At 43.2% G+C, this 71,846-nt stretch overlaps 3 protein-coding genes across 4 annotated transcripts; 1 reads left to right on the top strand and 2 right to left on the bottom strand.

Moving 5' to 3' along the window:
• Positions 1-1,017: 1,017 nt before the first annotated feature.
• On the bottom strand, positions 1,018-7,202 carry cdc42ep3 (CDC42 effector protein (Rho GTPase binding) 3). Its single transcript, XM_070916009.1, has 2 exons — positions 7,005-7,202; positions 1,018-2,856 (listed from the first exon to the last, which is right to left on the bottom strand). The coding sequence occupies exon 2, from the start codon at positions 2,622-2,624 to the stop codon at positions 1,545-1,547; it is 1,080 nt and encodes a 359-aa protein (XP_070772110.1). The 5' UTR covers positions 2,625-2,856; positions 7,005-7,202; the 3' UTR covers positions 1,018-1,544.
• A 20,027-nt stretch (positions 7,203-27,229) lies between these two features.
• On the top strand, positions 27,230-54,148 carry LOC139294172 (regulator of microtubule dynamics protein 2). The gene is made up of 11 exons (XM_070915993.1): positions 27,230-27,259; positions 28,541-28,995; positions 36,957-37,134; positions 37,235-37,337; positions 39,092-39,152; positions 47,989-48,064; positions 48,670-48,747; positions 50,145-50,243; positions 51,462-51,515; positions 51,647-51,727; positions 51,891-54,148. Exons 2-11 carry the CDS (start codon positions 28,550-28,552, stop codon positions 51,942-51,944), a joined length of 1,230 nt encoding a protein of 409 aa, XP_070772094.1. The 5' UTR covers positions 27,230-27,259; positions 28,541-28,549; the 3' UTR covers positions 51,945-54,148.
• Positions 54,149-56,835: 2,687 nt separating this feature from the next.
• On the bottom strand, positions 56,836-64,301 carry cyp1b1 (cytochrome P450, family 1, subfamily B, polypeptide 1). Of its 2 annotated transcripts, none has more exons than XM_070915591.1 (3): positions 64,295-64,301; positions 60,083-61,034; positions 56,836-59,532 (listed from the first exon to the last, which is right to left on the bottom strand). In XM_070915591.1, exons 2-3 carry the CDS (start codon positions 61,015-61,017, stop codon positions 58,929-58,931), a joined length of 1,539 nt encoding a protein of 512 aa, XP_070771692.1. In that variant the 5' UTR covers positions 61,018-61,034; positions 64,295-64,301; the 3' UTR covers positions 56,836-58,928. The 2 variants fall into 2 exon arrangements, with proteins under 2 accessions (XP_070771692.1, XP_070771691.1); XM_070915590.1 differs by lacking the exon at positions 64,295-64,301 and adding an exon at positions 61,166-61,302 and having other exon boundaries at positions 60,083-61,078.
• Between the last annotated feature and the right edge of the window lie 7,545 nt (positions 64,302-71,846).

The following is a 71,846-nucleotide window of genomic DNA, read 5'->3' as shown; positions in this document are numbered from 1 at the left end:
CGCGGGGAAATGTTCATGTCTCCTCTAACATCTGGTTTTACGACGTCTTCAGATGCCTCGGCTGAGCCGGTCGCGGTTGTTTACGGACATTCTGAGGCCTTTGAGGGAGGTTCGCTACATTGGCCCGCTTAATGACAGAAGTGGAATCGAACCGAGTTAATTATTCGCATATGAAATTAGCTTGCGAACCCAAGTACATTTGACTCTGGGTGTGTTAGGAGGGGAGTGATCTTTTTTTTCTCTAAACAAGCTTGACACAGTAGCACGTGGGTGTTTGGGGGAACCCTACCATAAGCCTCCATAAGGTCTTGTTATGACTTACCCCTCATGTGTCTACACTGAAGGGCCCATAGGGATAGAGTATCTGGTTGAGGAGGCAAGAGGCTGCATGTGTGGGTAATCACTGCTCTCCTGCTCTTTCAGGCTGTTGCTTCGACACTGCTGGGTCAACATATCTTTATTGTAACTAGACAGAGGGAGGGGGCTCATCTATCGTTCAGCACTGAACAAAGTTTGCCTGCGGGTGTGCAAACGCATGTTTTATAACCTCATCTCGCCACACATTGTGGCCGACGATAGCAAGGCTCTGAGACCGAAGCCCTTCCTCCTCACTTGAAACAGCTGATTTATGTCTGGTCCTGGACACTTGTGCTCTGTGGCTGGAATGCAGGGAATGTCAAAGACCCCTCCTCTGCCTGTCCCGTCCACACGCAAACAAATGGAGCAGGCGCCTGGTTGGGCAGATGAAGGCCCACCGGTGCTCCCACTGCAGTGCAGGGAGGCAGAATGTAAGGAATGTCAGAGGCGAGAAAATAAATCCATTCTATCCTTCTTTCTGTCAATCTGCAGCTCTTTCTTTCCTTGGTATCGTTCTTGTTTGCCTTTTCCCTTTTGTGTCCAGCATCATTGTGATTTTCAGCCTCCCTTGAGTTATCGTGTTTAACCATTTTTGGAACTAACTCTCAGTTGTGGTGTACTCTGACATTACCTGCAAGACATTAGCCAGAATAGGACAAAATGAATTTATTTGTGTTGCAGGTTTAAAAACACAAATATGCATAGTGTTCTGTTGTTTGAAATAGTCATGTGGCAAATGAATTATGTGACAAACAAAATAATGCTTTGTTAAACACACTTAAAGTCACAAAATGCAATATGTTCAAGACTGTGTAAAAAAAGCAAAGGACCTCAAAGTTAACGTGTATACATTGTGAAAGTCAACATAAGAACACAAATCGATCATGTAGCATTTTTACAGTCAAAGGCACGATGGCTGTGTTTTAGCTGTAACTTAATAGTGCATGCAGTTTAAACATGCAGCTGGCATGGCAAACACAAAAAAAACCCCCCAGAAGAATCAACACTCCATAGAAGCTAAAATAGTTATATGTTTTGACAATAAAAACATAAGCAGCTCTGTCCATTGTAGCTCATATTCATCTCAATGATATATCCAGACACCATCTTGATTGCTTTTTGAGTCTTTCTCTCCTCATGGCTATAGTTTAATAATTCCCTTTCTCCTCCCGGGGCCTCAGCGCAGCTCAAGGCCTGCTCTTTGCTGCGGGTTTATCCATTATGTTGAGCACATCGTCCAGGATGGATGGGCCCAGATCGAGTTCAAGGGAGAGGAGTGACCCCGTGATCTGGGCGAGGGAATCCTGCGACGTGCTCTTCTCCTTGGAAAACTCAAACTCAAAATCACAGATGCGGCCCTCCTCCACCCCACTGTCCCTGTCCACCCACTCTCCATTGCACTTTGAGAGCTCCTGCTTGAAGCCCAGGGTAATGTCATTGTTAAAGTGTCCATAACTATTGCAGTTGCCGTTGCCATTGAGACTCCCGTTGCCATTGTAGATCTTGTTCTGGAAGTCCCCTTTACCGCTAAAGCTGTCAAAGCTGTCGCTGCTCATGTTGCTGTTCAGGCTTCCGTTAGCTTTGAAGGTGCTGTTGCTGTGACCATTGATATAATAGGATGATGGCTTGTCAAACCTGGTTTCACTCTTGTTTATTTTGTTAGCTTTGGCGACTGCCTTTGACGTGGACTTATCTGTGTTTTCCAGCAGATCCAGGAGGACGTCAGGCTTTGACTGGATATCTGCGGAGGGAGACGAAGGCTCGCTGCTGAAGACGTCCATAGAGCGCAACAGAGCATCCATCTGCAGGATCTCTACCTCCTCCGTGCTGTCAGGCTTCATGGGAGCTGTAGGCCCAATGATGTCCTCCAACGGCTCGGGGGGCATGGAGAACACTGTGGAGGAGATCAGGGGAAGGGTAAGAGCCTGGCAGCCACCAATAGTTGGGAGGGAGATGGCGTTCTTGAGCACCGGAGAGGGGGTCTCGGCAAAGGAAGCATCACCGGCACTGTTAGCTCTCAGAAACTCACTTTGGATGCCATACTGAGGGTGGACTTCTCCCTTCCCAGGTAGGAGTTCATACTTCCCCTGGAGGAAAGACATGTCTCCAAAGGCATCTCTCTCCCCACCCTTGCCAATGTGGATGGTGTGGCGAAAGTCCCCAAGCGGTGGACTGATCATGTCTGGGGACAAAATATCTCTGAGGCGACATTTCTTTCCCTTCTTATTATTGCTGGGTTTTAGGTATATGGGTGCCTTCGCTGGCATGGCTGCAACTGCGGAAGAGTTCTCAGACGTGCAGGATAGAAAAGTTGGAAATGCTCTTTAAGTTCTGGATGTTACAGTTCCCGGGGGAGACGCTCGAGTTACATTCTCAGTAACAAACCGGTCAAACAGGACTCCAAAAATAATTTCAGCAATTGCTGCATCGATCAGGAAATGGGATTCCAAGCAGGACTGGTGATGTCCGGCGCTGTTGAAAGGTCAAATGGCCACTTTTCTGAAATCAGAGACAAATAGAGAATATATCAGCATTTTTTAAAAACATGATCTCAGCACTGACAAATTTCCTGAAGGTTACTTTGACAAGAGCTGCTACTGATACAAAACTCCTGTCCTGCCTTCCAAAAAAAAAACAACCTATCTGGTCCCCAAGTCCCACAAATAAATTCTAGATCCTGTGAGAAAAAAAAAAATCCTCATCCTCATCTTGCATCTGGCGCACTGTGAAGCCAGAGCAGAGGAGGATGAGGCCTGGTTCGAAGGCTTTTTGCAGCTCTATTCACATTTCCACACATGAGCCTCCTTTGGCCTCCACAGCTCTGGATGTGCTAATGTGGAACAGCTGGACCGCAGATTGGGAGAGGAGAAGCAAAGCGGGACTTTAGTAGGATCAGAGCAGGGCAGCCTGTTTTAGGAACAAGCTACTGCTCAGACACGCACAGAGATAGAAAGAGATGGACCAGAGGGAAGAAAGAAGGGGTTTAGGCGGATTGTGTGGGATTACAGAACAGAAGTGGATCTTAAGAAAGAAGGTGATGCAGATTGTGAATTGATTTGATGGGCAGAGGGTCAGCGCCAAGTTTAATAAGGGCTGCTATACCAGCTAGGTTGCTCAATACAGGCAGCCAGCGTGGTGTGGGATGAACTCAGTAAAAAGAGGAGAGAATCGGTTTGACCATTTGGAATGACATAGCAACCAAGGAGAAATGGGAAAACACTCGGTGGAGGAAGGGAGTTGACAGTGTGTGTGTGTGTGTGTGATGGGGGGTGGGGGTGGGGGGTGGGGGGAGCACCAGTGAGGAGAGAGCTTGCCCATTTATAGACATATTTACTTATGAGAGGTCTGTCAGCAGTGACCGCCTGACAGAGTGCACTGCCGCACAAAAGTGCCTGGGCGGTCAAGTCCACCCCAAAAAAAAAAAAAAAAAAGGTTTCACTGAGAAAACATCCACATTCCTGCTGCAACCGACCCCATAGAGACACAGTGCATCAGCCTTATCAGAGACACTTTAAGTAGGCTATGTTTATTCAGCAGGCACATTAGTGTGGAGCCGGAGAGACAGACACTTGTTCCGTATTTGAATCCAAAAAGCAGGCTGGAAACCACTGGACAGGGATTGTCGTGTTTCCAGCCTGTTTGACGAAGTGCCGTAGCATCGATGTCTGCCTTTATGAGAGCCACAACTTCAGCAAGGATGTGAAGTACAAGGTGAAATCTTCTCACTTTAGGGGATGCCATTACAACACAAATAAACCTGTCACCCAACAAGCACGATGGGGCTATATATAGCCATGACAAACACTGAGGGATGCAGAACATGTGTGAGTGTGGTGAACGGCAACATCGCTCTCCAAGGGTGCTTGTGTAGTCAAGTGCTGGTGCGAGTGTGAGCGTATGTGCGAGGTGCCTGTCTGCGCTCGTGAGAGATAGCAGTTTTGAATGCATGCCATGTGTGCGAAGGAGAGCGTGTTTGTTTGCTAAAAGTGAGGGAGAGAAAGGGAAGGAGGAGGGGGAGGGCGGAGAGGAGTGCTGCAGTGTTTAATGAAGGGAGGGGGGTACAGCAAAATCCCTCACTTGTTTAGCTCAAGCTTTTCTCTTATTCTTTTTTCTTCCATTTCTCTTCCTCCCACTTGTTTTTTTACTTCTTTTTGTAGTGCCTCTCCCTCTCACTGCTGCTCCTCAGTCCTTTCTGACCTTGACAGCTGATGCTGGCTGCAGTGGGATATTGGACTCGGATAGGAAGTGAAACAAAAGCCAAAAGCTGCTTCCTGTGGGCTCAGAGTGCACATATCTATATCTGCATTAACTTTTGCAACGCTACTACCAAGAATAGAAGGTCTCTGCTTGCACTACTGGCTGAAACACTTCCTATCAAACGCACCTATTGATTATTGGTCTGCCCGGATGAAATAATAACATCTGCCTGGTCTGTGTGGACCCTCTGCTCTCCAGTGGCAGGAGAAAACACACAGCCCATGCATTATAATAGATGATAATGCTGGGGGAAATCAATAGTATGGACAGAACTTAAAGGAATTTCGTCTAGCAGAAGAGCAATCCAACTCTTTCAACTCTCACAAGGGGGGGGGGGGGGACATCTGCTGTGCATCCTACCCAAGGTCAACACTTGTGGCTCGTGAGAAGTCAGCTGGTACGGTGAAAGCCTGATGGTCTGACCTTCACGTCAGCCGTCCTGCTGGTGGCTCAGTTTGGCTTACATGGCAAACATGACTGGAATTCCAGAGGCCAACAGCAAAGTATGAGGAAAACAATATCCACATGTCGGTCTTTTATGGATCTGCCGCATGACCAGTGTGAGGGTTAGCCTGGGTAAACTAGTATTGATTCGAGTATGTGTCGAGAATCTCAAGAGTCATAGCAATGTTAGTTAAGCCTGTTTTGGCCCAAGAGGAAATTAATCAATTTGGATGGATATCCCAGGATGGACCCATATGGCCTGCTGACCCAATCAATCCATTTGTGTCTCTGTAGGCTGTGAATAGTTGAGCAGGCGTATTCTGGTATATCTCAAAGCCAAGGCCAGATTTGCACCCTCCTTTTGGAAGTGGTCCAAAAAGAGGCGGCGTGGCACGTGTTGAGCGCCCGAGCCTGGCGCCGCCGCCTCCGCAGAATGCGGTCGCAGGTTTCATTTACACCTCCGGGGAAGTGGAGATCTGATGGCACCTTCCTTTCAGAACTGCTTGTCTGAGCAGCCAGGATAAAGCCACTGTGTCATTGGGTCAGCAGCAGCTATCTGTCTGGGCACGAAGCGATCTGGAGCCACTCCAGCCTCTTTAAAAATGGAGCTTTGCCTCATCAGCTCGTGCTTGGAGGGTTAGTTATTAGTGAGGGGGCAGCAGAAGGAGCGAGGCGATGAAAGTTTGAGTGTGGGGGCAGATAAACGTGAGGCCGGTATCTGGTAATTACACTAATGGCTCGTGATTTGTCTGGGTATTTCTGGACACCTAAAAGTCACGTGTGATATAAATGGGTCAGTGTATTCTTAGAGGCAGTGTAATTCTACTGTAGTCTAAACCAATGCTACAGTTTGATGATGCTTCACAGTTCACTGATGAGGGGCGTACAGAGAGAGGCTCAGGAGAGCAGCTGTTCAAAATATGACCTGTATATGACTTCCCCAGTCTTTGAAATAGAAATCGTGCATCACCTAAATATTCCTCCCATGATGGAATTACTGCGCTGACATTTCACATCAGTGCTGTTGATAAATAAAGCATGCTATTCTGCACTTCTGCAGTAGTTGTGGTCAGTGTAACATCATCGGTGTGTAGGAGATCAACCTCTCTTCCTCCCACTGTGTCTTCAAAGCAACTTTGCGGGGGTTTGAAGTTTCTCTTCTAACATCTAACTGTGGCCTTGACTTCTGTCACGCCTTTGAATAGCAGAAAGACCCTCTCTTTGGGGCTGTTATAAAAAGCAAACGCACATACCACAGAGGGTAATGGTAGCCTTACAGAATAGACTGAGCTGTTTGTTACATAAAAAAACCTCAATTATAGGCAACTTTTCAGTGGCCTGGTGGCGGTGCCGGGACTAGGGCGAATAGCAGGGTGGAGTATTTGTTCTGTCTTTCTTTCTTGCTCGCCTTGTGCCACCCGCAAGCATGGCCAGCACATGCCAGAGTTATCCTTGGCAGAGATGAGCAGGAAACTGAATCGAAGCATATGAAACATGAAGGGAATGTCAACATACACTGGCAAGTCCTTTCCTCCCAGGGCTCCGGTAAAAAACCTCCTCAAAATCGGCTCCCCCTCGAGAGATAAAAGCAAAGCCAGCTCTGCATTTCAGAGGAACATGCCTTAAGCTTGTAGCCGGACCAAAAATGTCTCTCTTGGAAACCGGGGAGGATATCATGTTGCTCTTAACAGTTACAGCTCTTGTGTTACATGTAAGGGAGCATCTGCCGGACAAAACGCTCCTGCACAAGCTTAACTTACCATGCACGCTTTCGCACGTTGCACTGTTACTAAGCAATATCCCATTCTGCTCCAGACGTTCAGGAAAAAAAAAACTAGACACTTCCAATGACAGCAGGCAAACTACAGCAACAAGATCCTATCTACTAATTCAGATTAGAGTACCAGCAAGAGTGTGAAATAAAACATGTTCCCGCTCTCACTCACCTCAGATATTCCAATGAGGAGATCTTGATCCTTCCCAGGCTGGGCTTCTCCTGAATGCTGCAGCCCCAGGTTGATGTGTGTGTGTGTGTGTGTGTGTGTGTGTGTTCAGTGGCTGCTGTGCTGCTCCTGTGGCATGTTGACACTGCTCTGCCTCCTGTCTCTGCCTTGGGGCTGCACTTCTGTCGACTGGGACGTCTGTCGGACAGCTGTTTTGGAATTGCACTCCGGCTCCTATTCCCTTCTGAAGCAAATCAAGTCTCCTCCTACACCCCCCCCCCCCCCCCTCTTCTTCCTCTCTCTCTCTCTCTCTCTACTAGTGTCTCTCTCTCCGTGTTCTCGCTCCCTTCTCTCTCTCTCTAGCAGCACCTGTGCATGTCTGTCCTCTCTCCTACTCAGAGCTCGGATTTTTTAAGCTCTGTGGTGTTTGAGGATCCTCCTCGCTTCCTGCGCCTTGGTGGAGCTGCGGTGATGAGTGATCACAAGCTTCGGGCTCGCAGCTCGAAAAAAAAAAAAAATTGCGCTGTGTGGAGAAGAGACAAATGCCACATGGGATGTCTGGCTGTCTCCCCTCTCTAAAACAATCCTTCCTGATATGTATGTTGAGTATGTGTTCCCTCTTCTGTCTCTGTGCCTCACCCTGTCTGACTTTGCGACTGCTCCCATCTGATAAGAGCTATTCTGAAAAGGCAGCCGGCAGACACTTGACAGGACTCTCCCACTCTCTATCTGTCTCCTCTCTATCCTTATCTGTCCATCACACATGCACACCCATACCCTCCCATTATGTTCCCAAACTAGAAAATCACTTCACGTTCTGTGCGTAGTCCTTTATTGTGCAAAGCTGCAGCAGGCTGAGGCTGTTTGGATGGACTTATTGCTGCAGAATACTGCAGCACTGCAGCACATGCAGGGGACATTTCCAAATAGGCTAATGGACAGCACATGGGTAGAGCTGCAGCACAGATAGTTTGTTTCTCTATATGTATAAGGAGACAGTGTGCGTAAAGGTTCTAACCTGATGCCCTCAAGTCAAGGACAACCTCGCCTGTGCATCCCATTTTCTTTTTTTTTGGGGGGGGGGGGGGGGGTTCTATTCTTGTATAGAAAAAAATATCCCATCACCTTGGTAACCAGTGCAGCTCAGAGGTGATGTCACACTTTGCTGTGTAGTTTCCCCCCAAAGAGGCTGCAGGAAGCAGAGAGGTGTGTGTTTCTGCTTGTACAGTGTATTATAAAAGGGCAAAGAAGATAAATGTGGGGGGAGGGGTGCTTGTATTTCAATCAATGTGTGTGTGTGTGTGTGTGTGTGTGTGCGCGTGTCTGCGGTTAAGGAAAGGGGTGAATGCATGTCCTCACAAGCCGTAGTAGCACCTTAACAATAATCCTGCCTTGTCCAGCATATGAAGCAGCACATCCTTCTGCAAACAACACAAACTCTCACTTCTCCTTCCTGGTAAATCTGGCCTGAATATCTCATTCTCCCTAATCCGCTGTCTCCCTACTGCTATATTTCATGTGATGGATGCTCCACTGTAATGACTAGCCATATATACTGCTTTGCAAAGTCTTACACTGAAATGAATGCGGGGGTTGTGTGTGTTTGTGGACGGCTCATGTTGCTGAGACACCCTCTATTTAACGTGCACAGGCGTTATTTAGCACCAGTTAAACAGCAGTTGTGAATGAAGCCCTTTTAGCATGGTGTTGTCGTGTCGCCTCGGGGTGATGTCATCGCGGCGTCCATGTGGCCGGCACATGATCTGTAAGTAGAACACACAATACTGTCTTCTCATTTAGGAAGACCATTCAACCTGGGAAACTCCAGGGCTACTGCTCCAAAAGGAAACTGTGTCATTTTGCCCAAAAGATATATTACTCGATAGTAGACTAATAAGTCACAATGAGTGTAAAGGGTTTAAAAGTTGAAGATGATTACTTTATAAAAGGTTAATCAATCATTTAATTTACTCATTTAAAAGGACAACGCACATTAATCAACACAGTGTTAGCCAGCTGGCTAATTTTCAACTGCAGTCCTAATATGGTTTAAAACCAGTAGCCCTTTATTCACAGCAGACATTTTGGCTCTGTAAAGCCTCGGACATACTTTCTGCATTACGCGTCCGCGGACAGCTGCGGACTTGTAACGGTTGTGCGGACGCGCATACGCTTCCATTCATACTACAATTAAGGGTCTGCGTCGGTCTGGCGTTCCACCAGTGTGTGGCGGTAATGCACCTTAATGTTATTTGCCAACCACCATGTAAATCAAGAAGAAGAAGTGTGTTTGTTGTTTTTGGCTGAACAAGAAGAAAAAGGCAAAAAGAGAAAATGTAACGTGCGACTGCTTAACAAGAATGGGACCAGGGACGGGGAATACAGTATATTGGTGCAAGAGATGAGAAGCATCACCAGTACTTTAGAGCATGCTCAGTTGGCATGCTTGCGATGCGTACAGTACAGCACCCAGTCAAAAAGTTTGGGCTGCACGAGGACAGATGATAGATAGATGCACAATACCAGGATGCTAAAACTGAAGCAGCTAAATGGAATTCAGCCATCCTTAATTTGATTCTTTACACCTGTGCTTTTCTTACTGTTGTGTCAAAATGTCTTCCACTAAAAAAGGTTATTAGAATTAGCTCAGTTAAGTCATTACCAAGGGAAAAATATCAGAACAGATCAGGCGAGATTATAAAACACATGTCAAGTTTTGTTATTTTCCAATACGTTTGCTGCAGCATCCCCCTGTTATTTTGGTAAATTGTGAATGTGGCTTTACTCATTTTCTAATAAGCCTGTAGTTACATGTTAGTGAGTCATTAACACATGGTCATACGCGTTTCACTTTCTAATCAGCCACATGTAAATGTAAGCAAGTAAATGGCCAGCTAAAGAAACAAGCAGCTGGAGGAGAAGCCTGGCAAACCAAGTACTATTGTTACTGATCTATAATGGCTTAATAAATGATTTTCTGACATTTATAATGCCATGAGTTACAACTGACTTTAAGCTTTATTCATTTTGTCTTATAGGAAAGTGTTACCAAAAACACCCACCCAATGTCAGATTATCGGCCCTTCACTTTCCTGGATGATGCGTTTTTCCCCTCAGCTATTCTCAGATATTCTTTCACCAAACTCGAGGCAGCATGAGCTTATACTGTATGATGTTTTCTGTTGAATACACCGTGTTTGCCAGGAATGTGCTTGTCATCTTATTTTTGTTTTTCCATCAAAAGTGGTGTTTTGGGTTGTGTTATGGGAGGAATTAGACAGATTTTTTTTTTTTTTTATTCCAGTTGAACTAACTTGGTCTGCTTTGGCCCACGTCTTTGCCGTTTACACAAGGGGAGCTTTCTAAGTGAGGTCTCTCTGCAGTCTGAGGTGTCCTGTCTAAACTGTTCCACTGAGGTTACTTTCCTCCATCCGACACACCATGTGCTGATTTCAGGTCAGGTAAACAAGCCTGTCCTTGTCCACTAAAGTAAATCCACTGAGAAAAACAGGATTTAAAGAAGCTAGCTCTATTTACCACTTTCTTGCCTGCTGTAACTCATGAGTAACAAGCGTCTACAGTTAAGTGCGGTTGATGACTTTCCCCTGCCTCCTCTCGATTTAGTTTTAATCTCACGTTATCACCTCACTCAGCCGACTCCACCCTTCCTCCTCCAGCTGCTGCGACACATGTGTTCACACCCATCATGGAGTAAGCTACATCATTATCACTTGCTGCCTGAGGTAGGCCATGCGAGTGAGGTGAGGAATATGAAACACCGACACAAAGCACTGCTGTAGATTGTCTTTCGAAAAGGTTGCTGCTTCTGCTTCATTTGAAAGACTTTATGTACTGTGATCCAGTATGACCAACATAGAAAGATGGGGAGGCTATGGATATAATATTGTGTAGACACAGAGTAATGTCATTTTTATGATTAAATCGGAGGCAGGCATTGAAAAGGTTAGTGTAACTGATTCCAGATGGAACAACACTGAAATAATAAAGATATAACAAAAACATTCCGCCCTACGACTCTGGAGGGGGTTTCAATGGCTTTTAACAACATTGTAATGTACAAAATGTTCAGCAAACAAGTTCAATGTACATTGTTTACAGTTGGAGACTTGAAGCTGCATGTTGACAGCCTCGTCTACAAGTGCCCCATTGACCTTATCAGAGCTTTCTCTCAGAGTTGCACTATTTCACTGTAGGTCCTCGTGTGTGCATATATTTTCATCCTGACAGTAAAGATTTCACAATGTTCCCAGCCCTGCAGGCAGCACGCAGGGAGGGACCCGATCCTGAGGGCACTGGCCAAAGTTCTGAGTGCAGGAGAGCTGCCGAGCGGAGGGGAGGAGGGGATTGTGGGTAGTCTAAACACTGTCTTGCTCTGTGGCTGCATCCCAAAATGTGTTTTTGTATGTGTGCGCGGGCGATGCACCATCCTGAATTACAGCAGACCACACACACCAGAGGTAGCACCTCGGCTTTTGTGTCTATTTTTGCAACTGGACAAACTTGGCACGAGGTGAAAGGTGGAGTTCAAGAGCAAGGACTCCAAGAGGTAAAGCTTTAACATGCTGGTATTAGCAGTTCAACTTACAGTGCAGTGTATGTGTTATCTATTAGCTATTTGACAATGTCCTTCATTATAAGTGCCATGCCTCTTTTTGGTGTGCAACCTTTTTTTTTTTTTAAATAGATAGTACATTAACTTCCAGTGGGATTTAAAACCTTTAAAGGAAATCACTGTACATTACCTGCCCGGCACCACACGGCACATTAAAAAATGTAAACAAAGATCTTTACCAGCTAAAGAGCCAGCTATCTTCCCCCAGCAAGTTGGTGAAGGCCAAAACAGAGCTGAAAGGAGAGTGAGCAGTGGACTTATATTCGTCAGGTGGCCAGGAGCATGACTCCAAATTGATGCTAATGATTGTTCCGTGTGAAATTAGGTAGCCGTTTGCTAACACTTTCGCCATGACATCTTTAAAAGGTCAATGTTGTGGTCACGGTTGGTCACAGATACCAACCATACCACCGACGGCCTCAAAAGACCAGAATGCAGTGTAGCCACAGTCACGCACCATTTGGAGCAAGGGGCACGACTCTTTACTTTTGTTAATGGGGAAAACTGTCCAACACTCACTCATTAAGGTTATTGCTTGCTATCATAACTGCTATGCCTCTTTATACTGACGTGACGTCCATGTATAAACCACAACTGATTGCAGCAAATTGAGGCATATTCTGTGGGAGATTGGAACAGGACAAACTTAATGTAACTTAATGCATCACCTGGAATGTATTAAACATCTCAGATTGATGATAGTGTAAGAGTATCTGAGGGGGATTTTTCCTTAACCTTGAGGAGACAAACTCCCTCTTCTACAGTCTGAATTGTACATGTATCTGACCACATCCTCGCTAGTGTGTCGATGTCTGGCTCATATCCTTGGAAACGCAGCGATACGTCTCTTGGTAAGGAGTGACTCTTCCCACTGGAATTCCAGTAGCCGTGCCACAGGCCACCTTCTCGCAATCAGCTCGCGGTTGTTCATTTCCACCAGCCTAGATCCTGCTCCATCCACAACCAAAAGCGCTATTATGTCCACGAGAATTGGCTGGCTGCCCCCGCCCCTATCATGAGGGGTGAATGGAGTAGGATACCAGCTAGAGTCAAGCTGAGGCCAGCTGGAGGCCTGAACCTGAACTGTGTTGGCTGGGAGGAGGATATTAGCACTAACACTGGTCATGGATGTCTCACGTTGTGCTGGTGGAGATCTTTAGATAGCTTGAGGGACAAAATGTCCTGCACATACAGTGTCCTTAGCAAATGGCAGAGTCTGTTCCTTGTTAGAAATGTGTTTCAGGCTCCGGGAACATGCGCCACCATGTCGGAATTTGGAGAATGTACACAGAAGTGGTTATATGCTGCTTTTTCATGCAAGGGGATAATGTGAGTAAACTGATGTTTGTATGCAATTACTGAATAACAAGCCAGACAGTAAAGTTTTCAGTGGTGTATCTTACGGGTCACATGGGCAAGAGGAAAAATATCCAGCATTCCTTGTGAGATACAAGTGAGATACTGAGTGAATAGCTGCTCAGTTCTATTTTTGAGTATATTACATGGTCGTTGCATGACAACTTCAGGAGGGGAATCACCTCAGACCCATGGTTGTCGGGTTACCTCCAATCTGATCGAAGGATTACTTCCTGTTTTTCTCCATGCCCGCTTGGAAATCCTCTGGGAATCCGTGTGTCGCCCGAGTTTGGTTTATGAAAGGCTTATCTGTTTGGTTAGTAAATAACATTCCAAGGCAAAAGAAAAAATGTTTCTGTCCGTAACTGACACTTTAAATGTTGTTGTGTCCATTGAAAAATCTCACTTTGTTGCTACCAAAACATTAGCAGAGGAGAAGAGTCCTAAATCACTGACAGAAAGTTAAACCTTTGATTTCATTTAACTGAGCTGATAATGCCAATAATAACAATGAGTATTTATGATCTCTGGGAGTGTTTTGCAGCACTGTACATTGTCAGAGTGAGTGTGTGTTGGCTGCATTTCATCAGCTTTACGTAGAAGTACGTGGGGTTTTATTTCCAGCAACAGCAATGTGCTTTGTAACATCTGGTGAGATTATCTCCCAAAGCTCAGTTCATTAGAAGTGTTGGAGGCTTCCAGCTGCCGACTTAGAAACCCTTTGATTGAGTTGATTGCATTCATACTTCTTATAAAATTGCTTAATTGTGTAATTTGAAATAAGAAACGCATTCTTGAGGATTTCTCGGGCATTGTTGCTAATTTTAGTGGCAGCTCTATGTATGGCACGCATCCCACAGTAAAGCATATGATTGGTTCCAAAACAGCATTGAGCACGGAAAGGCAGGAGAGAGGCACGGGAAGGTTTGAGCCAGCATGTTTAAAGATACCCAGACAACATCTGCTGTACTTTATATCTCAACTGTTTCAATTTGAGAATTTCATTCTTTTAAACAATGAATGTAACTCTGCGTGCGTCTCTCCTAAATGGAGCCAATTAATCTCTGTCTTTTGCTTTTCTTCTTTTCCAGAAGATATTGGTGTAGAATTAAAACATTAGCATTGCATAATATATGGTCATCTATGGCAACAGCAGCAGATCTGTTTAAAACAGGGAAGCACACATCACCAATACTGGTTTACTTTATACGCATTAGCTTCTCTTAAACATTTTCAAAACTTTATATAAAGTTGTAACCGTTTGTTATTGTGTGTTATGACAGTGTGGCCACTGTATTAAACAGGAAGTGGATATTTTAAAACTGCGTCACTTGATTTTTTTGTACCTGATAAAGTTGTTATGGCTCACGTATTAGCAATAAACTGACTATTTAAACATCCAGCACATACAGAGCAGATGTTTCTGGCCTCCTGATGAATATAAGTCTAACATTCATTCTCCTTTTAGCTCTGTTTTGGTTTCCACCAACTCCGGAGGGAAATATCTGTCTCTTTAGCTGCTAAACGCTCCACTATGTTCACTATGTTCTAGTTCTAAGTTGCTAACTTTTCTGTCTGCTGTTGTGGTGCTGGGCATGTTGTGTCCAGTAGGTTTATCAGAGCTTTTTTGCAAAAAAACCCCCCAAAAAAACAGCTGCCTGCTGCGTTCTGGTTGATGAGAGCGGTGAGATGGAACTAAACAGTAAAGTTGCAGGTTGTAAAACCAAAACAATGAGCTAAAAGACTCCAAAACGTTACATAGAACTGAGGGTAACTGCAGAGTCGGAGGATATAGTTTTGTCACTATAAGCGACCCATTTCACATTGCACATAGTTATTTGATCCACTGTATATGTAAATAAGCATTTCAAATAGGAAGCAGCCATCTGTATTAAACATGCATTTTACAGCCTCAGAGCAGAGCTGCTGCTGCTGATCCCACAGCCATGCAGACGTTGAGCTAAAAGCGGTCAATCTCACTGTACACATGCATCTTCACACTGCAGCAGAGATGCTAAAAGACGAAGCTGTGAGAGGGACGGGAAAAAGACAACATTTAAAAAAAATCCAAACAGTATTTGTTTAAAGGATAGTAGGTGAACGAAGTCTATTGGCGGAATACAAGAAAACAAGATGTGATGAGCATATTTCTAAAATGTTTTCCCCTTCAAAAAGGTTGTGTGAAGCAAATTCTCAACTTCTATCTGCTGTGACTGTAAAGCTGACACTGTAATTTAAAAGCTGACAGTGGTAATGCGGCGGTGACCTGTCCAAACCTGTCGACAGAAGGGAAGAACACTGCAGGTATTTTAACTTGACACCTCTTCTGTTACTCTGCTGTGCTGTCTAACTAAATGATGTCCACACGACTCTGACATTCCTCTCAGCCTCTGTTCAACTTCACAAACTGACCCTTCGCTTTATGTAACGTCGATGCATGCCACACACAGTATCACACTCCGCATTTCTCAACTCAAACATAGAAATTAGCTCAGAAAGGATCGGGCGGAGGCCTGTAATAAGGGCCTGTTGCTCAGAAACTCTAGTATGTGTCTAAGGCAGAGGGAGCTGTTGCGGGGGCTAGACAAATACCAGGGATACCTCAGGCTTTATTGTATTCAGAGCCAGTGAGCGTGTACAGAAGTATTGAGACACCGAGCGTGTGCGGGGAAACTGAGCGTGCGCAAAAGACCAAGGCCCAGAGAGAGCCACAAAAGAGCTGATCATGTGAAAGCAAGGGCATTTGATAGCTTGGACACAAACCGTGTGGCGTCAACACAGGGACCATCAAAGAGTTGATTGGAAGCCGAGCTGATAATTAACTACGCATCTTTCGAAAGCTCTTTCCAGTTCACAAATTAGTAGTTTCAGAATCATTCAACTGAGGTTATTATCTAATGTTGCCTGTAAGCATCCAATATTCTGGATTAAAGGTTTAGTTAATGAAAGTCCTGTGAGATTCTGAGCCCACAGATCCGACAGAATACCTTTACCTAAAGCCAAGGCTGGAAGTAATGAAATGCATCTCTTGTAATTTAGTAACATGGTTTTGTATGTGCACTTTTTGTCAATCCTTATTCTTCATGTGTTGACCAAAGCATTTCAGTTGATCAGTTACGTATGACCAATATACAATGAGCTGAAAAAATGCCACCTATAATTCAATGTGTTGCGAACGAACGTTAGATTTATTACAAAAATGTGACTTTATTACAAACTTCTCCTTTTCAGGAGCGCCAGCAATGCCAGCAATGTCTGTCCCTTGACTTTTCATCTATCGCCATCATCAGGTCAAAATATTAATCTGTCCAATACTTAGCTTAGCATGCTAGCACACAAGACTAAAATGATGAACGTTATATCTGAAGAACGTCAGCATGTTTGGCATCGTCACTATGAGCGTCTGAGCATTCTGACATTTAGCTCAAAGCGCTGCTGCACCACAGAGCTGCTAGCATGGCTTCAGACTCTTAGTCTTGTTCAAACACTTATCAACGTTTCTTCTGAACTCTGACACCAAGTCATTTTTCTTCTGCTTGACTTAACCTTTGGCAATAACTTGTACTTCTTTGTATGCTCCTCTTTCCCCCCTGTGAGCAACTCACAGGCTAAAACAACGCATAAATCACTGTAAACCATAATGGTAGCATACAGCGCTTTAGGCATGAACTCCTTAAACATCAGTTAAGCTGAAAAGCACAGGAGGAGTAAATGTCTCTGAACTATTATGGAGCTATTAAGATCGGACTGTAATGATAAATGCCTAAAGCTTGGCTGAAATAAGGTGGCTTATCTGTAAGGCCTCTGTAATATGTTCTCTTTACTGCGTCCAGTGATCATTTAGGAGGGAAAAAAAGTTTGGATGATGTAGTGTGTGAAATGCATAGGCACTTGCATGGGATCTTTTTTTGTAAAAGCTGTTGTTTTGTACTGTATAAAAGACATAACCCCCTAACAACCTGGTATATGTGTCAAGGGGAGCTGATAAGGATCAAGTTCAACTCCAGACTTCTGTCTCTCGATCGACACAGACACTGACTCGTTATCCATTATAGTTTACTACAAAATAATGGATGATTGTTATATGACTAACCTTCCATTCGTCCAGGTCAGACAGAAACGCTTATTCTTACATGATAACATCTGCTGCTATTACAGGGCTATCACTCATCTTCTGTGCCATGATAAGCAGACATTTTGTTTTTTCCCAGCCTACTCTATTTTACTGCAGCACAATGTAATACAACCTGCCAACCTTACCAGTCGCAGAGCGCACAACTGTAAAATGATGAGACTGAAGTCCAAGATCAACCCATCAGCTTTCCTCTGTGGCATAATGAGCGGCCGTTTATTTCATCCATCACAATTTACTGCGCAGTAAACCATCCCAACCTCTACCCGTGGTAGCTGGGTCACACAGAGGCTGAGAACAGAGAAACACACCAGCCCCGTCTGGATGTCTTGATTCCCCCATGGGGCAGATCAAATGGTGATCTACACCTCACCCATGTGGTATGTATTTGACATGGGGTGGGGGTGGGGGCGCTAGCCCCGCACTGGTCCCCTCCACTGTCCCAGACTCGGGGCTAAATCATGTGGGCAGCCACACATCCGACCTGCCCCATCTGGGCCTGCTTATCTCTCACTTTCTGGAGCCAAGGCTAGCCGTCAATCAGAGCCTTCAGCCGCTGGTACAGACAGACGTGTCTGAGCTGAGATGCAAAGACAAGACTGGGGTGCATTATAAGGGATGGACGGCAAGGGGATTTCTTTACATCTCTAAGTTGAAATGTGTTGGGTTTGACAGTGTTGGCAATTTAGGTCACTAAACCTTAAAGAGTGGGCCTCTATAGCGTGTCATGTACGTAATGCACGGTAGAGAAAAACAGTAGGCCCAACTGGCATGTGTCCAGGCCGCTAAAGTGCAGTAAGTGTGAGTGTGGGAGAGAAAGAGGGAGATTGAGGGAGTATTTGAGTGGGAGATACGGCAGCGGTTGAAGTTTTATACAGTGTTCAGTGGATGCATTCTTCTACAGTCAGCGTCTGTGTGTTTGTGCTTCACCAGGTGCCTGGAATGCATCCGGACAAACAGGCAATATTTCACGCGTATGGTCCTTTGTGTTGCTGAATGCTGCACATTTACGTCCGCAAAGAAAGCTGGAGACTCACAAAGGTTAACTTAAGGCCTCCCTGAAACAATACCACTCTGTGTACGGCTGCAGAATTCCCCAGCAGCCTGTCATTACATTGTTTTGAATTTATATTTCCCAGCGGTGCAGTTCGCCGACACATTCGGACGCCCAACAAAAAGAATGTTTCGCATTTCTTTCAGATTATACTGCCCGGCCCCGAGGTAGCTTAACCATCATTAGTCATTGAATTAGACTCAATTAGCTCCACATTATTGTGTGATCAGCAACAGTAACGCCCCAGGAATGTTGGTGTTATCGTTAAAAGTGCATTTCGCTCATGATGACTGGTGCTGTGATTAACAACTCCATGGGGTGTGTTTATCCTTTTTCCTGTACTGCTTGCATTTTTTTTAAAATCCAGAAATAGCATCATGCATTTAACTCATTGCATTATCTTATTTCTTCCATTAACATTTAAGCATTTCCTTCCCCGGAGCAGTTTACGACGAGGGAAAAAAATAGATATTCTTGTGTCACCAGTATTATATTACAGCCAACCGGCCAAAAATAAAAAAAGCCAAATACATTTACCTAAAAGTGATTTAGCTCGTGATAAATTATAGATAAGAACAGTGGGAATAGAGGAGTAGAATTATATTCATATTTATTATATAGATATTTAATATTTGGTGGATCAGGTGGACATTAGGGGAGAAGGCAAAGTGAATCTAGATATTTTGCCTTTCAAACTCAATTTCAGTCCCACCTTTCATCTTCCTTTATGCTTCCACTTTCTGAATATTTTATTCTAACTTTATTCTATTTTATTTGCACTCTAAAAGGCAGCTGTATGTGAAAAAGGGAGAGAAGGAAGGAGAGAAAGAGGGAGAGAAAATGAAAAAGAGCAAGAGAAGAGGACAGAAATAGTTGAGGGTGTGTAGGCCCGGCTCTGACCACCGGCATGCACGAGGAAGCGGCCTCCATTCCACAGGCCAACGGATGGTTGAGAGACACTACAGAGCGCACAGCTCAGCAGCCCACATGTAAGTCCCGCTGGCCTTCCCCGCCCTCGGCTATTCTGGGCCTCTCTGCCACTGTGGTGGCTTTCACTCAGCAACCGCACAAATAAAGCCTGCGAGAGAAAAACATGAGAAATTGAAGCTTCAGGCGAGGAGGGGAGGGGATGCATTGTTTACTGTTTGTCTTGTTTTTTTTTTTATTATGTCTTGCCATCATATGGTTTCTGAGCTGATTTATGGGACTGCGGCATCGCCAAAACAAAGTCATCCGGCTGCCGTTTACAATGTTGGCCAGAGCGTCACCAGAACTTGTGTTTAAAGGATAAAATCTGGTTCATTATAACGTCTTATTCTTATTTTTGCTATCAGTTACAACATTATACTCACTCACAAGTGAGTGTTGAGGTCAGGAAAGATGGTGACGTTGCTACAACAAAGGCATGAAACATGAGCAGTCAGATGATCAGACAGGTTGTAAACAAGCCAAGTGTTTAGCCAGGTTACTATATCTAACCCACGTCATTTAGAGATATAATCAAAAGTGATCATACTTGGAATGTCCGGTAGGTCCAAGCTGAACCAGAAGGTCTGTCCTTAAACTGTGATTGATGTTAACAATGGACAGTTTGGATAAGTATCTTTCAGTTTGCCCTTGGCTAACCTGATGGTTGGTTTAAAACCTGGATGATCATCTCACTACTTGTGTTTCTTGCACTGTTGGATTTCCTTTTAGCAATGTAACTGCATTCCAAGATCTCACAAATCAACTTGGTGAGCAATGTTATTATAACTGAAAGGAATGACGGCTAAACCTAAATAAAACCCGAGTTGTAATAATCCAGAATGATCCTTTAAGGAAGCACCGCCCAAGTTAAAGCTACATTACATAAGATTGTTATTTAAATTCCTCCACAGTGAAGATGTTGAACAATCAGGCTGATAACATAACTGAAATTCTGTTACATGGTGTGGTCACTTTCCCACCCACTGGGAATGAGGAAGTCAGATATTATTATTATTATTATTAATGAGTTACCAAGAGTGTACCCTAAACTGCAGTAAGTGAGCACCATGGATGTATTATGAGAGTTTTATTGGACCTAATGGCTCAAATTCTGATAACGAATGTCAGAGTATTTGAAAATGTATTCATTGTTTTACAGCAGTCTCCTTAATAATGATTGATTAAAAACAAGTCATGTGACCTGTAATTCTACCTGCCACTGCAACCAAAATCACCAAGTCAAAACTTGCATCCACTGGCAGCGCCAGAGACTTTCCTCTTGCTGTGGAATTTGTAATATACACATGAATAAACATGGCTAGACAGGGACATATGCCATCATATGCCCACTTCTTCTGATTTTTCAGTCGGTTACGAAACAAAAGTAAAACAAGAATGATGATATTCAGCGCTCCAGTGGGACCGAATTGCAGACAGAAGGCAGGCAGATGCAGAAATAGATAACAGTCAATGTCAGAAAAAAAGAAGCAGAATAACGGAGAAGCTACACAGCTCAGATCTTGATAAACAAGCAACACGGTGGCAGAATATTCCAGTCAGGAGTCCTGCTCACGCCAGCTCTGAATGGAGCTTTGCTGGTTGTGGAATTTTTGCGTGGGGAACTTTTTCAGTCCTTCCTCTGGCTGCCGGGCGGCTGACACCGCTAGCAGCCCTGCCAAGAGTGAGAAGCATCAGAGGAGCTGCTGTAGGCCGTCAGAGGTGGTCTCCCTCCGCAACTTCTACGTCTCCCTCTCTCTCTCTGCCTGCCTCCATTTTTCTTTTTCTTTTTTTATGTGAAACGTCGTTGGTGGGGCTGTAGACCCATCTAGCTGCTCTAGCTCTGCCTTTTCTCTCCTCATTTTGTTATAAAGCATCACACGTTGCTGGACGTCAGCGCGTCGTGTTTACTGATGGAGCATTACATGACTGAAGTTCAAATCATTCAGTGTCCTCGCTCAGTGATACCCGACGTATATAGTGTTATAACAAGGTTTAGCTGGGAGAATAAAGCTTTATACTTGCAACGCCATGTGCAGTAATGTCTGAGATGGATCAATGGATTTATTGATTGTTATGTGGAACATCTCAGACATTACTGCACATGACGTTGCAAGTATAAAGCTTTAACAATCAATGGATTTATTGATTCTTGTCATGACATTTTAATATAGCCATTTCTGAACGAGGATGTAACCCTCATAACTACAAAATAGCCCCATGTGTTCTTCCAGCAACTTTTTACTATCTCACGTTTTAGAAATAACACAGAGATTTACTCATTTCTCCCGTAAGGCCTCACTGGCCTCAGACAATACAGGCCTGTGCCGGCTGCTGGAGCAGCTCATTGTGTCACGGATGATAAACCATCGCCTCGACCTCCTGCAGAACTTTCTGTAACTTGGTGACACAACCCCTCTGCAGTTTGCCTCGTGATGATGACTTCACCTTAGTCTGTTCTGAAGAGGGTAATCAGCTCAGCTCACAGCCAATTCCACAGTGCATTACCTTCTGAACGTCACCTGCGTTTCCCATCAGGACGGAAAAGATATTTTTCACAACTGACTGGTGATAGACAGCATTCATAGTGTGGAGTTCTGTGATGGCACTTGTGAGAAGGGATGGCTGTACACACTCTTAGTGGTATTTAACCCCATACTAGTGCATTCTTTTTTATATGCCATACGCTCACTGTTCCCCCTTTGAGAAATCATTAAACATTGATCAAAAGAAAATGAAGATAGAACCAACCAATTCAGCTGCTCTTTGAAGCTGATGGATGTCTCCTGGGGCTACTTCAAACACTGAGTTACTTGTTTCTCGCTGTGTTTTATTTTTATTCATCTTGGCTATAGGGTGTAACAGTTTCTGGAAACACCTAGACTAAGACCTTCAGCAGCCACGTTAGCGGCGAGGCTCTATGGATGACAATGTTGCTCTGTCGGTCAGCTGGCCTCAGTTTCCACCATTTTGTTCCACACTGAAAATATCTCAATTGTAAATACTTCCAAAACTAATTTCATCATCATACCCATCAGCTTCAATTGTACTTTGTGTTTAGAGCAAATGTCAGCTTGCTAACAATATATATATATATATATATATATATATATATTACAGTTTCTATTTGTTTCAAAATAGATTTTACAAAAAACAAAAAAAAAGGCATTTGGTAATATCTAATCATCATGTTCCGGTCTACCTGAGGAGAGCAGACATAATGTAACTACCCACACAGACGTGACTCAGGCCATCCTCACCTTCACATACACAGATGCAGGCTGGGTAATGTGTCTGGGGCTGTCGACTGAAAGCGCAGGCTGCGTTTAAGAGCAGATTATCTTGATCTTTGGCTTATTCCACCCTGAAGCCACAAAGAGCTGTTGTGTCTCGGTCGAGGCAGACTAGTGATGAAGCTCATTTGGTCTATCGCACAGTACAGAATGTGCTGAGGATGACGATGAGCGCCATGTCTGCTTGTAATGTCTCCTGTATCCTGTCAGAAGCCCTACCTGTGCTCCTCACCCGCACCTCATCCCCTCAAGAGGATCACAATACTAATTCTTTAGGCGCCACCTGCTGGCCATGTTCTGCCTGCAACTAAAAAGTGTGTATTTCATCACACAGTCGAGCAGTGACTTACTACATTAATAATTAAAATTTTCATGAAAGGTCACATTTATTCACATGTATTACATGTACAAGAGAACTTTAAATACTGACAGTTTATTGTTCAGACAAGATTTTGTGGGTAAAGCATATAACTTTGAAGAAAAAAAGAGTTTGTGTGTTTACTCAGTAGGGGGGGAGGACCGGGAAGGCTGATCAAAGTTCAAGGCCGGGAATGTGTTGGTGTTATTTTTGAATGTTTTGTTAGGGAACCATGTGTTCCTACCAACTATTCCATCTTTTAGGGAAAACACAAAAACTCTCTCTCAAACTTTCAATCTGCCACATTTGTTGGTGATGTGTGAAGCGATGTGTATCTGCTCTCGGAGGAATGCACGATGTCTGATGGCACGACTGATTGTGTCCCCGAGTCACTGCAGAGAGGAGGACGGAAAGGAAGGAAGAAATCATCGGACCACAAAGGCAAAAGTCACAGAGAGGTCTCTGATGCAATCTGCCTGCCTGAGACTTTCCAAGCATTCATCAGTTGTTAGAGTAATAACATTTTGACATAACCTCAATCACTCTCACACTTTTAGCTGCTGTAAGTGTTTTACCAAAATGCCACTGAAAACTGGTTCATAAGGGAACTGTTTCTTCAAGCTTTTATGTCTTATGGTTTGCTCACATTGTTACCTTGTTTTATTTTCATTTCTTCACATTTTATATGTACAGTATACAGTGTGTCCACTTCGTAGTGTAAAAACTGCACGAACATGCATGAATTATATAATGCTGATAATTCATTATAAAAATCGTGATAATGATTTTATTGTTTACAAAATTACTGATTGGAAAACCAATGTCAGGACATTTACAGCAAAACAAGTCTCATCAATATGAACTTGAAAGAAAACTTCTCTGGTTTTCGAGATGCAAATTCATGATTACCAGAGGCCTTAGAACAACAACCTGACAAACAGTATGAGTTGGACGCGTGTGGCTGAAGCACCCAAGTCACTGTTACTGTAAGTGATGTAACGAGCTGACACTGATTTTATAGGCACTTCCTGGTACTGATCCAGCAAGTATTTTCATAATGCTTTGGCAAAAAAAGAAATCATTGCAGTATTGCTCTAACGCCGTGCTTGCACACGTTACGGTGCAGGACCATGTCCTCAGTGGCAAGTAATCTAACATCTCATTATACAGACACAAATGTGTTCCAGCTCAAAGAAGAAAATGTTGAAAGTCTGAGCTGCAAACATTAGCATGTTGTAATATGACTATATATATATGTGTGTGTGGGAATAATTCTATGGTTCTTGTAACCACTCTTGTTTCAGGATATACAGAATATTTATTTTTGTCTGCCACACCAGGGTGCAGTGGCTGTCAGACAGGGGAAACAGGATTTTAATAAGGAAGGTGAGGTGGATGTGTATCTGTGTGTGTGTGAGTGAGTGTGTGTGTTTTACAGAGAGAGCACATTGTCTACATGCTAATGAGCTGTATTCTCATGATCCACTTCTTAGGTGAGAAAAACGACAATAAACGGTGGAAACTTGACTTGTCTCAAGATAGCCTGAATTAACAATGAATTAACAATGGTAACACACCGCCTCTGTTGATACTTGAGCTGCAGCAGAGGTGCACTGAGAGAGCAGGCTATTATTACAATCCTTTAAGGCGCTCCACAAAGCCAACTTGGACTGGGGGAAGAGGGAAAATGTGGAGTGAAACTAAAGTTGAATAGACCTTTTACACAGCATACATTTTGACTTGTCAAGCACAGTTGTAACTAATAAAAAACAATGTCTGGAAGGGACCCATCATTGATGTTATTGGTTCCACGTGGGATTTTCCTGCTATGGCAAGTCAAAAAGGCCTATGAATCATTTGGCAACGATACAGAAAGAACATTGCTCACAACATAAACATGCAGGAACATGCTGTTCATGTCCTTTAATAATATTTAAGTCAAATTCTACTTGGCTGCTTTTATTACCAGTTTCCCCAGCATTGTTACCAGTTGATAAAAACACAATCAATGTGCGCGTGGGTGGTGGGAAGTGTAGCTTCCAGGTTGGCATTACAGGAAAGGTTTGGGAGCCACTAAGGTAGACTATAGTATATAAAACTGGGATAAAATATTCCTAAACTCCATTTTATGGCCATAGTCATAGTAGTTTCAGTTTGGTCAGACGCTGGTAACACTGGTTGAGCTCCGCAGTTGAGAGTTGAAGCCTGAAAAAACCAACCTGGGACCAGGAGTTAAGGTCAAATTAACCTGCCAGCAAGTTAGTTTCAGGGTTATTCGTTGCGATTCCACCAACAGACCCACACAGTAAAACTGGTTCCTAGATGCGATTTCTGTGAGCCTCGTTTTTTGACACCAGCATCTCCTGAATTTTTGTTCATTAGATCACTTTCTCCTTTCTGGTACACATTCAGGAGACTGAGCACTTCTCTCTGTAGCCAGACCTGAACATATAAATAAACCATTTTGAATTATTAATCACCATTTTAAAGGGTCAAGGCAAAGCACCACCAGTCAAAGTTTTTCAGTAATAACTGTTGCTGTCAAGGGCCTTTTCACAGCTTTACGTTGATTTATGTTACAGTTTTCACCTTAATACAGTCGCTAGCTGAGTCTCTTGGTAGGCCTAGTGATAAGAACACTGAGTGCTTGCAGCTCAGATAGATATCAGTAAGGCAAGTGTAGGCCTATGAGTTGGTCTTCCCCAATTCCTCAGCAGCGCTATAGCTGAGTGATATTGTGCCGTCTGTTCCACAACACTTGCCACATCTTTATGGCTGAATGAATCTTTGAACTATCTGTAAACACGGCACGCAACTGATACAGAAGTTAGTTTTGGTCACATTGTGTCTCATGCACAGGAGTAGAACACTCCCACAATACTGACAGGGAACAATTGGGCTTCACACTGACTGTGGTCTGTCAGTGGAGTCCTGATAGTGATGCCTTATTTCACCCTGATTCTTCTCCCATGTATTGTTTGACAACTGTAAAGGGCTTATTTCTGTGCACAAAGGCAAATCTGAGGCTGCTTTCATTTCTCCCCCTGTGGTATGAGAGCTCGGGCAGATGTGTGGTGGGTGGATAAAACGACAGTGTTGACAATGTCTACTTATCTGCTGGCTTTGACCCAATGGGAGCAAGGCCATGGCTGGATGCGTCTCCCTTATCACCATATCTGCTGTCTGCGGGGCCAACCCAGGACCGCTGGCCAGGCTGTTTTTTCGCACTGCCATGCCTCCGGGTTTCAGGTGGGCTTTTTGTTCCCTGTGCAGGCAGAATGCAGGCTGTGGGCTGAGGAACAATACTGTGCTCAGAGAGCAGGGAAGAAACTGCACGTAGCGATCCTCACATCGTATTATGCAAGGGAACTCCCTGTTACCTCTGTTTCCAAGAAAGTATGGCTTTCTACCTCTCTATAGGCTGAAAGAAAGTCAGATAAACACGATCATCCCAGAAAGAGACCATTTATGTAATGAACTAACTCTTAAGGTCATCGAGGTTTATGTTTTTGTTTGTTTCTTTGTCAGATTTCCCAAAACGTTAATCGTGAATTTGTCTCTATGTGCAGATGCAAAAATGTAACAACTGCTAAAAATATCTGTTACAAAAAACACAAATATAGACAAAAAAATTGCATCTTAAGTCCAAGTTATATGGATGTATAATATGGGAAACGTGAAGTAAATCACAAGTTAAACATTCTAACTCTCCTCCACAGAATTTGCCACTTGTAACACTTGAATACAACCCAGTAAGGACAGCGCCATGTTCACTGACAGCAGGTCCAAGGTTGATGTGATAATACATGCGTTTAGTAACTTTTTAAATCCTGGTGCACATTCTTTCCCAACTCACTGCAGGGACACACTTGTCAGAGGAGGGAACCACAGAGGTAGGTCTTTGTTTGAGCTTCTCATTACAGGACAATGATTATGGGCACAAAATTATAAAAAAAAAAAATACAAATTAATAGTTTGTAATATCCAAGATCATGATATATTGATATTCATTATAGACAGAAGGAGGTATCGGGGCAACACATTGCACTGTTGTAGCCGTTGTAGCTGTTGTGAACTTTGCTCACTGATTATTCACTCACGTGTGTGCTGATAAGGTTGATGAAATGAGAACTCTTCTCAGGCAATACAAGTCTGATGCAAAAGATCAAAAAAGGGTGCCAGTGGAAACAAACTTCACACAGAGGCAGCGGTGCTGACGTGAGTTTCAAAGGTTGGAGGTCAAAACAGGATCAACCGAGGTCAAAGATTTGGATTTTAACGATAAACTGATCTCGGCTGGGGATTTGTTTGCGCCAAATTTACAAATAATTTTCATTGCGAGGTTGACGCGCACGAAGCCCGGAACGTTTCGTTTGGGCTCTTTCGCCCGCACGGAATGTTTTGAAGGTTACACCAGCGAGCTGTCAAGCCAACAGAAGTGCCTCCCTGCTTACCTGTACAGTAAGGTAGCTAATATTGTCTATTTTGTGTGAATTTAGAAAGAACACGTTCATGTAGCGGGTTGTTGTGATACCGTATTGTTGAATGTGAACAATGTAACGCCTTCTAACCGTTTAACCTGAGCGAGTAACTTTGTTTCGATTGTTAGCACTGGCGACTTTTAGCTAGCTGGCAGCAGGACTTTGTCATTGACACCTAATTGACATAATTCATCGTAATAATGAAAATATTTAATGAATACAGATGACGCATGCTTGAGACCCCGACAGACATTGAATTTCTCACTGTGTTCAGGCTTTGTAGAGCTGCTGTTACTCTCTTGACTGTTGGCTGAGTGATTAGTACGTTGATCCAATTATCTGAGCTAGCTGGCCAGACATCCTTAACGTGGACCCTAGTAAACTCTGTGTTGTTTCCAGACAGACCCTCGCTGTGTTATCAATCGTTTATTACACTAGTTTCCCTTCACCATAACGTTTGCTTAAGCAACAGGGACTCCAACCCCGAAGCAGGGCGGAAGTGAAATGTTGAGTTGAAGGGTATGGCCACTGTACACACAGCTTTTAGGGAAAACGTTAAAAAGCCTACCAGTATTTCCTGCTGTATCTAAATATGTTTGTGTGTCGATGCAGGATGTTCAAATGGCTGGAGGCACATCTCGAGGACACACACAGGGAGCATGGTGTCCAAACATAGATAAGAGATGTTTCCTTGTTGTGTCCTTGTGCTTCACAATGGATTAACAGACTCTTTACAATTAGCGTTTTCTGCAGGTAGTAGTTTGCGTTTGAAAACAGTGGAGTCTGTAACTGTAAGGTACCCACTGGCGTACACTGCTCCAGTCAGCCATTGAGATATTCATTGCAGATCATAAGTATCACCTGTGCCAAAAGTGGAAGGTCACTTTTCTGACAAAGATCTTTTTGCCAGCTGTTTTTGTCAAGACATAATAAAACCTAAAAGGTGTCCACTCCTCTGGTAAATGGACTGTCCAATATTAATTGTATTTTGACGCTTTGGCAACATTGTTTTTGAAATAAGGCCAATAAAGACCTTTGAATCGAATATTAATATTCATCAACCTGAACCCATAACTGATGAACAGTTGATACTGATGGTTTCTCACATTTTTGTAGTAGTGATTTTTTGATCAATCGCCAAAATAAGCTACAGAGTAATAAATGATATAAATACTTGTTAGCTGTAGCCCCACATTTTTCATATTTAATCAGCAGCATGTTTATGAGAGTAACTCAAAACTTGTTATTTCTGTCCGTTCTCTGCAGGCCTGCAGGATGGCCCAGGGTGACAGCAAGGTGCTGGTTCTGGGAGCGTTGGCTGGAGTGGCTGGCATCAGTTTGGCTGTGGTGTGTTACCAGGGCTTTAGGTCAAGACGAAGAGCCTCGTGTCCGGGGTTCTACCTCAACCGTGCTAATGAACAGGGGACTGGCGTGATGTTGGTGGATGGGCCAGGTCTGCCCAGGGGTCAGGTTGAGGTGCTGCAGCGCCTTGAAGCACTGATCCAGTGTGTGTCCGAGCTGAAGGATGAGATGAAGTCGTTGAAGAACGCTCTGCCAGTATTGCAGGACCAAGTCAGGGAGGAGCTGAGGGGACGTGAGGGGGCGCGTCGAGCCAGCCCTCTCCACAGGACCACGCCAACACGAAGGAAAAGGGCTGCAGGCACCCTCACTGGGGCCAGAGCTGAGGGTCGGAGCTCAGAGGAAGCAGAGAGTGAGGGAGGGTGAGTACTGTTGTGTTTTCCTAAGTTTCCTCCATCTGAGCAAGCTACAAAAATGTCATACTGCTACCCCCTTTTTCCTCACCCCTTCACAGTGAAACACACACACTGTCCCTGGCTAACTTGTTAACCAAATATAAATTTGACCTGGCAGACCACCTTTGATCCGTCAGCCAGTCAGCCAGTATGTTGGATCGTTGCTCCCATGACAATTATTAATTTGCCAGATCAGCTTGTGCTCAAAGTGCAGTATCTTCATCACACTTGCAATGTGTTTGTCCTCTAATTATACACTGTTACATACGTGAATATATATTTTTAAAATATGCTACTGTTATTTCAATGTGCCATATACGTGTTTGAGCAACATTTCACATCTCCTGCTACTATTTACTATTTATTTTACTATGTATACAGAGCATCTTTGACAAAAAAGGTTGTTTGTGATGACTTGAGTTCTATCTTGCCTACCGCCATGCCAGAATTGCAGCACAATCTAGTGCTGTTCTGGGGGACTGGTACAGTATCAGTAGGCTGTATATAACTGCAGTGGCTGCCTATCACAGGACTATGGAATTCATTTGTTTTTACACATTTATGTAGTAAGGATACATGGTCGAGTGCATTGCTCTATTCTCCCTTAGTGACTAACACGATACAGAATAAGGTTATCACAGAAGTGGATTTGCGGTGCAATAATATAAACAAAAGAGTTGTATTTTTTTATGAATATTAAAGTAGGACGTTTCTCTAATGACTGATTACTTCATACCCAGCTGTGAACATCAGGGGGAAATAAGTACTGTACGTAACTACGGGTGTGTGAAATCCAGTCAGTGAAAGGATCTTGCATGATAGCGTGTCAGTCAGTGAAAGTTCTTTCTTTCTCTACAAAGGCTCATTTTACCGGATGAAAACGGAGTATGTGGTGCTTTAGCTTTGAACTTAGATCGGTAAGATGTTAGATCAAAGTGTGGCCACTCAGGAAATGCACCATTTCACATGCTGAACATTTTTACTTTAATCAAGTTTAGAGTCCGGCTTATCACATGTTATATTGACATAATGGATGCTGATATTAAATAGATACAACTTTTCAGGTCATCGTGCAGAAACAGTGCTTGTAATAGTGTAGCGTCGGTGTCATCATTACATAGTCTGTCCAGCAGACTCCACTGTTGACAACACTTAGCTGCTGCTCCTCAGTTGGTACAGTGTAACAGCTGAGCATATGTTGGTGTAAAGGGTTTTAAAATAGCTGTAAATACCTGCCTCTGGTATATATCTTTGTTGCATTCATCTGATCACAAACATCATTTGCATTTATATTGATATTGGAATAATCTTTTTTCTGTGAATTATCAATATCAGCTTCAGCCACAAAATTTCACGAGGCTCTAGTCATTTCCCAATGTAAATAATTCCAGGAGATAAACACCAGATAGATAAACAACATAGATCTCAACAGGTGGCACACTGTAATTTGATTTCAGTTTGATTTTTATTTCCACTTTAACAACCTCATATGTTGATCAGCGTGCGACTCAAAACTCCTGTGACCCTCCTACTTACCAGTTAACCTCACTCATTTTATGTGCTAAATTATAGTTCAGATGACAGTATGTACATTTGCCTCAGGTGCTGCAGGGAACAGCAGACTAATCAAGTACCACATGCCCAGTCATCCACCTCCATCCTCAGCCAAGCGCCTTGAACTCACGCCAGCCTTAGACAACATAAACAACAGATGTGTTTCTTTTGAATGGACTATCATTTTAAAATCTCATCTCATAAAAACAACTGTTAAATGATGATGATTAAGCCAAGGCTTTAATGTTTTCAACAGTCAGGCAGACTTTAGTTTTTCTTGGACATGACTGAATATATTTTAAACACGGCATTCAGAAATTGTATCAAATCAGAGAACGCCGAGTTTGGATATTGTAGCACTTGGAGATCTTTGTATGGACTTGGATGGACTTTTTGTCTGTTGCCTGGGTACTTGACCTGGATTGCCCTGTTCTTCATTTGTGTCGAAAGTATGTGAAGTGGCAAGAAGATATCATAACAGTGAGTGCAGCTGCTTTCACATCTTAACCGCACAGTTTTTTAGTTGTGCAGTAAGCCTTAGATCAGAGCTGTACGGCTCCTCCCCATCTCTGTTACTGTCCTCGCAATGATTTATCAATTGCCTCAGAGCAACATGCCGGCCAACTAAACATCCAGTGCACCCTGGATAATTAATCAGTGTTGTGTTTTATGCTCTGTGACCTCTAAGAGTCGCATCGTTTGTTTATGTTTTTACCAGGAAAGAAACCAACGTCAGTGGTTATACAATGTTCAAGAAACTTGATATAACTCAGATGCAACCAGATTCATGTGTCCACAAACGTTGTTTGAAAAAGATGAATTACTAACTTTTTTCAGTATTATTTACTTGGCAAAATGTGGGAAAAGAACTGATGTAACCCTAAAAGTATTTCAGGTCACATGCGTTTATTGGCATTGGAAGTAAGACAGCTCACAGATGGGTAATAACATCATATCATATGAGTCTACTTTCATGATGGATAAACATTTCAGGTCGACCTACCTCTATTTATGTTACCATCGCCCTCCTCATTGGCTAGAGGAGCAGGTAGAAGCGTAAGACTGCCCTCTAGCAGATGTGGTTCACAGGTTTTGAGTGACAGGCGTCGGCCGCATCAAATGCTCTTAATTACAGCCCGGGTTATTATGCCTTAAAAGAAATCACATCACGCACACACCTCCCATAATTAAAGAGCCTTTACTGCCGCTCTGTTATTTGTATGAGCAGAGGGTGTGGGGGTTAGTGGGAATGGTGCAGTGAAGAAATTTCAGCCCCTTAGGGAATGTGTAGCATTCCCCCAGAGGAGCCAGTTACTATACACCCCTAATCCTCACATCCATTTAAAGGGCTCTTGGTGTCTGTTTCGGCTGGCTTGGAAGCGTTTGGAGCACAATATCTCCACACAATATCCCCATAAGAGCCGGGATGCTAAGGGTTGGGTAATAGTTTGCATGTTTGTTGAAATCTAAAGCCTTAAGAATACATTTAAGATTAGCGAGATTAGTGCGTTTATTGCTTGGTGCAAAATGTACGTTTCAGTTCAACATTTTGCTGCCTCAAAAACCAGAAGAAGCCATGTTCAGGTGTTGCATACTGTCAGTACAGCAACAGATTTAATAAATAAGAGGAATACATATCTTCAATTGTATTGTTTACTTGTGTAACTTATGTAAATAATGGCTTTAGTTTGGCAGCAGATAACCAACAGGGGGCATCACGCAAGTGTGAACAGGGCCTTCAACAAATTCAACAGCAAGCCCTGCTGCAGAACATGATAGACGCACATCATGAATAGGCAAAGGCTTGTGTTTATTCCCCTCTGGAGCTGTATGCTTTTGCAAGTTTAATGGTTTAATGGAAGTTTTTTTCAAGTTCCATAATTTCAGTTGATGGAGGAAATCTTTGTCCTGTATGTTTACATAGGTATTTCAAGTGTGACCAGCGTTGCCAAATTGTCTCCAACCTGAGTCTGTGTAATGATGCATATTACCTCTGCAGAAATGTTCATAAATAACAGAACAATTAGTGTGACACAATGTCAAAATTATGGAGCCGGGTTGTGTCGATCAAAAAACTGTCGCCCCCGCCACTGAAAGGTTGAAAGTTCCAGCTGTTTATTCCATTCACTCCTCATGTGTCACAACGGCTTCCTCAGAGCTACCTCTCTGCAGGTAAGGAGACCCATCAATCACCCTCTGTGTGCCAAGCTGTCAGAGGCCTCATTTAAAAGTGTTTTGTAGGAACTTGTAATACCCTGAACAGTTCCCACTGAGTTTATTCACATCACGTCTCTGTAGCTCAAGGACATTACAGCTTCTTTTTTCCTTTTCCAAAAAAATAGCATTTATGATATTGGATAGTTGTTGATTTAAGCAGATTTAAGCAAGGGTTTTGTTTAGAGACGGGCAAGCCTGATCAACACGCAGAGAAATGTTTAGAAAGAGAAAAGGGAGCTCATTGTCTGCTTTGTGATTAAAAGCTTTAGCCTAACTTCCCTGTGACGTCATGGTACTTGTTGCTCCGCAGCTGTCCGTATCCAAGACATTCACATCTATATCCTCAGGTTCATACTTCAATGAAAGGCTTTTAGCCAAACAAACACATTTATTGAATTGCGTACAATGTATACAGCACACACAGAGCAGACGCGTTCAGCTCCGACCTCCAGTATATCGTCGAGTTTCACTCTGACCACCCACATCTCCTATTCATGTTTGCTTTAATGGCCAATGCTGACTTTTCTATGATCCTACAACCTTGAGTGCAAAAATGTTTCATTGGCATATCTGTTATTGCCATTATTAGCGGAGTGCATTTTTCTTTAAGTCACTCTCATCAACCATGGCTCTTTTTCTTTTCATATTACTTTAATGTATCTTGCTCATTACTCTTAAGTTTCATCCTCTGTAAGGGAGGTGTCGTCCCACCTCCTGTTAAGATGTATTTCTTGTTTGTTTACCTTTTTGGCAAAATTACAAGCCAAACATTTTTATTGGTTGTGTACAAGCCCAGTTTCCAAATTTGTTTCTTCCTCCTGCTATTTTAAGATCAAAGCGTTACAACATCTTAACAGAAGAGCTATTTATAGTTGACCTGTAGAACGAAAACTAGTGATGAATTATCGCATTCATCATGACTTGTCGTGTCATCGTGTGTCTGTGACAAATGAATGATTGAATTATTTTTCACCCACGTCTTTTTTTCCGCCTGTATTACTTAGCACAACAAAGGGTGGCATAGTTAGGAACCCAGTGATGTTGTCAGCTAGGTGGTTCAGCAGCTGATCTGTGGGAAAGTGGGGTTAACGTCTAAAGAGTCAATCCCTGCCCAGCCTTTGGGGGGGATAGAGAATAAATAACTGGACTCTCTCCAGTCAGTCAGCCATTGTTGTAGAGCAGCAGGCTTTCATTGGTCCTGTCACCACAGCTACACAGACTGAATAAACTGGGCTGCATGTTCTAAGGCCTGGTGATGTTGGGATGGTAACTCTGGTTTGTTTTGAACGGTGTAACCATGGAGACTACCATTGCTAAGCTCTATTAAGAGATCCCTTCACTGCCCCTTGGGGTCCATGTACTGAATGGCTGATCTCCTCCAGTGAGCACACAGCCTGTTGAAAATGAAGGTTAAATCTTTCTAGTCTTTAACTTTGCGAGTGTCAAAAGGCTGGCCCTAACCCTATTGTTCACAATTCTCTCACATTTTACTGACTTGATATTGATTAAACAATCAATCAATACATTTAAAAAATAACTGACTAATTAATCGATGATGAAAATAGTTGTTAGTTGCAGCCCTACTCCAAATTTCTTATTTTGTTTGGTCTGCAGTGAAAACAATTCTTTAGATTCACAGTGATATTAAAAAGAGAAAATCAAGCAACTGCTCACATTTGTGAAACCGTAATTGGCAACTCTGGTGGTATTTTTATTTACTGATGATTAATCGATGATCAAATTTTTCAGATTGTCTGCCGATTAACTAACAAATACTTTAACCACTCCTTTCAATGCTACAAAGTTAATGTCTGAATGGGTCACAGGTGTGTTTTTTTTTTGCACATAAGAACAAGTATTAAATGTTTTGGATTTCTGCCCTTACAAACTGAATTTGCCTGCAGAAAATAATATAATTTCTTGTCATGTGTGAGTCATAGGAGGGCCTGCTGGTATATTATGTACCTAGTCAGTGTTGAAACGCTAGTGACAATATTTAGACTTGTTCTTTCAGAGCTGTGCACTGCTGCTGGTAACATTGCAAGGATAATAATGGCTCCTGCACAAACATATATACACTACACAAACACACACAGTAATACAAATAGATCCTTAGCTTCTTTTTCTTTCAACTCAAGTGATTCATGAGCCGTGGAATTGCGTGACAGGAATGCGCTGATCGCTCAGTACGCTGCTGCCTGTCTCTCCAGCTCCACTGAGTAAATAACTGCAGGGAGGGAGGGAAAACGGACTGCTGAATGAATACAAGGACAAAAGGATGAATGAATTAGGGAATGAATGAATGACACAAGTCCAATATTGTGACTGTCTTGCTATAGTCAAAAGCCAGGCCGCTTTGTTTTAAGGCCTTGCTCTATAATATGGTGGGGGCAGACAGAAAAGGAAGACCACAACAGTCAGAGTAAAGACAAAAGCACACCCATTCAGATTTCTTTTAAGCTGGGGTGTATTGGCCAATAAATGGTTTGAGCCTTGCCTGCAGGTTTTAGGGTTTACTCTGGGGTTAGTGCAGAGAAGGGGATTGTAGAAAGGCTTTGGCACACTATCTCAAAATGATGGAATAAACAGATAGAGATTAAACTAAAGATACTGTAATGTCTAGTTTGTCTAGTGATTCTCCATTTCCTACTAAGCTACTGGATTTGAATGAAGTACAATCCTATGGGTCACAGTGTTTGTATCACTTAACGTCTATAAATATTTTAACTGGCTAATCAAGCATCAGACTCACATTACTTAGTTTTAGTGACAATGACATATTATCACCTTTCATGAGGGGCGGCTGTGGCTCAGGAGGTAAAGCGGGTCGTCCACCGATTGCAGGGTTGGCGGTTTGATTCCAACCTCATCCTATCCACATGTCGAAGTGTCCTTGGGCAAGACACCGAACCTGCGTGGTAGCTTGTTGCTGTTGGTGTGTGAGTGGATGAAGCACTGTATAAATGTAGCAATTTACCTTTTGAGTTGATATGGTGAACTTAGCGAACAGTTGCTAATTTGCACAACATCAAGCAACATTATATTCACCCCCCAGTTCTTTTTTCCTTTTCCAAGACAATAGCATTTATCATATTGGATAGTTGTTGATTTGTTGACACCATCGCAGCTTCATTATTGTTATTGACTTTGTCAGCCGCGCTGCGTTACTCTGCGTTACTACAGTTCCTTTCTTGAGGGAAGAAAATCTCTGCAGGTCAGAATGCCCTCACATTACTCCTGTAATCACAGCACTCTGGGTTGAAGGTGTGTGTCGTGGGGTGGAGTCAGGAAGCAGCCTCTGGCACGAGGCACCTGTTGGGTCCATCGTGTTTCTGTCTGTGGCCCGCTCTGACACATCCCCCCAGAACCATGGCTCGCAGCCCAAAATATTCCCTTAACCACCAATGACGCACATGCAGGCACTGCCAACACTTAATAGAGGCTTTTCATATTTTCACCCTTGTCTATGTCTTTCATTTTTACCTATACCATTAATGTAGCTTTTTTTGTTTTTACTGCTGCTTCTTAAGTGTTAGCTTAGGGTGTTTGCACATACTTACAGTGGTTGAAAGGGCACTATAAAACATCTAATTTGAGTGTTGCGTGCCTCACCCTGACAAACAAGTCTCCCTGTGTTCTTGAAAAAGCCTTCAGGTATCCACGTCGAGACGTCAAAAGTTTCTTAACAGCTAGTATTTATAAACAATTAAGTGACCCACCTATGTAAACAAACCCTGTGCCATTCTGTGTGTAAACAAGCAGTGAAGATTGATCCTTTATAATCAGCACCTGGCAGGAATTCTGATTGTAAAAATGCTCGTTAAGACGGGATTTTGAGTGATCTGAAAAACTCCTCAGCGGAGGTGTTTTCATTCCACCTCACAAGCAGAGGATGTTTTTAGATTGAGTTACCGGGACACAGGCCATCGTCTTGTAAAACTGGCAACATTAAGACTGTTTATTGATGCTTCCTGAGGCCAAGTTGCACATCTTGCTGATGGCAGGATGGAGACAGTCTGGCCTGCTGATTGGAACCACCAAGGTATTCCCTTCTAATCCACACCAGTTAAGTTTAATTGCACACGCTGACAGCAAACTAATGCTACCCCTTTTCTTTTACCAACACGTTGTGCTTTTGTGTTTCTTTATGCTTCCAGGTATATGACTGCACTAACTGACTCTGAGGAAGAAGAGCCAAGCGATGCAGAACAGAGGGATGAAGAACAACCTGCCGATAACTTGTCCGTCCTCCTTGAGAGGATCGACTGTTTGCATCAGGGCTCTGAATCTGACAAAAGGGAAAGTCTCAACCTCCTTTTGCAGCAGCGAGAGGAGGTGTGTTCAGTTGGTTAACTCCTTGCATACATTCAACGGATAGATGCTGTTAGTCCTCAATACAGAACAGTGTGTCTTAACACTTGATGTATTTCTGTAGTTTGGACAGAACTCAACATTTCTTTGGCGGCTAATCCGAGCTTACTGTGATGTTCATGACATCAGCTCCACCCTGGAGGAGAAGAAGACCCATGCAGAAACCGGTAATCTACTAAACCTTGTGTTATTCCTCATTTGCCACACATCCCGCCCTGGATGTGAGGTGCTATAATGTCATAACCACAGCTGTTGTACTGGCCAAACCCCAAATGTCATTGTCTCATCTGGAAAACCCAAATCTAGGCAAATCTGTGTTCCTGCAGTGACCTCAGCCAGTTAGTTTGAGTTGTTGGCCCACAGTGAATCAGCAGAAACGATGTTTGGCAACTCACAAATTGTCTGTGGTTACAGTTTACAGTGGAGCAGATAGGACTAACTGCAAGTGTTGTATAGTCATCCCTTTTTTGTAGGAAAGCACTCATAAGGTCTGAATTGGTGCTAATATGTCATACTAGCCTGATTGCATTACTTACATATCCCCCCTACCTACACATCATTGTTATGAATTAATTAGTCCAATTTATGTCCTTGTAATTGAGTGAAATGTCTGACTCTTGTGGTGGAAAGAGCACTGTGCATCAGTTGAGGAATATCAAAATTTATATCGTACACTCTGACACAGATTGTGACCAGGATTTTGGCGGAGCTATCTCATACAAAACCTGTGTCTTAGCATGGAGTCAGGCCACCATGAGTCTCCAGAACAGCTTCAGTGCTCCTTGCCAAGTCTGTGGAACTCTGTTGGAGGGATGAACACCTTTCCTCCACAAGATATTCCCCCATTTATATATACCACCTCTATTTAATCAAGTAAGATCATTGAGGCCAAGATCTCTTTTGCAAGACAGACCTGAGCACAGCAGATAGAAAGAAAATTAAACATAGCCAGACATAACAATAGACATATAGCATCAGAGGCAGTCACAGACATCACTAAATAGATTTGAAGATAAAAGTTTAGATTGTATAATTTGGTTTTATGAACATGGTGGTGGAGAGCATTGGCTTAACACGTTGGTCCAAAATCCTCCATAGGTGTTCAACTGGGTTGAGATCTGGTGACTGTAATGGTCGTGGTATTTTATTCACGTCATTTTCATACTCGGCGGACCAATCAACGAGCCCTGGTGCACCCTGAACTATCAGCGTGAAATTGCCATACAGAAAATGTATTCCACATACTGTGAATAAGTTATGCACTCAACAAAGAGGACGCCATACAGTCTTAAAGTCAACTTCATGATGACAAAACATTTTTCTCAGTGATCTCCCACAGGCTCTTTGAAAGCAGGGTACAAGGACTTTCCGTGCTTGTCTTGTGTTACCCTTGAAGGCTTTGTACAGTAGACCATAATGCTCATTTCCCTCAAACAGAGGCTGTTTTGTGATTCTGCTGACGTTCAGACTGGATTGACCTGTTTCTCCGTAATCCCTCCCCATCAATGTGCCTCTAATCAGAGCTGGCCAGGTGCTTCCTGCAAAGACACCTGTGTCAAAGCCTTAGAGACATGGATATTTAAAGCAACAGGGTATCATATTTGACATTCATTTAGATATTAATAGAGCAGATGGAATGAAACACTTTCCACTGAGTAATGAAGGATTTAAAACTGAGCTCTCTTCTTGGATTGCATTTCATATCACTTCTGTTTTTATTGCTTTAATCCAGCGTCCTGTGATGTTTCTTGATTTATGTATATCCTGTTGTGTTTTCTCAGTCAACATACCCCTTAACTCTTCTAATCCACTCTCTCTTCTTTTGTCGTGTCAACAAGAATGTCTGGGGCGAATTGCGTGTGTTGAATTTGCATTTTGGTGGAGCATCATTACCTGTTGTCTATCTGTTCTTTCCTCTTAGGGAAGAAAGTTGGTGAAGAGGCGGTGAGCCTGAACCCTACATGTCCTGAAAGTCATCAGTGGTAGGTTTGAGTTGTTTCCGTCCTTGCACATGTCATTATGTATGTTTTGTTCTGTTTAATAAAGTCTGTAGAGCTGCCATTTCAAAAGCAAATCAATCAAGGATACTTCAATACACAGTCTGATGGCATGTGACATGCTGTCATTGAGCCCCATCATGTGAGTCACCTGTGGTTGAATTCTAATTCAGTAAACACTATGAGACAGAATGAAAGCATAAACACAGGTACTTTCCCCAGATGAGAGGTGTGGGGGGGGTGGGCTGTGCTTTTGAGTGACGTGTCGGCCTGGAGCAGCTGCTCCTCCGTGTTTGAATGTATGTTTGATTCCTTTCATTGGGCAGTTTAGCAAATATAACTGGAATGAGTCCAGAGGAACATCTCAGAAAGCCCACAGGGGTAAAAGACAGAGTGACTTCACTGTGACTTATGTTTCTCTTTGCACCATGCTTTGGAATATGCAAAGAAAAGTGCATATTTTGTGAAAATAGTGGTTTTCAGCAGAGCATTTCTGCATGCTTTGCAGACATGCATGTTTGTGAGATAATAGTAGCTTACCTTCCAAACATCTCCTTCCTGCAGACCCCCCCCCCCCCCCCCCCCCCCCCCGCCACATGATAGCATCACATCCAGTTTCAGGAATGTAAACACAGCCTAGGTTAACTCCGCTCAGATAGACTGACGGTTGCACTGGGAGATGTGTGTGATCAATGGTCTTCTGTTATTGCACTTGTTCTTCCTGTATGTTGGTGGTTGCTTCACAGCATGAGCTGTACATATTCACAGCTGTACATATTTAGTGCTCGGGGTTATGCTGGTGATACATGTGGCGCCCAGGCATTGTGGGTTTGTGTTCAGCTCATAACATTCGTCTGCATTTCATGTACTGTATTCTTGTGGCTGCGTTCTATAATCTGACTTGTCCCACAGAAATTACATTTTTGTTGCATCCTTCTGATGCGAGTGGACATTTCAACATGGCTAATAATTATCTTTCTGAATGGTCCTTATGATAATAATAAGTGAAATAAGGGGAATTTTGTCGCCGTAGGTGATTCTCAGACAAAGGAAATCAGGTGAGCCTCCTCTCCCTTCGTATACCTCCCCTGTTGCTCTGTGACTCAAGGAAAAATCCCCTTGCTTTTAATTAGGTGTGCAGAGTGGGCCTGATGGCATGAATCCCGTTTGTATTTGTGCAGGCCCCAGTGGTGCATTCCTCATCTGAAACACTGCTCGTGTCAAAACTTGACTGCTGAGTGATCATACATGAAATCCATGGCTGGAATAGAGAGATGAAGATTGCACCAGATGCAGCTTTTGAGATCAGCTTGCAACTGCTGGGGTTTGAAAACAACTGCAAAGCCTGCTTCAGATGCAGCTCCAAGGAAATGATACAAAACCACTTTTATTTAGCTTTGTTTAACTCATTGAGCATATATGAATTCCATACAGTAAACAGTGTACTGTGTTTGCTTGTTTGTATAATGCTAATAGTTTCCCCAGTGTACGCATTTGTTACCATTAATTACATTCCCTGAATTAGTGTCCTGTGTAATTGAGATCATGTGGTTACTTTCTGTGTACACGCTTATGGAGTTTTCTCATGGAAAACAGACCAAAACCTGCCTGCTCAAGCCAGCAGCCCTGTTTGCTCTGTTCGTTAGAGAATAATTAGCATTAGCTCATGCACATACCGCAGCACTCGAGACGTCAAGTGAAATAGAAGGCCGTGTTTGTTTAGTTAATTAAGAGCAACAGCTTTAAAAAAGCTTAATGCTTAATCCTATATCCACTAATGGAATTTGTAAGATTCTTAAACCGAGCAGAAATGCTGTCTAAATTGAATGGACAGGGCAAAGTAGGTAAAGCCACACTTTGAGAAGGGAGGAGGCAGCGACTGGGGCCGGTGCCAGGCAGTGTTGCAAGGAAGTTTATGTCTGAGGTAACTGTTTACTTAGTGTACCGATGCCGTGAGAAAACTTGTCACCTGTTTTCCTGAATGCCGCCCAGCTCGTCACAATTTGGCAGATGTTGTTTAGACGCACAGTTCCTGCTCTGCCACTGAAACTACTTATAGAGACTTCTTTACATGGCCCGAGTGAATGGATGCCTTTTTGAACTTTTCCATTGCCATCTACCGTGATTTAACTCTATTAAGGTTTTGGAATGGGTTTGAATGGAAGCTGAATATTTCTTTCAATGCTACGAATGATTTTTAACTTTTGTGTTACAGCTTTTTTTGAATCTGTGAAAATGAAAGTAAAAAAATGATGCAGTAAACACACTGATGAAATGTATTGCATTTCTACAAATAATTGGCACAACAAAATATGTCATTATTGTAATGCCGAAATTAATATACGTAGTTAGATTTTATCACCAACACAGTTGTGGTACAACTACAGTATGCTGTGTATTGTAAGTTACAGAGAAGCTTTCTGTCTTCTCGACCCACCAGCTTGACTATAAAATGAAAGATGATGTGTCTCCATCTGTCCCTGCATGAAGGGCTCTGTTGTTACAACCACTGTAACTAACACAATTATCGTTGTAATGTGTTCATTTTAACCAAAGTTGTTTACAAGCTCAGTGCTGGAGCTCATCATATGTTATGATAACCAAAACGTGGCCTGCTGACTCAATCCTAGTCTGGTTCATGGTTCACTGCCACAAAGCTATTTTAAGTTTGATGACACACAAACTCTGTTGGGTTAAATCAGTGTCACACATCTCCAATTACAAAGTGTCAAATTACTGTTTATGACCTGTAAATACCTGCAAGTTTGGAGCAAATTGATTTCATAATTTTATCTGTTTTTAATTTGTAGAAATTTGCTGAGTGACAGCATAGCAGGAGTGAGGCGGACAGTCTGAGCAAACATGCTCTGCTGTATCTCTAACGTCATGTTTAAACACTATTATACCCAGAGTGACCTGCCTACTGTGCACAATGTCTACAAGAGCCCAACTGATAAATCGCCTGTTGATATTGGCCGATATCAGCTTATATATCTGCATTGGCACATATGTGGGCTAATAAGTAACAAGTAACCTAATTTAAGGGATCATTATTTAAATTGTTTTTTGATGTTATGCTGTTATGTGAAAAAGACTATATCAACTGATATATAATCTTTTTTAACTCTCCAATATCGATGTTGGTATCGGTATCTCAAAAATCCAGTGTCCACATTCACATAAAGTCGATGGAGAAATAGCGAAAGATCTCAGACTGTTATCATAGAACCAGGGATTACAATAAATAACCAAAAGCTTTTACCTGTTAAAAGCTGTTGTTGCTGATGTGTAGCTACAAGTCGCAAGACATTTGTGAAGCTCACGTAGTCAGAAACATGCAGCATCCTTTCCGAGCCTGCACGTTGGTGTTTGAAGACCTGAAGTGATGAACGAATGTGATGTCTGTGTAACAGTCATCACTTCACAAGAGATTACGCATACTTTCCCACTCTGTCATGCACCAAATCTCTGTACTTTTCCCAGGAGAGGTGGAGGAGGGCTCTTTTGAAGTTGGATGTGTATTGAGGCACTTCAGTCAAAGAGCACCTTTGAGATGGATACTATCAGCGTCTCCACAGCTCACTTTCTACATTTTTCAGTTATGTGTGCGTGTCAGAGTAGATGCCTCCACCTTCCCCCTCTCAGGTTTCATTCTTCAAAAGCGCCCCAGTACTGTGTAGCCGCCTTGTCTGCCACAGAGCTTTCTAGTAAACTGCTTTCCAGAAGAGAGCTAATCTGTGGACCACAAGTGAGATATAACATAAGATGTGTTTTTGTCTCTGGGTGTATGAATGTGTTTGAGTGAGAATTCAGTATGCATGCGTTGGGTTACATGGGATACTTTCGTAACAGTGAGTGCGAAGCCTGTTTGTATAATCTCAGCAGGTTGACAACTGCGAGATGTGATTGCATTCTTGTATCGCCGGCTTTGTTTATAGGTGCGTTTTCAATGACCCCACAGTGTGAATTCAGCCCATGTAAATCCCTAACTATAGGGCCTCTCTGATGGTACAAAGGCCCGTGGATTAAGCCGGGAGCCTGTGGCAGTGCCAGTCAGAGGAGGGGGGGGGTGATGGGGGCCCCTTTGACCTCTCCAAAGACAACTGTAATTTCAAACACACGTCTCTGTTTGGCGCGGCCATCGTAAGTGTCACCGTGGCAGCATTGTCCTCTGTTCCCAGTAGCCGTGGAAACCCCGTGCGTAAACTTCAGACATCACTTTACTCTGGTTCATCACAGTGGGAACACTTGACACGCAGCCACAAATCCCACCTCCCATGCCGAGACAAGGCTACCAGCTCAGACTTTCATGGGCTAAGTATAACAGCACACTTCACATACTCCCATGCATTGTCTCACACAGGTTGTCCTTGAATTCCTTAAGTTCCTCCTCCTGTTTCTGTACAAGTTTTAGCCTGGAGTCCTGCCTAGCTCTCTCTGTCTTGAATGAGCTCTCTATGTTTGGATTTGAAGGCTGAAATCAATCTGCTGCTTCCGCCAAGCAGCTGACACTTAGGCCCTTTTGTTTTTGCCCAGTAGAGTGGGGGATTTCACTGAGCCGCGGTAAAAAAGCGGACTAACCTTGCGCAATTAAGTGCTCTATCCTCCTCTCATCTTCACCCTGTCATGTTTTGCTGCCGCCCACCTTTGCTCATCCTCTTGATATTTTCCGTTCCTCGCCTTAGACCGTTGAGGAGAGATAGCATTTCAATTCTGAGAGGAAAGGATAAACAACAGCAGGTTGGCTGAGGCTCGACGCGCCCCTCTACACCTTCACATCCCATCTCCCTATAACCTCCCTCCCCTCACCGGTCTCCGCCTCTCCACTGAATGCCAGGTGCTGTTTCTCACAGTGACAATAGATATGTTGCATAACACCAAAAACAACATGGTGCAGAACATCTGATCTTTAATTTTTAGCTGTTTACTTTTGGAAATTATACCTATAGAAGACAGAAGCACAGGATTCGGATGAGCTTTGACATAATCACAAATTCAGAACTCGCCCCAGTCTTACCTCTGCAGGGGAAAGTCCAGGTGCAGAGATGAGCCAACACTATTATGTGCTGGTCCAATCATGAGCCACTCTGCCACTGGCACTCTCAGGTCCACATACTTCTCAGTAAACACTGCCAGAATTGCTACATGCTGAATAATGTTTGCCAATCAGAGGGAAGTAAAAATATGTCTTTCAGTAGCCTGGATGTTGAGCAATCTCTCCCACAGCCCTCACCTGGGCAATGCTGGATCTCAATTATGATTACTGTTCCCCTCTGGTATGCTGCTCTGGTCGCTCTCCTCATCTCACCGCTAATAAGATTTATTGCATTTAATCACATCAGCATATTACAGCCTGCTTGTAGAAGGAGACGAATGACTGACTGGTTAGCATAACTCTTGAAGCAAGATTGCAGTTAGCTGAGCTCATTAGTTTAGTATTGACTTATTGGATTCACAGAGCATTGTGGGTGATTTCAAGTATTGAAGAGAAGCTAGGCCTACTTCTTGTTCTAATTTATTTTGCTGGTTTGTTCATCTACGTATAATTAGAGCAGCATATTGCATAAGGCTATAAGTAAAGATTTTTTTTATTAGCGATTAATTTGCGAATGGATTTCCTCAATTATTCACTAGCATCCAAAGATATTGAAAAACGGTTGTCACAATTTCCCACAGCCAAAAGTGACGTCTGCACATGTTCAATCAACATCCCACAACCCAAAGATATTCAACGAAAAGGAAAAAACAGCACATTAAGAAGCTGCTATCAGCTAATCTTTTGGCATTTTTACTCTTTATGAACAATAAATCAATTATGAAATTGTTGTTGAAAAATCTGATGAATCATTTATTCAATTGTCAATTGTTTCAGCTATAGTGTTGCATCAAGTATCAACAAGATTAAGAGTCATGCTAGCCGCTCACGATGAAAATGCTAACGTACTGATGTTTGATAGGTAATGTTTACCATGTTCACCATTTTAGTTTAGCGTGTTAGCATATTAACCTTTGTTAGTTAGCACTAAACATATGGTATAGCAGAGGCCGAATGTCATTTGTTTTTCAGGTATTTGGCCATGAACCAAAGTATTGAACAAAATGAAAGTTTGACCTGACTATGGCACTATATGGAAAGTGAACGTTTTTACATTTAATCCTGAGTGGGAATATCTGTATCAAATGTCATGGTAATACATCCAATAGTTGTTGAGACACTTCACTCAAGACCACAAACGTCAACCTCATGGTGGCGCTAGAGGAAAAGTCAGGGGATTGCCAAAATGAGTAGTCTCAATCCTATGAATTTCTATTCCAACATTCACGGCAATCTGTCCAATATTTCAGTCTGGACCAAAGTGGCGGACCTTATCAGCATTGCCATTCGTGTGGCTGAAGTGTTTAATCAAGCAAGAATTCCCCTAGCTGTGAAGTGTGTTTCTGTTAAATGCTCCTCCAATGCACCAGTTCACACTTCTCACTAATCATTTTTGAGCCACTGTTGCTTTGAGTGTTGCTCACTTTGTTTTAATTGTGTCATCCTGGGACCACTGGATACTGTGAGCAACTCTTACTACTTGTATGTGTAAAATGTGGTGGCCAAGCACAAACCAACTGTGTCCTGGCTTTGTTTCCTCCCAGAGGATATTTAGTCGGTGATGGATTTGCTCAAAGCCTTTACATCCAGCAATCTGTTTTCATTGGAAACAAGGCAGCACAACTGCAGACAGATAGCATCTCCGCTCTCCACTCATCGAGCGCCAACCAGCGGCAGCATGGCCGCGCCCTGCGCTACCTTAAGAAAACAAGCTGAGATCTTTTTAGTTACAGTTACACACAATTCATCTGCCTTTGTTTGCTTTGCAGAGAATATTTAGGGCACTTGAAAGTGATGTGGTTAGTACTTGTCTTATCGCTTGTGATCATTTTCCACACCACCCACAGTAAGTAGGAGTGATGATGGTAAGCACAAAGATTAATGTTTGCATGATGTTTCACCCAATTACACCCACCTGAATGATGTAATGTTTTTTTCTTTTTGTACATTTTGATCAGTAAGTGGTTGGAACATTGACAACTGAAGTCAAATCACCCAGTTTTTTTTCTCATTCAGTGAGAAAGATCGTTGTACCTACTTTATCTTAATTTAGTAATTACCTGCTAATCATGTAGTACAATTTGCACTCTTTTTTTTCTTAGTGTTTTCATCTGTGTTGGCATGCTTTGCGTGATCACAATCCAGAGACCGAGACAGAAAGAGTGAGAGCGACTACAGAGAACAGTAGCCCACCGCCAAATCATGCCCTGTTAAAAAAAAAAAAAAATCCATTCACACATACCAGACACCTCGGTACACACACGCACAGTTGCAGATTCCATCTACCATCAGCACCACCATGTCAGACGACACTGTCAGATGACCTTTGTGCCCGCTGATCCTTCATATAAAAAGGTGTTTATGTCGCTCTGTAGTGTTTGACAGAGTACCAGCAGGATTAAAGCAGCCTTGTGGTGAAAAGACTTTGATCAGCTCACTCCTCTCCTCTTCAAACCCACAGCGTCATGCTGACTTACAGATCCCAAAGCTGAAATCGCTCTTTGTTTCCCCTCCACCTGCCCATTGGTCCAAGTCAGTGTATTAATTAGTGGGTGAAGGACTAATGTGAAGCAGCTTATCTCTGCTGATGTTGTCTAATGAGGAGCCTTGCTAAAGAAGGTTGAGTGTTGGTGGTTTTTCAGTGCCCCTTTGGTTTCTCATCATAACTGACCCAGAGAAAAGGTGGTGTGACTGAACGGTGCTGCCGAATTTCTCTCCAACCCTCCCACCTACGCAAACTCACTCATGCTCAGCCTCGTTGTTATAATGCAGATAGACCAAGTGAGGACAGAGGTGATCTTGTCGCAGAGTCAAAAGATTCAAAGATGCTGGACCAACTGGCCGGTTGGATTAAGTGATGGTGTTGAGGTGCCACTGCGTAAGACTGTCTTAACACCAGGGTATGCTCAAAACAAACAAATTCGTATGACGTGTTTTCCGACCACGTCATGAGGCTAAAGTGTTCTGGACGGCCACGCTTGAAGGCGGGGTGAAAAGCCTGCTGACACAGAGAGGTGTGGGACATGATAATCAAGTAGTTAAGTCGTTGCTTAAAAGTATTGTTGAGCAACTACTGTATTGTTGACACATGCCTGTCAAACAATGCAAGCCAACTTCTGTGGAAGTATATTGACGTCTTTAATCTGTGTCACACTTGTGAATATAATAAACTGTGCGAATGTGAAGCAGAGTGGTGTTGGAGAATAGATACAGGAGAAATTAAAATGCCTTTGTGTTCAAGCCAAGCTCATGTATCCCATAAGGGCATAATCAGAACTCATTATTTTGTGTTTGTATCAAAGAAAACATCCGCGAGTTAATCTGTGTTTATGTTGAATGTTCAAAAAAAAAGTAGATAAAAGACACAATAAGAGAGATTATTTTTTTCTCATCTTTACTTATTCATTTGCATTTTCTCCCCTTTTTTCTTGGATAATTTTATCAGCTGTGCTCTTGTGTTTTGTATTTGTATTTGTATTGTGTTTACTGCCAATTATGGTCATGGCCTTCTTGCAGCAACAAACAGCAACTTTAGGGGTACGGGGGACATCAAGTTGATTTTCAAACCAACTGTGAAAATCAGGTCAAATCAGTTTTCCCTTTTAAGAAATCTGTTGGGGGTTTTTTTCTCTCTGTGAAAATCTGTAAAAACTGGAAACAATGAGCCAAGCAGTATGACCTGGAATCAACTGATAAACAACTGATCAACATATCGCCTCTCCACAGGTATGCCATCATGTGTGGAATTATGGCAGAATATGACACAGTACAGAACAAGATAAAGAACGGATACATCTTTAAGGTAAGTGCTCGAGTACTAGAGAGTACTCCAGTTATTATATGTTGTGTCTGGGACTGTGCACATTCTGAAACTGGTTATGACTGCTTAATGAAGTGCTTGCGTTATGTGTATACATTTTTCACATTGCTTCTCCCATGTACTTGGAGTAGAGGCGAATAGCAACTCATATCATTTAAGTCAGTAAGCCACTCCTACAGCCATTCGGTTGCATAAGACAGTGTGGAGCAGCAGCACGTAGCATTTTATCTTCTGTCAGCGGCTTCCCCTAAACACTGTGTACCTGCAAAACTCTTGACAGGTGAAAGAGAGGTAGACAGAGTACTGGAGAGGGAAGATATGAAAAAAAAAAAATCCTGAATCAGAGAGGGGTGAGTGGAAAAGAACGAGGGAGGGTGTGTGTGACAGCCAGGAGTGTGTGGTCGCTCGGCGAGATCGCGTGTGTGAGAGGTGTTTGTGAAATACTTGTGGGTTGGTGAAGCAGGACAGATCAGGTCAGAACAGAAGGCAGGGGAAATAGCAGCCGTGTCATGAATCCACAGTTAAAATCTTCTGTCTGTCTCTCTGTCTGTCTGTCTCTCTGTCTGTCTGTCTGCCTCCTCTCCCAGGATCATCTGGATAAAGCCATTGAGCTGAAGCCACAAGACCCCATGTCCTACTACCTGCTGGGCCGCTGGTGCTACGCTGTATGTGACTCTGCCGACACACTGCGCAACACATCTCCTCACTTAGACAAACAGTGAATTTATGGAGGCTGACTTGTCTGCGTGACCTCCTACCTCCCTTTGCTAACCCACCCACGGTTTCCCCTCATTCATTCCCACTGTTTAGGTTTCCCTGAGGTTTGTTTTTCCCTCTGCGACATTCGCAGAAAGCGCTACGGGAGGTTAACACCAGCCATTGTTAGCTGTAAATCAGATTGTACCAGGGAGATATTTTCATCCTGTTTGTATTCGGCTCATGTTCTGTCAGTGCAAGCAGTTGTTTTTGATGCAGCTGGTGATTGTTTCTATGACCATCTTCTCTGTCTCTCTATTTTTGAAAATAATGTGTGTTGATGGATTAATGTCATTTAGATATAAAGGTTTACAGACGTTCTGCTGTTGAGTGTTCCTGTCATTTCGTGAGCTATTTATCACGTAACTTGGTGCCAGTTGTCAAACTAACTGCCTGAAAGGAAGGAAGCTATTACAGAGATTGCTCTGATTAAATTGTATAATACTCACCTCCACTCTTGGTACCAGAGAAGGAGCGAGGGACTGTGCAAATTTAGTGGAGGAGTAACACCTGATCTTTTCAGGGAGTTTTATGGGCTGTCTGTGGTGCGTTCATGTTCAACAATGATCTACTGTTTGTCAGCCAGCGGTTCTGTTTGAAAGGCCCTGTGATGACGCCAAAGCAACGCTACACCTGCAATTAGACGTCGCTCTGATGAATGGTGCGAGGCTGGAACACTACATGTTTGACCCAGGCTTCTCCTGGCCATTATCATCTTCTGCGAAATGTGTCAGTAGAAAAGTATCAGTGCACAGGGCACCTGTGGTCACGGAAATACTGGAAAAGCCACAGTCGAGAAAGTTTTTCTGGCCTGGAACAGTAAAGAAAAATGATATGTAACCAAACCGGCTAGGAAATGAATACCCACAAAATGCATTAAGTTTGTTTCCACTAACTGTTAAAGTACTTAATTTCGCTCAGAAATGTTATTACGTGTGATGGACTAAAAGGAAAAAGGCTCCACATTACATAAATATCTCAATAGACATTGATAGGCCATTGCTATTAACAACGGCACATTAGTAATGTCTTAAAGAGTAATTTAACATCCCCTGACAATCTTGTTTTTGCTGACCTCCAGTGGTCTGACTTGTCGCCTTGCTTCAGTGGTGGACAGGTGGACTCCAGGATCACTGTGACAGGAGTCTCACAGGGATCTGACCACACCCAATCACACCCAGCATGTGAAACAGGCTTGAAGCTTTCAACCAGAGAGGGCAGTGGTGCACTGCTTTTTAGTGTTACTAGTGTTTTAAACTAATGTGCAGAATTGTCTTTTAACTTGAGGTGTTTGATTATTTTGCAGGTGGCTCAGTTGTCATGGATTGAGAGGAAAGTTGCTGCAACATTATTTGGAGAGCCTCCAAGTGCCACAGTTGAAGATGCACTGAAGAATTTTCTTAAGGTACTGTGATTCATTTTTTTTTTTTTACATACGTTCGACTCCTTAAGGCTGCAGTATGCTCAAAACGAACTAGTTCTTCGAATGTGTCACCCACGTCTGAATGAAAGTGTTTATAGCTGTTTGGCTTCACATTAAAAACACTGCGTGAAAAGCCTGCAATCATAGAGAGGGGTGAGACGCAAAGAGTCGTACACACTCAAAGGTAATAAAATGTTGCTGTCTGTAATACACACAAGTGATGGAATTAGCTGTGTGAAGAATATTGCTTCAAATCCTCCACACACCTGGACAAACTGCATAAAGTGGGAGTGACTTTTAGTTTCAGAAAGAAAAAAAATTGTTGGACAGAGATGAGGAGGGGGGGCTTTGACGATCCGATAAGCACTTTCTTTTAAGCATACTTACACCTTTAGGAAAGCCTCCACTCACTCTGTGTGCCTGGTATATTAACAAAGTTAACTTGGACTGGTGGTTTAATTTTTTTATGGATGGTTTTTATTTTAAGTTTAATTGATGCATGCATGTCCTCCCCTGAGCTGCCCTGATTAATGAAGGAAAAATGTCTAGCATTCACTTGCAACTTGCCTCCAGCTCTCTCCACTCCTGTTCCTGGTTTTCAAAGACCAAACGCTCCGTATTTGTAAAGGCTTAATCTGTGTTCCCACATTTCAAATGTTTATAAAGGAGAGAAATGAATTTTGCTCCTGGCCAATATTCCTGCGCATGCCTCTTCCTCATGTCTTGTGTATCTCACACATCAATTTGATTTAAGTGGTCCCTGTTACAACACGTCGCTAGTGACCTGGAGGAGAGCCTCCGGTGAGCTTCGATAAAAAACATCCTGCAAGGTTATGCAGGTCCCCAGCCTCTAACCAGAGGTTATCTGTGCCCGACTAACTGTAGGAGAGCTGGTCAGGTTGTAGGAGCTGCAGGAGAAAGAGAGGCAGGTGAACGAGTCACACGTAATGGCTGCTGTTCCAGGGGAAGATCACCGTCTTCATTAAATTCAGGCCATTGAAATCTTACTCTGATTAGTGAATGTCTAGTCCAGGTAAAACAGATAGTACAGTAGCTGCTGATATGAATTTTAATATTACAGCTTTACTGGGGAGATTTATTGAATATGTTATATTTGAAGTACTAGAGTAGTGTTGTGATATATGCAGAGATAAATTATCTTCAAAGGCTGAAAGTAAACTTTAACTTTTTTTCATTCAGGTGGAGGAGATCAATCCGGGATATTCCAAACTCAACTACGTGTTTCTAGCTAAGGTCAGTACCAGAAACTTAAAGGTGAAATCTCATCTGCATTTTTTGTTTCGGGACTACACTGTGCACTGTTGTGTGGGATCCTACTGAGACTAAACAGGGCATTGACTGTTTCTGTTTCTTTTCTTTGGCAGTGCTACAAAGACCTGGGGCAGAGGGATAAGGCTCGGAAGATGTGTGAAGCTGCTTGTTCAGCGAATGCTGTGTCCAAAGAGGTAGACCTAATCGCTGTCCTGTTGTAATACTGTGTTTATATCTCATGAAATGCATCAGGAATCAGGAATCTTAATACAAAATTCAGCATTTGTTTGGGTAGCTGGCTAATCTGTTGAATACTATTTTATTTATATTCTATTTTAAATAATGTTTTCTTCTCAGGATGAAGAGGCACAAAAGGAGCTGGACTTACTCTGGCCAGCGCTTGGAGTGTGACGACAGCAATAACACATTCTTTTGGAGATGTATTTTCCATCTGCTGCAGGAGGCGTGTGCGTGTGTGGATATAGTGTGTATTGAGAGGCCATCATGTTAATTCACTCTGTGAGTGGAGGGAGGTGTGCTGTCGCATTATATCATCACTGGGCGCAGTAGACTACCACAGTCAGAACCGTCCTATGTAGTTTTAAATCCCACTTGTATTCTAATTTTAATGATGGAAAACAAACTGTTCGTACCTGCTTGTATCAAATCAGTGAGATCATTAGTTTTCCCTCTGTCAAATAATCAAGTCGATGAGGTGGATTTTTGTTGATTTTAATTGTTACAGAAATTGGATTAATAATGAATGATAGTAAATTCAGTGTGATAGTTAGTGTGTATATTCCTGTTGATCTGCTGTGTGTGTGTGTATGTGTGTGTGTGTACAGCCGTGTGTAGCAGACATCCTCTCAGGGGTCTGATTGCACTGATAGCGAGTGTCACTCCAGTGTGTCTCAAGGATAACAAGTTTCCTTGACAACAAAGACCTGTCGCTTTTTGGGAAAGTGACCCACAGGACCCGCTGTTCCTTCCTGTTCCGTCCTGTTTTTTTGTTGCGTCTCCCACCACACATTCAAGTGGCAATAACAAAAGCACATCAGACAATGGCGCACCCAAACAAAGATCTTGGAATGCTGTGACCACTGGACGACCTCTTGCCCTGAGCATGAGCGCTCACCGGCTACATTTACATGCAGGCTTTGTAAAATGATTTGATCGCGCAGTGAACACACATAGATGAATATTTTCTTTCATGATATCTTTGATGAGACCTGATGAACTGTCCAAACTCCAGAGTTTAAGTGAGTTCCCCAATTTTTTAACCCTGGGTTATCAGCTGACCCCGGATACTTGATTTTCTTAATTTGAGACAATACATCAGATGTCCTCAGTTTAATGTGCTTGACAACAAACCTCTAGACGGCTTGAGCAAAGAACCCATAAGTGAGTTCAAGATTGTTTCAAGTGTCATTACATAGCACCTCCGTACAGGTGTTTTGGAACACAACCTCCTTTTTAAACCGGAGTTCCTGTTGGAACCTTTCATGAAGGTCTCTCTTCCTGGAGGGGTTCCTAAATCCTGTGAACGTTACTTTTTGAACGTTTACACGGAGCTCTGATTCCTTTACATTTTATTGGTCTTTAAAATCTGTGTAATCTAACGTCAATTTTATTGAGACATCTGTTTCATTCTGAACTTTTCCAATGTCAGAGAAAGTGGAGAGGCATCCTAGGCACCACAACTCAAATTTGGTACAAGTAAAAAAAAGGGTTTCGTGTTTATAGAAGGCTCCTGTTTCACTATATGTATATATACAACTCCGAATTATCCTGGTGAAGGTTCAATTAAGGTTTTGCTCAGGTTTCAATTAATGTAAAAAACACACAGTTGAGTGCACACTTTTTCATGCATGTAGTGACAAAAAATCATCATCATCATCAGGCCTCATCAGTTCACTGACGGACAAATAACAAAGTGAGATGAAGGTGTTTGCAGGGCACTCCAGGACACTCACTGGTGTGCATGCAAATGGAGTCATTGACGGGGAAACTGGAGAGCAAGCTGTGTGTGTTTTTTTTTTTTTGTCATCTGTATTTCTTGTAACAGGTTCGAAGGCTCTCCAGTAAAACTATAATGACTATAGCAGAGGATGAAGACTCGTTGCTTCGGCGTGATGTGATTCCAGGTTAGATAACGCTACTAAACTGTGATTTGATCAGGCTGAAGTAAAGTTTCAATGTTTCATTTTGTTACTGTCTTATGCATTCCTAATTATTTCACAGTAGCTAATGTTTCTACTCGGTCTTGTTAAGTGTGATGCATTTTAGACATGCATATTGTATGAAACCAGGGCTTTAGTTTTGTGTACTGTTGAGATTTGTTTTGGAAGACTCTATGGGTTTAGAGCCTGATTAATGTGTTGTTGAGTGAATTATGAAAATTACAGCAAGAATTGTTTTTATGTCACTTTACAGATTTTTCTACAAACACTACGAATGTATTTGATTTTATTTGAATGCCAAAGCAAGGACAATATTCCTCAAGGTTATATCAAATCTGATACACTACATGGAGATTATACTGTACAGTATCAAAGGCAGCATGCACTAAATGATTAATGGTACTGGAGTCTATAATTAAATCTGTGCAATCCTGATGTGAGTTGCTGTTTGTCTTGCTTGTCCTGAGCTTGTTTTTTCTGCTCGTTAGTTTTATTGCTGTTTTATTGCTGAGGAATACCATCGCCCATAACCTATTATTAAAATGTTTTTTTTTTCATAAACTACATTGATCATAATTCAAAAACAGCTAAACATGTAACAAGCAGGCATGCATGGCTATAAATAATATGTTTATAGGAGTTTTAAGGCATCCCCGTCCTTCTCCCCAGACTGCACATTTTGTGCCAGGCCAATTGGGAATTTGTTACTGGATCAGATTCAGGCCAGCTTGCCACCAGTCTAGTCATGTTTCAGCATTTTCTTTTCCCCTGGTAGAACCACACCAAATGAGCACAGGTGTTTGTTTATACAGTGAAAACTTCACCTTTCCATGACTGATTTTATTAGCCTCCTGTGTGCTTTCTGTAAAAGCCTCAGTTGAGACAGCTGCAGAATTCACTCACAGCTGGGGGGGGGGTTTTCTTAAATGTGAAGGAAACTTTTGATGTTTTATATTCATTCACCGGCATCATATAGTATGTCTCTGTGTGTGATTGCATCTAATCTTGATGTCTGTACATGCTGGCCTAATGACAGGAGGCCATGTTGTGTAAGGATTTAGAGGCTGCAGCTTTCAGATTTCTTTCTCAGGAAGTTCAGTAGTGGGTGCCCATAAAGGACTGCTGTCCATCACGAGCAGGTGAGGATCATCCCCACTTCATTAGGTCGATACCACTCTCATATCTGTCCTTTAAAGGTCCCATATTGTAGAAAAACATGTCTGTTTTCTTTCCCGCCGTTATGCTAACATGAGCTAAACCAACGCTGGCTGTGGCCTTATATTTAATCATGGTATCAATCTTCTAACTCTCCACCAGGAAGCAAATAAGCGTGTTTCCCAAAAAGTGTTCCTTTAACCTTTAATCTAAAAGGTCACAGGCCTTCTGACCCACCACTTTCTCCCACACATGATGTACATATTTGATAGTGATTAGTTTGTGGTAACAGCATTAACCACACATTCATCTGGGTATAAAGTGAAATAATAAAGGGCCTTATATAACTATATGACCGCAAACTATTTGCCACACAGTGAACCTGGACCCTGCGGGCCCCCCTGAGACAGTTTCCTGCTTTGCTTAAAGTTCCCAAACCTGTCTCATGATGTAAGAGGGTCATGTACAGATCTCTGCTCTTGTCTCGATCCCCATTTCTCAGTCTGCTCTGGCCGTGACCTGAACTCCTGTCTTGACCCCAAATGGCCTGAACGGCCGGCTTCGGATTCAGCTGAGATAGCGTTGACTTCAGCCCTGCGCCGTCATTTCAGCGCCATTGTTCCTTCATTCCTGAGCTATCCTATCTGTCTGTCTCAACAGCCAGTGGCCGTCTCTCTGAACGTCACGTCTGCACAATCTTGCCAACGTTCATTCAGATCTCCACATATCCCTCCATTCACAGTCTAAGCTATGTCGAAGTTACGCAACTTACAGCCGACAGCAGAGGGATCTTGCTGTGTGTGTGTGTGTGTGTGTGTGTGTGTGTGTGTGTGCGTGTGTGTGTGTGCGCTCCTCGGCCAATGCAGGATACAAGCTTAGATAGAGAGATTCACGCTAATCTTGCTAATGCAGTCTTGACAGGTCTAAGCTGTAATGACATAGGATGTGTCTTACCACTACTTCATGTGATATTTCATCTTTCTCAGCAGGCTTATTCCACCACAGCCAAACTCATACAATGCACCTGCTTTATCGTGCAAGACCTTTCTCCCACCATCTTAGTTTGCAGTCAGCGTGCGCCTCAGGTATTCCTGTTTTCTGTGTGTTTCATGTCCATGATTTGCAGACTATCACAGTTCTGTGGTTGCTCTGTATATCACTACCTTCTGCAGCATGCTGTAATGCAAGGAGAACACAACAAAAGCTATAACCCCTGAAGGCTGATATTGTCTGCAATCATAACTCAAGTCATTATCCCACTGCTACGGACATATTAACCACGACATTGTCAGCGCCTCAGTACGTTTTCGTTCACTTGTGTTTGATGATCTGTCAGCTCAGTCTGACTCCTCGTTTCAGCAGAGAGGTGCAAAAGCAAGCTCGGTGTTTTCCTTCCGATTCATAAAGATTATGCTTGGAGCGGTGCCACACATGACTTCACTGGCACTATTTAGTCTCCGGATTTAATTTTTGTGCTTGTAAAAAAAAAAAGGGTGGGGGGGGGGGGGCAGAGCACGGAGAGAGAGAGAGAGAGAGACGTATCAGTAATCATCTACTGTAGTTTTATCTGAATTTGTCACGCACTCACGAAAGTTGGCTGGCCGCATGGCTGCAAGTACAGGATGTTCTGGCAGGGCGAGATAAAACGCTGTGCAGGGGAAAGGGATCTCCCAAACACTTCCCTTTTGTTCCCACCTGACATGGCAAGATGCCAAGAGTTTGTTGGTGGGGGGGGGGGGGTTATGTTAATCAGCTCTGCTCTGAGCAGCATCAAGAACAGAGTCGCATTGGTGTCAAATCTTTTACTTGTGTATATATACATGTATATATTGTAGCTACGTTTGTAAGAAATGAACCTTGACTGTATGCTGGACCCTGCTTTCTCTGCTTGGGAAATGGAAATATGTCCATCGGTTCACCTGTTTGAGACATAGAAAAATACAATATATGCAAGTGAATAACAAAAGGACAGTTTAAGTGTCTGTTTATTATGTAACTGCACAACATCATTCAAAACAACTTGCAGGCAAGCAGGCTGAAGAAATACTCAGGGGATCACAGCTGCAGTTACAGTATGTGCAGTCCGAAGCTTAAAGTACTGTATTGCTACCGTGAGCAGTAATTAATGTCTTTTGTTTCACTCACTAGTTAGTAAAGTTCTTCAAAAGAAGCACATGAGGTAAAGACAGTGTAAATGTTTGGATTTGAAGCATTTCTTGACCTCCGTCATGTTGACTGTGTCGGATCGACTTTAAGCCAATGGAAGTTTTTAAAGTTCTTATTTGGTGACAAAAGCTATTTTGAACAGTCTTTCAGAGTTTTGATGAAAGCCTTTTTGATGATGTCATATCCACCGTAGGTTCACACATGTCATGACAGAAAACAGCATGTGGATGTTTACTGAGGAAAAGGGAACATGACTCATGCAATGCTTTTCTGATCCTAACAGTTGAACTTGGTGGTGGTACAAGTTCACAAAGGTCATGCTATGTCTTTTTTTTTATTTATCTTTAGAAAGCTGTATGTTCGGGTTGTTGTTTCACTGAGCTCCATCAGTGGATATAGGGTTATTTACCGAGACATACACCCCAGGTCTGTTGTTAGCGCTTGCTTAAAGTCTCCTGCCGTTTAAAAAGATGAATTACATTATTCCAAAATGATTCAGCAGGAAGCCAACAAACGCTCAAATCCAAGACTTCACAGTAAGTGCATTAGTCTCCCATACTGAGACAGCAATTAGATGAGTCTGCAAAAAAAAAAATGACCCCCAGTGTCCCAAACCTAGTTTTGACAGCATGAATATTTCTGTATATAAAACAACATGAAGAAGACATGGTTTGGTTACTGGCATCTTGAGCATGGAAATTAAAAGACAGGGTGAAAGGTTTTCCACAGAGCAGCATTCTACGACATCCACACTTACACGAAACCTTTGAGTGAGTAACAAAAAAAAGAGAGAAATAAATGACTAAATAACACTGATCTAATATTTGTCTTTTCATACGCATGCTGGACAGCAGTTCACAGACACATGCAGTACTTGAAGCAAGGCCTTGTACTGTCAAACAGCACTGTAGCTTTCAGAATATATTAGAGGACTTTCATTCGAATTCAAATAAATGCCAAAAAGCAATTTGGCATTTCAAAATTCCTTTTTCCTGAGTAACTAAACTTTTACACTATATATCAAAAAAAAAAAAAAACTACACGTTAGTACTGAACATTTTATTCTAACAGACATTAGACTTTAGGGCACTCCATGAGCTTATTCGCCTGTTCATGCAGAATCACTGCATCGGTCAGGGAGCCTGACCTCAGATGGCACACTACTTTGTACACATAACAAATCTTGTTTTGATTGTTCACCTTCAAATATCACATATGTATGTTGTGATATTGCATTAGAAAGGGTTTGGAACCCTTGTCAGGAAAAAAAAAACCCATTAATGAAATGAATAAAAATGGCCAAATTAAAGGGATTCCTGAAAAGCTGACATTTTGGAGGTGTTTTTTTATCTGACAGCCAAACTGTTAATAGAAAGCATGACAACACTATGATGTCCCTGTAAGCTTGATGGTTTCTACTAATAAATCCTCGCAGCAATGGCATTCACACTAAAATCACAAAGGGTGTGTTACAGCAGCTATTCAAGCGTCTAACTCCTGTAACCACAATGTTGCCTGGACTGAGGACTGGCTGACCGCAGTCCTCCACCTTGGTCAATCAAAAGAAGATGCTGATTTGCTAAGTGATCTGTCGGACTGTGTTCGGCGTCTGCAAGAGACCAGATTCATCCGGTGATGGTGAGCCGCTGGTTGTGTCATGTCTCCTGTGAAACAGATGCCACGTCTGGCTCTATAATACTTAAGAACAAGTCAGTAATCAGTAACTCACTGCCATAATGAGCATTTACAACAGTGTGTAAAAGATAGGAACTTGGCCTGAGATTTCAGATTATAAATATAGTTTTCAGCCCACAAACATGAGCTATAGTTCACAAGTCTTTCGTGTTTTCAGCCTTCATTTTGTTTTTTTTTCGTATTACAGTTTTGATTTGAGTTATTTTTCCGTTGATGAGTCCGACGCGGGCTTAGCCAGCGCCTGCCTGGTGGCCGCCTCCAGCAGCCTCATGTCTTCACGCAGAGACACTGCTATGGAGAAGGCGTGAGGTTTCACAGTCAGTCCATAGCTGTAGTCCAGTTTGGGCGGCCTGGCTGGGTCCGCAGTGATGTGGCACTGGTGGGCGATCAGGGCCGTGAAGAGGAACAGCTGGAGCTTGGACAGCTCCTCGCCGATGCAGCGCCGCTTGCCCAGGGAGAAGATGAGCACGCTGCTGGTCAGGTCCTTGTTCAGCGCGCCGTTCTGGTCCAGGAAACGCAGGGGGTCAAAGGTCTCCGGGAGGGACCACGTGGCCGGGTCGTGGTTGACGGACCACTGGTTGACGAAGACGACGGTGTTCTTCGGGATGGTGTAGCCCATGATGGAGGTGTCCCTGGTGGTGGAGTGGGGGATGGTGAGCGGCACGAAGCTCGTGAAGCGCATCACCTCGTAGATGAAGGCCATGACGTAGGGCAGCTGCGGCTGGTCCTCGATGGAGGGGAGCCGGCTGCGGTCCACCACCTTGTCCACCTCCTGCTGGAGACGCACCTGCACCTCAGGATACCTAGTCACAGGTGAGACCTACGTTTTTTAGGTGACTGCTACCACACTCATTTCTTTTCCACTTTATTTCATGATATAACAAGAGAGCCGCCATCTGTGTAGAGAGCTGACAGCAACCAAGGAGAGCGCACCAAGTCTGTCCCCGCATCACTGAACCCTTAGAGCTCTTTACACACTGTTATAGAAAAGTACTGCAGAGGTAAAAGTACTGGTACTCTCTTCCTGAAGAAAGCAGTGTCTCCAGACTGATGGGGCTCTGATGGGATTAAACAATCAAGCGAGATTAGAAAATGAACTCGAGTAAAATCTGCTACTTGTACAGTGCAAGTGCTGACTGGGCACTTCATTCCCTCTCACCGCTGTGAAGTTTCAGCTCTTTATGTGATGCTGCCACTACCTGTCTGCCCCTCAGCCCCCACACTGGGCTCTTACATAACACTGGTGCTACTGAACCTCCTCGAGTCTGTGCAGCTTTAGCAGCGGGATGGTTTATCAGCCGGTGTTATAACTGACACTGTGATCTCTAGTAAGTGAGAGGGAAAGCTGCTTACTTGACAAGTATGAGGACGATCCACTGCAGCGCAGTTGACAGTGTGTCTTGACTTGCTCCGAATATATCCCCAAGAGTTGGGGGCACGTAGTCCTTCTCGGATGAAAGCCCCGTCTTATGTCTCAGCTGGTCCAGCGTCTCTATAAAAGCATCTGTCATGTCCCGGATGGTGCTCGACTCGATCGTCTTTCTGTGTTCAATAACTTTGTCTCGAATGAACTCGCTAAACTCCATGTTGAGCTTCTTGAAGTTGTCAAATATGGTTTTGATGGGGTTCGGGAAGTACTGGAGCCAGGGCATCACGTCCACTATGCTCCCTGCCCCGACCGTTTTGGTGAACTGGTCGTTCCTGCCCACCACCTGCCGAAACTCCTCGTCCTCATAGGTGTACCTCTTCCCGAAGCACACCGCGCTCATGATGTTGGCCGTGGACACCACGAGATATGTGGAGGGCTGGAAGTACCCGTGCGCCCGGGTTTTCCCCAGGAACAGCTGCAGCAGCTCCTTGGCCTCGCAGAGGACGTGGTGCTCAAAGGTCTTTTTGGTGTGCGGGTTCCCGGTGGAAAACATTCGGACGGTGGAGTGGGCCACTCTGCGGTGGATTTTCCACCAGTCCGAGGTGGTGCTGAACGCGATGCTGTCCCCGTTGGAGATGTACTTAAAAGAGGTGAAGTCCGGTCTGCCGGCAAACTCGGGTCCCTGCTTGACCAGCGCCTGTTTGATGGAATCCCCGTTCAGCACCACCACGGTCCGGCAGCCGAGCTTAATCTGGAAGACGTCGCCGTATTTCTTCACCATGCGCGCAAAGTACAGGTGCGGCGCGTTGCCCATTTGCGCAGCGTTCCCGATGACCGGCCAGGCGAGCGGACCGGGCGGGCACCGGAGCGACCTCGGCCGCAGCCACCGCCACAGGTGGAGGGAGAACAGCAGAGCCATGCACGCCAGCAGCAGAGCTGTTGGACTAACCCCCTCCAGTGTAACATCCATGATGGGCGTCCTGCGGGGAGATGTTAAACGTTATCACCGATATCAAAGGTGTTGTCTGCGGGGGAAAGTGTCGGGTGTCGACCTGTTGATGAAATACCTGCTTGTGTCCCGGCCTGCACGATGTGTCCAAAAGACTTAATGCTGTTTCTGTTTCACACAACTTCAAATCCAAACTTCAGACGTGTTCATCCATCAGCTGGGTGGACCGACTGCATTTTCACATGACATTTTAGTTATTAGTCTGGGGGGGGGGGGGGGGAAGGACAAAAAAAAAAAAAAAAAAAACTTCCCTACACAACAGATCCAAAACCAGCCTGATATAAGCAGTCATTCACAAAGTGTGCAGCCTGTTGTGCATCCACAGACACTGTGTGTATGAGAGTGTGTGTGTGTGTGTGTGTGTGTGTGTGTGTGTGTGTGTGTGTGTGTGTGTGTGTGAGCTCCCTGCTCTCTGTCCTCAGCCTGCACATGCTTTGAAGCCCCACAGCGCCCAGTCAAGTCATTTATCCCCAAACAGCGCGGCATCACGGCCCGTCAGCGCCTGTGTGTGTGCCCTGGCTTTGTTACAGTGGGCAGGTTTGTTGCAAAGGGTGTCACCCCACCCACCCTCCCACCCTCCTCCACCCACCTCTCTCTCTCTCTCTCTCTCTCTCTCTCCCTCCCCCTCCCTCCCTCAGTTTACTTACTCACACGCAACAGGCGTTATTGTCCGACTTGTGAATGTGAGCGTTTCAACTCAGCGCCAGTTGTGCAAAGCTGAGAAAGGTGAAGTGAACTGAGGTGTTCGGATGTTCTTTGTGATAGACTAATAGAGTGGGGCAATGCACGCGCCGTTATACTTATAGATGTGGCCATCTTTAATTACCTGAAATGCTTTAACAATAAACGCTTTAATTGTTAGTATAAACCTCCTATTATTATTATTATTATTATTATTGTTATTGGTGGTGATATATTGTCAGTATTACTAGTAGCCTACATGTGTACATTTGCGAAAACAAACATGTACAATAATAACAACAATAATGATAATTCTTTATATATATAAATGATTCTTATGCACCATATCGACATGTTTTTGTTTTTGTTTTGTTTTGTTTTTTCCAGCTTCCTCAGCAGTGTTAGAGAACAACACGTGGTTCTAGCAACGTGCGTCGCTGCCTGCGGGCAGGTGAGTTCGGGCTTCCTGAGATGAAGGACACAGCACTGGTCCAGGGTCAGCAGCGCTCATTCAGAGCCGCTGCTTTGACGTGCGGGTGTGACGACGCATGTTTGTGTTTTTAATTCTTACACTGGGCACTTTGGTCTGATGCGATCATTAAGATGACAGATTAGAATGAAACTTTACAAACGAACTTTTTCCTTTGTGTGTGTGTGTGTGTGTGTGTGTGTGCGTGTGTGCGTGTGCGTGTGTGTGTGCGTGGCCTCGGTGATTCGGCCTGTCCGTATGTTTCTGATGACCTCACAGCCGTATTTGGGTTGTGTCTCCTCACAGTCTGAAGTCGTTTTCATGGCATTACGATTGAGCCACCAGGAGGAGGCGGACCCCGCCTCCTCGCTGCTGGAGTCCCCCTAATTAACCGACAGGCTGAACGTGGGCGCTGGACATCTCAGCCGCGTGCTCCTGCTGTATAACGAGACTGGATGCAGGAGGCAGAAAGCTTCGTCAGGGCGGATAATGATCAGTTTTTGTGGTCCAGATGCCCCCCCCCCTCCCCGTCAGGGCTGGATGGTATAATTATTGTTACCCGCGTCTCTCACTCCGCTGTGGTATGCAGGCCTACCTCCAAAGCCAGACTCGAGGGTTCAGATCTAAGAGAACACACTCATTTATGTTTATTTGCTTCTGTGCCTGTTCATCTGGATGAGTGCTTTTTGTTGTTGTTGTTGTTGTTGTTGTTCAGTCTGCAGATGGTATTTTTGGTTTGATTCGGGGATCCTGCTTCAGCACCGCGGACAGCGGCTCAGATAAACCCGGTTGTGTCCTCTGACCCTCAGCGGCTCCTCTGAGCTGCAGCTCCGGCATCTTTTAGTGTGAACGGAAACTACCTCCACATGTGATGCCATTGATTTTATGTTTAGGTTCAAACAAATAATAATAATAATAATAATAATAATAATAATAAATGAATAAATTAACTTCATTAAAAAAAAACTCCAGACTGAATTCCAGAATATATTGTAGTATCGTAATTTACTCCCAACATACTGACCTTATTGTATTTAATAGAATACTTTGATTTCTATAATATCATCAGAACCTATGGGACAATTATGCGTTTCGGTGTTTTCCAAGAGTTTATTATAGTATTTCTATAGTTCGGCCAGACTTCAGGGTACAATTATGACAAAATGTAAAACATATTTCTGTAAAGTCAGTGTTTAATCGGACCTATTCATTATTGCATCTAGAAAACGGTCCCATAGATATAACCACATTATCACAAATGATAAGTTACAGAATTATAAACGAAGTCCTGCCCTGTTTTAAATGCTAACTATATTTAGGTAATGTGAATGTAAAGCACACTTACTGAGTCAGGACCCTCCGCTCGTCCTCCCCTTCATGAACCTCTCACAAGGTGACAGACTGGGATCTTGCTTTATTCCAGGAGTGAATGGATCCATGAGGGTGGAGACAAGCTTGTGACTTAACAACTGGTCCCAGCCTCCTTTACTGGCAGGTCCCAGTTATTAGACCAAACCCCAGCAGGTCCCCCTGCTTTTATTCCACATGGTGGTTGGGTAAAAAGCATGCTGGATTGGCTGAAATCCTCTCATGTGACCTAATAATTGCACTTTTGAAACATGGAATTACTGAAACTAATATTATCTAATAACTGATAATACATTAATTGATTGATTGAAAATTGCAAATCAAATATTTTTATTTGCATTTATCTGATCCACACACTGACTCTCTTTTGTGTGTGTGTGTGTGTGTGTGTGGTGTGTGGTCAGTGGTCGAACCAGTGATCCTGAACATCCATGGTCATGAGACAGACTTTTGTTACTCAGTAAGTCTTTGGTTAAACTCTGTTTTGTTAGAGGAACACATACTCTGTGCTTAAATGTCGATGGTGAATTCACTCCACAGTTGCATCCGTTTCCCAAAACCTTAAAAATCTTATTGTAGTTAAAAGACAAGATGGAGAAACTCTGTTTTGATAAAAAGTGGGACATCGTCTTCATAAACTGTTTGTCTGTTTTTCCACTATTTCACTACTTGTCTGCTGAATATCTGTATAGTGGAGGACAAACAGTTAGACCGCTGTAGTGGACCAGGATCACACATGCTGTATTTGCATGAGGCTGCATATCTTATATTGAAATTCATTTTTCACCAGCAAGCTGTGATTCTGGGACTCCTGAATACTTAAACCCACATTACTTTGTGTTTGGGTGCCAAACCTTTTAGCAGTGGTGCACCATGGGCAAACCAGGCAAACCAGGCAAATGTTTGCCCCCCCCAAAAAAAAAACAAAATTGGGGAAAAGGGACCCCTGATGGGCACTCATATTGGCACATTTTGCAATGACAACTATAAACCCCCTATTACTTATCTCTGTACTTATCTCATGTTTTGTAAATCAACATCATGTGTTGTTTGTGTATTTATTAGTGTGTTCATGATGTCTATATGTGTCTGCATTAATAGTATATAAAGGGGGGGGGGGGGGGGGGGGGCTATAAATCCCCTTAAACCTCCCACAAAGGCACTATACAGTGCACTGTCGCTGCCTCAAAAACCCCCTAAGTGGGGCCCCTTCGAGGAGCGGTGGGAGGATCAGGAGAAAGCAGGGCTCGCCTACCTAACTTACTGTGTCAGTATGTTAGGTAGACTTTCAGGGCCCACTCAAACCACTACAGAAACAGGGGGTCAGAAGATCTTTGGACCTGGTAGATCTGGTGGCAGCGTTTGCTGCAACCAAGGCAGGAAGGCAGCGCGTCTAAAAGGTTCGCCAGGGTTCAGAGTGATCACACTCACTGTCACGTTGGCTTGTCAATCATCACTGTGTGTGTGTGTGTACAAGTCATGTGCAAAGAACACCAGCTGTTTCAGAATGTGAGAGTGTGTTAGAGTTCTAATAAGCATTACTGTTGAGTCGATATTTACGTTAAATATAATATAAATTATTATTGATTAAGCACAGTTGACCGAATTATTTTTTTGACTGAGTTGACTATGCATTGCAGGGGAGTGGGGGGCTCGATGGGCTTCTTTAGCCTGCCCCCCCCCCCTTCCCCCAGAGTCTAGATAATCCCCTCAAAGGTGCAGTGAGGTGAGTTTAGCTGCAGAACAACCTGTAGGGGAGACGGGCCCACACAGTGGCCTCTGCCTTGGGCCCCCAGAGCTCCTCACTGCTGGCAAGTTCAGTTTCAACACCAGTTTCCTTTCCTGCTTGATTGACAGCTGAATTGCTCATCGCGTGTGAGTGAGCATGGAGGTCAGGGAGGAGCTCAGGAAGGTGTGTGCAGGTGATGATTTGCTCAGACAGTAAAGGTACAGTTACATTGTAAAGTTCCAGCCTGGCAGGGCAGCGATCACGTCTGATTCCAGCAACATTTCTCACATTCAGGGCATAGTTTCGTACAGGGGGAAATCAGAGTAAGCCATATCAGGAAGTTACGTCATCTGCAGACAGGAATGGTAAACGAAACGGGCCATTACTTTGATTTATGCCTGTAATTACTGGAAGCGTGCACAGGACCTCGGAAGAGCTGCGCACCTTTTACAGCACTTACGGGGCTTATCTTACTCTCCGAATCAAAGCTGTGAACTTCTGGGGAAAAGAGAGGAACAGAGGGGACTGCCCAAGGCTATTCTAAAGGTGTGGAGCAGTCACGCACATGTGCTTCATCATAGGGGTGACAACTGAAGGAAAAGCCACTGACATCCTCACTGAACACAGGTCTACCTCCGAGTGCCTGTCAGGGTTAGGCACAGGATAGAGCTGCTGACGCACGCAGGTTTGGTTAAGCTTCTGAGGAAGATCCTGACGTGCCAGTGAGGTTCTTTCAAACATGTACGCATTTGAACACCATAATCAGATTTGTGGGCTGTACTAAGTTAGCAGAAGATGTTAGGACACGTGTGTAATTTGACAAATAGAAATTAATCACAAAAATGCAAACTGAAGACAAAACGGCAAAATTGAAAAATAACTCATTTTAGTGTTAATTTGACTTTAACCCTCAATTTAAAAAAAAAATCAATTAAAAGTGAGCCTCAATTAGCTTAATATGCTGAGATTTAGGTTGACAGATGTTTTCATTTATGGATGCACTGAAGTCCAGTCCGAGACGAACATAAAAAACAGGGTGTGTATAATCATATAGTTGAACAATAACGCTTTTCTACAGGTTTATAAAATCAATGATTTCTATTGCAGGTAATATGTAGAACTTCCCTGAATTATTTTATTAATATTAGCTTTAAACCGTGAAAGTAATTCAGAAACTAGCAGCTTTTTATTTCAGTGGCCAGTTTTCCAGTGACCTGTAACACAGCAGGGACATTAGGGAGAACTACAGGGAGCAGAAAACACATAACAGCACTTCTTGGAAAATAACTTTTAAATTTTTTAATTACAGGTGGAGACTCAACGAGAGTTGCCAGCTACAAAGAACGTCTGGCAGTCAACACTTAGCAGTATCTACAAAAGTGGCAACACTTGGCAAAATAACAGGTGCATTGGTCAAGAAAAATACAGAATGATTTGAAGCTGCACTCAATCATTTTATATCAACAATGGATCAAATGACCACACATAATGTGCGAGGGGGTACTATTCTGACAAACTCACAGGCTCTGCAGTTCCCCTCAGCTCTACAAAGCGTTTTAGCATCTTTCAGCTATGTTTGTTTTGGTTTAGTCTCACTGCTCACTGTGTACCTTGCTAACTGGGACATTCCATCACCCTAGACAGCTAATGGCACAAGCACTTCTTTGTTTTGCTGCCCCTAAGTGGCCAAAAGATCAATGAATACCGCATTTAATATGTCAGACAACTAATTAAAGTTGAAATGAACCATCAGGGATATGACATGAGTGCTACATGCATATAATGAGTTGACACATGCTGCTGCCTGGCATTCAACCTGATATGACCCACCGCTGTAGCATCCTGCGCTTCAGGGATAAAGTCCTTTTTCACGAGGGGTTTACATTATTTTGTCTACCGCTTGTCAAGTTTTACCATCCGTGATATTAGACAGACAGGAAAATGAATACACAAATAGACAAGTGCATATACACACACATGCAGAAGCACAGAGAGACACGCACAGACACACACGCACATCAGGATTGTCTGTATGGCCCCCGTCTTGTTAATTACTTTCCATTAGAGATGAATCAACCTGCCGCCTTCTGATTGGTCTGACCACCACCAAACCGAACTGTCATCTGGCTTGGCGATGAATCAGGGAGAGTTGAGCGCTGGGGCAAACCCTTTTACTTTGGTCCGACCGCGAGCGCCTCATTACGACTGAATGACCCCAGTGACTCCAAATGTCAAACTGTCCCACAACAAGCCCCCCCCCCCCGCCTCTCACCCCGATATTTCCCAGAAGTCCACAAATCCTGTATTTTTCTTTTCTTTACCGACACTGAAAAAAAAACCCAGCCGTCCATCTAAGTTCATGAGAATGATGCTAATGAGTGTTTCAAGTATCCTAATGACCTTGCAGATTAACGGAGCGCTCATTGAGGTACCTCTATCTGTATGGTCTTTTTTTTGTCCGGCCAAGTGCTACGGAGGCCCTTGCCAAAGCGTAGTCAGCAGCCCGTGAAGGCGTCTCCCCTCCACTCTCACACTAAAAGGGCATTTTCCCCCTGAATTCTGAATCGGCGTGCATGTTGGGTTTTTTTTTGTCTTACGGGAGGAAAACCTTTTCAGGGGTTTGTGGAGTCCAGTTGAACTGTTGGTGCTTCTTTGGAAAGAATGGGAGACTTATTACGTGTTCAGCTGCATGACTGCGCTTTCCAAATCCACGCCAACTAAAAAAGCCTTGCCCGCTTCCATCCTTGTTGTCGTCATTCATTGTTTTTATTGGCCTAATTGAAGAGACTGACAAGAAGCCCATGGAAAATAACCAGTGAATAGAATGTGCATAGCGTTTAATGAAGGCGGAGGTGTTTTGTTTTTGCAGATTATTGTGTAAAAGGAATGAACTGAGGATTATGTGAAAGTGAATGTTGATGACAAGTTTGATCAGGACCTTAGATTTAAAAATGGGTGAAGACACATTTTTGCCCAAACTGCATCTAGCAAACGCTGCTCCGAGCAGTGGTGTGCTCATGAATGGCAGCTTCCTGCAGGAAACTGTGAACCAAGCGACGTCGTGCATACTGCGTATATGCAAATGAAAATTCCACCTCACACAAAAAACACACATCTCTGCTCACACATACAGATGAATGCAGAGGAAAACAGAGCACCAGAGGCTGCCACTTCTCCTCCCCTTGCCTGATGAGGCCTTATCTTATCTGGTCTCTGCATGACAACAGAGTTGCTATTCTAACCCAAACCAGGTCTGTCATTAAAAGTCACTGAAGCTTAGTTGTCTCCCCCCTTGTGTTTATCTCTTTCCCCCTGTGAGAGGGCAAAGGTGAAACAGCGCTCAAAGGGAAGCGAGGCCTCTCCTCGGCGACCCCCTACCCGGGCCTGTCTTTGGTGTTTTTACAAGAAAGTAATGATGACGGACAGTCATGCACGATGGGCTGCGGCCTGCAGAGGTGGAAGTCACGCAAGGTGCTGCGTCTTGTCCCAGGCCGAGCTCCTATCTGCCAAATGAGCCGAAACAGCAACATTTGAAGAAATAGAAAGTAGGGAGCAGTAATTAGCCCCGGCAGAAAGCTCAGGAGCTACGCTTTAAAACGATCTCAGGACGGAGACCTCCTGAGATTATACAACCTGTCTGTCTTGCAACATGAGATAAAAACACTGCATTGTTCTCAGTTATAAACCTCAGCATAAAACACCAACTTTTTGTGAAATGATAAAAACTGCTTTAAAGAGGCACTTCAGCGTTTTGGTATTGTACTTGACCGACAAAAGCTCACAGAAGACACGTTTTGAAAAGAATGGTCAAAATCAGAGCAGTAGAGGCTGAGATATCCACAATTTTAGCCCCTAGTATGGGTCAAGCTCCAAAAACACTGGATCCTACATTTCCCATAATGCAACTCAATCGCATCTTTTCATTATAGCTTGCATACCTTGCCTCGTAAATGCCCTATTCTTTCAAACTCCATGCCCCCCTGTTGGAGCATAGGCTTTCTGTTACAAATATGTTGTCCAAGCCAAAGCTAACCCTGATGACATCATTAGGGGTTATTTTCTCAGACTCTGGAAAGCTTCCTCGAGAGCCCCAGAAGACATTATACAACTGTTTTCATTGGCTAATAATGTGTAAAATGTGTGTGAGCGTGTAAAATCAGTGGAGTCCCGTTAAAGTTCAAATATAAACACTAAAACTGGAGTTAAAAAGACAACATGGATAATAGTAGTGGATGTGATAGCATTCTCTCTTTATACGAACAAAACAGTACAAAAAGAAAAGGACATAGATGTCCCAGTTATACAAAAGCTCTCAGTCTTTGCATCGCATTACAGATTGTTGTCTTATGTTTGTGTCTTCATGGCTGGAGAAGCCCAAACAAATCCAGCATCAGTCCTCTGAAGCATTAAACTGTGACTTATTTTGCCAGTCATGTGAAAACAAAGGGTGTATAAAATACCCAGCCACAACTGTGGGATGATCGGCTTCCATTGCCCAAGAAAGTGAGTGTTGCGGGCAGGAAATACATGGACATGGACTGTTATTCCCTTTTGGCATTTTTTTTAGTGTTTGACGCTGCATCTCAATGTCACAGAAACAGGCTGTTTTTTAGAGGAAGGTCATCGTGAGGAGCGTAATCAGAGGGTCAACTCACAGGTCTTTCTCCAGATACCGGTCTCTTTTTTTATTTGGTTCTTCTACCAGACATCCTGGATAAAAACAGGCAGAGTGAATGAACTTCATCCTGGGTGTTTTGGTTTAACACACCTCCGCAGAGTCATACTGACAAGTATACAGGAAATCAGTCGATAGTTAACATTTGCTGCTGTTTGCTGTTATCTCACCTTTGATGCATTTTTGAGGACCTCTTCTGTTCTATTGAAATACTTTGGAATGAATAAACCATGGATTATACTGGAGCACGTCTGTTGGAAGTAAGACTGTTTGATACTGTTTGCCTGATTGCATTCATTTAAGCTTTGTGATTTGTATTATTGAATGAGCTGCTTGCCATCAACACAAAGCAGATCATATTCATCCTTGGAAGGATGTCGCAATCCATGTTTTATGCAGGTTTTAGCTCCTTAACTACGAATGAAAAGGACTTTTTGCTGACCGTTTTCAAATCCATGTTGTGTAATTTTAGATTTACAGATGTACCTTTGTTGTGCCATTGGTTTCCATTCACTTCCACATGACATGAAAATCTGATGGCAGACTCTTGAAATGGCACCATTGTTTCATAGTAAAGCAGTGTAGACATTTCAAATCCTTCTGCAATTAAATTGTATTACCAAGTACAGATAATATAACGTTTAGAAACTGAATGTCATTCATATGTCTGCTAATAGATTTTCACATAGATCGATAGAAACTAATGGAAACCAGAGGATCCCTGGAATGGTAGAAAAAGTACATCCAAAAATCTAAAACACACCAGCATGGCTTGCAAAGTGGTTAGCTGTCATTTGAAGTGTTCCTGATTTTTAGTGAATGGGGTAAAACATGCAAAACCTTTGGAATATTTCTTTCAAAGATTATTCTGTTATTCTTTTATGACATGAGCTCATATAATATGCAGCTGTGTGCAGTTCACTGGGGGCATCGTGTGGCCGTGAGTCTTGCAGGAGGAAGCCGCATGAGATCCCTCACCTATAGTCCCATATGAGAGTCTATTCAGGCTCTGAACTGGATGTCTATAGCTTATTGTTCCACGGGGGGGTCGGTATTTCCTTTTGGGCCTGAGGTTGTTGCTGATACGCATTCACAGTTCATCAGATAGTATAATATGGGGGCAGACTAGGTCATGTAATAACCTATTTTATACTGGCTCTGTAATTAAAAAATATATACTGTATATTTCTAAACAATTTTGAATACCAGAAATGATGCCGTGATACTTACATATTCTTGCTATAAATTCACTAAATATCTCAGTTAAGGCATCCTTCATTTTCCTTCATTCATCTCAACCTATGTATGTTTTATTTGAACCAATGCTTGTAGGTTTTCATAATCTTTCATACGCTGTGTGTTTTGATCATTGCATGTAAAATACAGTATATACTGCAGAGAGTCAGGAGGAAAACAAATCAAAACCATTTAAAATTCAAATGGCAGCTAATGGAGGAGAGTGAAGGAGAGAGATGGGCGGTCCTTTGTGCAAAAAAACAAAAAAAACGAACCACAAAGAGAAATAAATGCCTGTGTGATATGTTGCTATAAGCTACAGTGGAAACAAACTACTTCCTCTCCACCCACCCCCGCCCCCCCAAAGACTAAAAACCCCTCACAGAAATAAAGTCCCAGTGGATCTGATTCTATTAAGAGAAGGAAGGGTGGAGGAATACAGAAAGAGCAACACAGCAAAACATGCCTTATCATCTAGAGCTAAAAACCAGCCACACACACACACACACACACACACACACACACACACACACGTTCTGCTTTTATTTGCTTAATTTGATCAGAAATGATACGACTGCTGG

The sequence above is a fragment of the Enoplosus armatus genome, chromosome 12, assembly GCF_043641665.1.
Source record: "Enoplosus armatus isolate fEnoArm2 chromosome 12, fEnoArm2.hap1, whole genome shotgun sequence".
NCBI lineage: Eukaryota > Metazoa > Chordata > Actinopteri > Centrarchiformes > Enoplosidae > Enoplosus > Enoplosus armatus.
Note: the sequence above shows the minus strand (reverse complement) of the source record. Positions and strands in the feature narration are given on the sequence as shown.

Coding starts and splice junctions, on each gene's coding strand:
- cyp1b1 (XM_070915590.1), bottom strand. CDS start 61,068: ATGGATGTTACACTGGAGGGGGTTAGTCCAACAGCTCTGCTGCTGGCG. Junction 59,533..60,082: donor ATCGTCCTCATACTTGTCAA/GTAAGCAGCTTT, acceptor ACCTGTGACTAG/GTATCCTGAGGTGCAGGTGC.
- cdc42ep3 (XM_070916009.1), bottom strand. CDS start 2,624: ATGCCAGCGAAGGCACCCATATACCTAAAACCCAGCAATAATAAGAAG.
- LOC139294172 (XM_070915993.1), top strand. CDS start 28,550: ATGGCCCAGGGTGACAGCAAGGTGCTGGTTCTGGGAGCGTTGGCTGGA. Junction 28,996..36,956: donor GAAGCAGAGAGTGAGGGAGG/GTGAGTACTGTT, acceptor TTATGCTTCCAG/GTATATGACTGCACTAACTG. Junction 50,244..51,461: donor CACTGAAGAATTTTCTTAAG/GTACTGTGATTC, acceptor TTTTTCATTCAG/GTGGAGGAGATCAATCCGGG.